The sequence below is a fragment of the Centruroides vittatus genome, unplaced genomic scaffold, assembly GCF_030686945.1.
Source record: "Centruroides vittatus isolate TY-2023 unplaced genomic scaffold, ASM3068694v2 contig_2734, whole genome shotgun sequence".
NCBI lineage: Eukaryota > Metazoa > Arthropoda > Arachnida > Scorpiones > Buthidae > Centruroides > Centruroides vittatus.
Window position 1 is genome coordinate 1 of NW_027121741.1, and position 67,483 is coordinate 67,483.

The 67,483-nt window shown below is 32.3% G+C and overlaps 1 protein-coding gene and 1 long non-coding RNA gene across 2 annotated transcripts; both read left to right on the forward strand.

Annotated features, from left to right (window-relative positions):
- Positions 1 to 12,328: 12,328 nt before the first annotated feature.
- On the forward strand, positions 12,329 to 37,758 carry LOC136971949 (zinc finger protein 271-like). The gene is made up of 9 exons (XM_067266469.1): positions 12,329 to 12,415; positions 14,625 to 14,735; positions 14,838 to 14,857; positions 22,989 to 23,417; positions 26,084 to 26,087; positions 28,515 to 28,707; positions 29,345 to 29,755; positions 30,277 to 30,443; positions 37,449 to 37,758. Exons 1-9 carry the CDS (start codon positions 12,329 to 12,331, stop codon positions 37,722 to 37,724), a joined length of 1,698 nt encoding a protein of 565 aa, XP_067122570.1. The 3' UTR covers positions 37,725 to 37,758.
- Positions 37,759 to 54,831: 17,073 nt separating this feature from the next.
- LOC136971962 (uncharacterized) lies at positions 54,832 to 55,229 on the forward strand. Its single transcript, XR_010880250.1, has 3 exons — positions 54,832 to 54,920; positions 55,006 to 55,053; positions 55,132 to 55,229. It is a non-coding gene; the product is annotated as an uncharacterized lncRNA (long non-coding RNA).
- Positions 55,230 to 67,483: the final 12,254 nt, after the last annotated feature.

The window sequence follows — 67,483 nt, forward strand, 5'->3', positions numbered from 1 at the left end:
TCCTGACAGTTCGTCAGGAGGTTGGTACTCCAACTTTATTCACGACCTTGCTTCGCATCTTGCTTTGCAAGAGTTTAAGTACATACATGCGGACGTAGTCGCTATATTATTATCCCGACATTGTTATCTAATTTATAATTTATTTGTATCCGGATAATGTTGATGAGTTCGAAAGTTCACTCATGTTAGAATGTTTGTTAAATTTTTGAATAGTGACAGTTTGTCTTTTCCTTGTTTAAGCTCCTATGAACTCTCCTAACACTTTGTGCACAATACTCACTTCGGTATTAAGAGGATTCTTATGTCTTATTGTGTTGTTCTATGGTATTAGCGTGTATTTCTTCTTCTTCTCTGTTGTGTTTTATCGCTGTTTTCTTGTCCTCCGTTTCGTTGTATTCTATCCTTTCTCATCGTGCTATTCTGTCATTCCCATTGACATATTCTGTCGCATGTTCCCGATACTTACTTTGGTGAGGATAGGGGTTTCCCGTCTTTATCGTTGTGTGCTATCATAGTATTCTGTGATTATTCCTCCTAGTTGTGTTATATCTTTCTGCTGACGTTGTATTCTATCATGGAGTTTTATTGGTATTTTCCCTTCGTTTTTAATCTTGTAAATGTGTTTGCAGGTAGCGTTTCATATGAAACCATTTCTTGTTTTAGCGCGTTTTCTCAGAACGCACTGGTTGAGTTCTTACATGTATTCCATTATATATTAGTTATCGGTTATTATGGTTATAGAAACAATAATAATATTAATTGCTTTATAATACAGTGGAGGGTGTATCACTATAATCTATGGTCGGCTACGAAAGTTTATTTCACGAACTATTCCAATAGTTGATAGGAATATGTTAAATAAGGCACCTATGTGGTGCAGGTGGTTTTGATGATTTAATTTACTTAAGTGAGCAGTGCAGAGTATATCACTATAGTCTAAAGTCTGCTATGAAATATATTAGCACCGTCTCATACTATTGATGTTGAAGAGGTGAACAATTTGGCATTTATGTCGTTCAAATGATTTAGTTATGTACATTTCCGGAAAGTATCCTAGGCAATTTGAATTAGTGTAAAAATCACCTATGTGTTAACGTAGAGAGGTAAAAGTCCCATTGCAGATATGTATTTCACCGAACTTTTGGACCTATTTTATATATGGAGTTCAGCAATTCCAAGGAAAGCACTGAGAATTAACTTATAAAGAGGATGGAAGTGAAATGGAATGTCCTAAACTCAGCATTGAATGTGAACACTAAAGACCTGATACCAATTTGTACTACCCTAACTGCTACAACGGAAACATTCACAGCCCGTATTCATCCCTTAGAAAGAGCTAGTGTTTATCGAGATAATTTCGATTATAGAGGTTTTCAAGCATAAATTAGCCAACTGTTATTTACTTATGTGAATATATTTGTTTTCCTATATTCTTTTCTATATTCTATTTTTATAGCTTATTTTAATAAATTCATTAAAATGATGGTAGATATGCTGATTATTAATCAAGATTCGTTTTCGTACTGGCCATTGATATCCTTCTTTATTGCATATCAGCATTAGATTATGTTTTGGTAATTCATATCTGATACAGTCCATTAGTATGTGTGTTGGGGTTTCCTCAGTTCCGCAGTTTTTGCAAAGACCGTCACTCCCATGATTAAATCTTCTGTGGTAGTCTGCAAAATCTCTGTGTCCTGTCAGAAATCTTGTATTTTTATGGTGTATAATAAAGTAACTATTCGTAACTCTTTGGTTTATATCCGGTAGATATTCAAATAGTTCTCTGCCTGTTCTTGACTCTTCCCATCTTCTTTGCTAAATGATTAAATATTTATTTTTTATTTCTCTTTTTATATATTGCTCTGACAGTTTACTGTATATTTCCTTTAGTGTTAAATCACTGGCCTCCTTTGCCAAGTTATCCGCCTTCTCATTGCCAATGTTTCCCATATGGGCTTTAACCCAACTAAGTTGTATCTTATTTATTCCAATTATGATGTTTTGTCTAATACTGTTTATAAGTTCATGTGTATTGTTTGGGTCATTAAGTGCCTTTAGTATTGATTCACTATCCGTGCATACTAGTATTTGTAGATTCTTCCTGTTTGTATTGATCCACTTTATTGCCTGGTAGATTGCAACCAACTCTGCTTGGTAATTATTACATCTGTTATCTAGTTTAAATTTTTTGTGATATTGCTCACGTGTTCTTGTAAAATAGATGAAGGCGGCACCCACTCCCGTTGAACTTCTTGAACCGTTCGTATATACTCTGTGAGGGTGTGATTCATTGTATTGTGTGATTTTGATATGTTTCCATTCGAATCTTTTTAGATGTTGATGCACTTTTAGTTTCTGTTCTATTATGTCTCCGTTTCTGAGGATATCGTGGGAATTTATATTCTGTTTAATTATATTTCTGGTGTCTCTTCTTTTATTCACTTCCAGATCCAACGGTAGCAGTCCGGCCATTACACATAAAGCGTCGTTAGATGTAGTGCTATATGCACCTGTAATTCTTAGTAAAATTTTTTTTTGGAGACTAATTATTTTTCTTTTTGTGTGTATTAGATTTACTCTTTTCCCCCATACTTGTGCACCATACGTGACAATTGGTATGATGACGCCTTTATAAATTTGTATTAATGCTTTCCCACTCCGGCCCTATTCTCTCTTCGCTACCTTGGCAATCTCTCGGAATAAGTTACCTACTTTATTGTTTATTTGTTCTATCTGTGGTGTCCAGAGGAGTTTATTATCTATTGTTATTCCAAGATATTTTGAGTTGTGCATCTGATTACCTATCCATTCATTTTTATGGTTGGTTGTCTACGTTCAATTTGACATTTTGTAAAGGCAATGGCGTTTGTTTTGTCCGAGTTGAATTTTAATTTGTTCCTTTTCCCCCAATTTACTATTTTTTCTAAGGTCCTATTGCATTTCTTTTCTACTCTTAATCTGCTACCTGCCGAACAAACTACCATTATATCGTCTGCGAAAGCTGTAATTTTGTTATCTTTTAGAAAATTATCATTTAAGAGATCGTTTAATATTATAGACCAGAATAGCGGGCCTGAACACGAACCCTGCGGGCATCCCATAGTCATGTCTTTTTCTATTATAATATTTGAGTATTCTATGAAGGTCTTCCTGTTTGTTAAGTAGCCACATATGAGTGCGTAGAGATTACGTGGACAATTTAGTTCTTCTAGTTTTGTATGGAAGAGAGGCCACCATGCATTATCAAATGCGCCCTCTATATCTAAGCTTAAAGCTATGACCCATTTGTATTTTTGTTTCTCTGTTTCAATTTCGTCTATAACTTTTGATATGGCGTCTTCGGCTGAACAGCCTTCTCGAAACCGGTATTGATTTTTATTTATTTATTTCATTGAACCTAGCCATGCTGTAAGATTATCATTTTGTCTAGAATTTTCCCCATTACCGGTAGAAGAGAAATTGTTCGATGACTTCTCGGATCCCGTTTGTCTTTGTGTTTCTGTTTATATATTACTATGATTTTTGCTTGTTTCCATTCTGATGGAAATATTGCGTATTGTAGGCATTTATTATATAGAGTGTGTAATAGCGATGGAATCTTTTTATTTATGATATTCACCATTTCTATTGTTATTAAATCGTGACCGGGAGCCTTTCCTTTTTTAAAATTAGATATGGTCCATTAGATTTTTTTTTTTGTAAATTCTGGTATGTCTGGTTTATTTGTTTTATAGTTAAGTTGTTCTCTTATTCTCTTTTGTTCTATGGTGTCCAATATGGGATTGTCTTCTTTGACAAATTCATTGATTAGTAATTTCATACATTCGTCCTGATCACTTATAAGATCACCATTTTTGCTCTTCATTTCTGTTAATTGAAAATGTTGTCTTAATTTCCCCGCAGCGATTTTATATATTAACCCCCATGGATTACTTTCACTTTTTTGACACAATTTACCCCAACTCCTCTGTTTAGACTCTTTTATTTGTTGTTTGTAGTTCTGTTGTTCTACTAAAAAGTTTTCCTTAAGATACGTCCTTTGAAGTGGGTCTCTACATTTGTTGTATTTTCTTCGTTTAGCCCATACTTTACTTTTAATAATTGTCAGGTCAGATTTCCACCATTTTGCGGTGTTATTTTTCATTTCATTGCATATCGGGATATGTGCATGTAGTGCTTTATATAGGTTATCTATAAGTTTCTTTATATCGCGCTCAGCTGTAACTTTGCTTGTTGCTGTTCCCAGATGTGTTAGTGTTGGTTTTATATCCTGTATAATATTTTCCCATTGTGCTTTTCGTAGATTATATTTCTTAGTCGTTACTGTGCTTAGGTCGTGAGTGATGTCATATTCTATATATCGATGTTCAGATAATCTTATTTTCGTCATTTACTATCCAGTTACTGATTTCATTTAGGGCTAGGCTGTTTACTATGGAAAGATCTATGTTTGATGTGCCATTTGTACTTTCAAATGTACTAACCATACCTGGTTCATTCAATATAAATAGGTTTTGTCTATTGACAAATTCTTCTACCTCTTCACCTCTAATATCAGAATTATCATCAAACCAAACGTATGAGTGGGCGTTACTATCCCCTCCAAGGATAATTGCATGACTTTGTTGGTATTTATCGCAGGGCCTGTCTAGTTTTTCTAGGTATTCTCTTATATTTGAGTACATTGGAATATAAAATGTGCAAATTATCCAGTTTTTGCTCTTGTAGTTGATTGCTATTGTTGTCATGTTATTGTCACTGTATTCTGTGAGTAACATACATTGTATGTTCTTGTTGTTGATGGCAATGATAGTCCAAGGGGTTTGTTCAATACAATGATAGAGAATTTTTGTTGGAAGTGGCCAGCCCATCGGTCTCTTATCTTTACAGTAAGGTTCTTGGATCAATAGTATGTCAAAATGTTGGAGTTTGTTCCCTACTAGTTGGGACACTGCTTGAATTCCTCTTCCTAAATTAATTTGCAGTATTTTTAAGCCTTTATTTCCTGTTATATTCCCATTCTGTTGACAATGGTTAGTTTCCATATTCGGTTCTTTCTTTTATATATTTTAATACTCTTTGCCTTTCTGGGCATTCGTCGCTAATCGCCTTATGTGTGTGGTGTAGGTGTTTAAATTTGATGCAATTTGTACATGTTGGGGTTTTTTCCTTGTTTATACATTCCTGATATTTATGATCCCCTGCACAGTGTGTACAGTAGTTACGTTTACTATGACACTGACTTGCTGTATGACCGTATCTACAACATTTATAGCATTGAATTATTCCATAGTATTCTTTTATTTGACATCGAATCCACCCCATATTTATCTTGTTTTGCTTTAATAGTACTTTTCAGAGACTTGGTGATACTTCAATTACCCAATTTTTTGAGTTTTGATTCTTGCCTTATTTAAATTTTATTTTAATTTCTTCATTATATTGGGTATCGTCTGTTACCGCCTTTAATATATTTTCGTTTTGTGAAAACAGGTGATCTATGAAGTTTTCTCTGTTTATTTCGTTAGGAACGTTATAAATACAAAATTTTGACTGTACTTTTTTGGGTGTTCTCGCTGTTAGTTCTCCATGGTTACTTATTTCGTTCAATAAACGTTCTCGTTGTTTATCATTTTCCACCTCCACCAGAATAGCTTTATTACGAATTTTTCTTATGTTTTTGATTCCTATACCTAATTTAACTGGATCAAAAAATGTTTTTATTTTTTGTTTAATTTCCTCCGATTCGATGTTTTCTTTTTCTTGATTAATGATAATCATCGCCTTATTATCCTTCGAAGAATTTTCCCCTCTAAGTTTCTCTGCATATGTTGGAGTTTGGATACTTCTCCTGGTGTCAAGATCCTTCATAATTGTCTAATTTATTGTTTATTTCGTGCACTTTATTGTCTATGATAGGCCTGTTTTCTTTATAAATGTCTATTATCTTTTTAACGCTGTCTAGTATGAATTTTGCATGAATCGAAGTACCTAGTTTTGAGTTTGAGTATTCTTTTATATACTTTTTCATTTCATTTTTAATAAGTAGAATTTGTGATAATCCCTTATCTCTAATTTCTGGCTCAACCTCAGATTTACTCAGTATTAAATTATCTTCCATGTTTATATTATACTAGAGATCTATTTATTTCCATGCATTTATTTGGATTCCTCTTGATGAGCCGAATCCAAAAATATATATATTGCCCTATGTAAGTAAAATAGAATTCGCGAAACACGGCAATCACTGGTTTCCGGACCTAAAGGTCAATGACCGTAGCTAGGCAACGAAGAAAAAGTTCAATGTTGAATTTCGAATGTGGTAGTAGAATTGCCATAATGTAAAAACTAATGGACGGATTTAAAAGCTATTGCACAGTTATGATGACTAAAGGGTGTAGAAAGAGATGACCGAATATTAACTGTCTACCACCAACAGGAAGTCCGAAAAACGCGTTCCATGGACAACCGGAAATAGACCAAAAATAGCTAATAAAATCGTAAATAATGGCCCTATAACCACCAAATTTTTAACTTTGGGATATTTTTCTTATTACTAATATAACACTTACTAAATTCCGGATAATCGGAATCGCAACGGCCGGAAGATCGAGTATGAGGACTTTTCCGTCAAAATTCGAAAGTGATGGAATCAAAACTATCCTACTTGACTACACCTTGCTCTAGGTACCTTCCAATGTTCAATATTTTTAAAATACACACTCTGCAAAATAAATTTCCGCATAAAAATCAGGTTTTTGTAGGAGCACAAACTTATACAGCTTCTCTGCATCAGACTTCGAACCTTATTGCCTGCAAGGGGGTCTATCATGCACTAGGCGCCACTCGCAGAAAGGTGCCCAAATGGCCTCCAAGACAAACTATGTGTTTCTAGAGGGGGGAGGGGCGCAAATAAAGTGTCCTGCCCCGGGCGCCAGTTATGTTTGCTACGCAACTGGCGGGCAACCAGTTGCCCATCCCTGGTATAGATGATGCTTGGTATGACGTTATTAATATCAGAATATGTAGGCTTGTAAGTTGCTTAAATTGTGGACATAAATCGTAATAACGATATCATTTACTTTTGGAACTTATTTGAAAAAAATGATACCTTGTCTTTTTCCTTCACATTCATTCTCTTACCCCCCACAACAATCTGGCACTTTTCATTATCAATTACCTAGAAGCAACTGCCACACATTAAAGTGATTCTATCTTAATTAACAGTGTTATAGTCGCGAGATTATTCCACTTCCCCCCTTTATCGCAAGGTGTCTAACAGAATCCATTTTTTATCTTTAAATTGTAAAATTTTTGGCTTCGCTTAAAAAATTATTATTACATCTTTTTTTTTCTTTATTTTTTGTACTTTTAAACAGTGTAAAATATTTTCTTATTGACACAAATGCTTTATTTCCTGTTCAAAGTTCAATGTAATTTGAGACGTAAAACACAAAAAATAAACATAAAATTTCAACTCGCCGTAATTTCTCTCAAGTTTCACCGATCGCCATCGGGCTTGTTTGTAAATGCAGAAGAAATATGACACTTTCAAGTGAAGTCAGTAAAAATTTCGTACTACTGCGAAAAAATTTGTCAATATACCTCGCCATACCCCCTATCGCGAAAGTCAATAAACGTTGATTGTTTTATGACCCTATATTCAAATGCTTCTTTCTGACGTGTAAATCGACCAATTGACAAAGTTATTATTTTGTTTTACTCATATGAATGTTGTATTTAAGATTTAACAGATATTTTCTTTATATTTCTACACACGAATTTTATTTTTAATTTTGAATATGATATAGTCGTGTGTTAGGCTTAACTCGATCATCTAATATAAAACTTGACATCGCTTAAAATATTATTCAATCTATCAGAATTCTTTGTTGATAGTATAGATATAAATGATTTCTGTGCATGAAACGAAGCAATTATAAAAATAATGTGTGGACCGTCGAAAATTCGGCAATTTACCACATGATGTCGAATGCGCAAATTCGTTTATTTATAACTAAAAATATTCTCGAAATTTCATCAAAAAATGCATTTGTGACAACACGTAAATGAAGTTCTTACGCAAAAAACAAAAATTGTACAGTTAGTGCAATTTGTATTCGCGAAATTAATTTTTAAATTTTTTGTCGCTGTTATATTTCGCGCGCGACAACGAGATTTCTCGCAGTGTATAATCATACTTCGCTGAGTTTAATAATAAATTGGCGCTATCTTGCTTCAAAATCGGGCTAGAATCGATATTTTTTAAATTTTTGTCGCAAAAGTCTCACAGTTTACGATTATTAAATGTAATACAAATTTTAAAACATACTTAATTTTTAATTTTTTTAGCAAAAGGCTAAAAATTTTAAAAACTGCCAACGTTCTGTTTAATTTGAAACATTTCTTAGCTACATATATTTTCTTATCTTTCGAACGATAGAAGTCAGAAGGTTCTAAGTGCATTAGTTCTCCCCTTACAAAAAACAATTGACTCCCCACTGTGTTTATTATCTTATCAGAGGGTTGACCTTGTCAGAGACTTTTTATTTTTTTGTTTTCTTTGATGTCACAACTTGATGAAATAAAAATCGATGAATCTTGCCAAGTGTCTTTAAATTCACTAAGTTGTGACATCAAACAAAACAAGAAATAGAAGACACGGTTTCAACGAAACTATGAGACTTTTTAATTAAAAAGGGGTGTGGCGTTTTTGTTTACATTTACTATCTTCGCTTAATTTTATTGCTTTGATAGTTAAAAACACGGAATAACGGCTTAATGAATGCGTTGCGGTACTAAATTTGTGCTATATAAAAAAACAACCCTATTTAAAAAGGTTAACAAAATTTATTTAAATCATTTACATGACTAAGGGAAATAGTGCTTAAAACCCCTTAATGCCCATTGACGTCTATAGTTGTCGAGCGTTACGTAATTGCTACAGCCCGTTGACGTCTATGCACATTCAATTTTCAAAAATCGTTTCTATTCTTCCTATAGACGAAATAAGTCAGGAAAGGCTTTGGATACATTTTATTGGAATTTGTTTATGACCTCAGCAAATTTTAAAATTATACATCCAATAGAAGTTTATATTTTGGACCATTTTTGCGGTCCTCACCTATTGAAAGAGTATTCATGATCGAAAATTTCGTGATGTATTTGAGTGTTTACGGTAACTTATGCACATCTGGCTAAAAACCAGTCTTCCCCTGAAACTTACTTGGGAATAACCTGCCAATTAATATGTATATATATTAATAATAATAATGTTTTATTATATTATTAAAAAGTTAATTGTATATTAATAAATAAATCGACTCCCCCTCCTGAAAAAATGAGTTCGCACTACACGTGCGGAGTGAAACCATTTTTTCAGGAGGGGGTGACGACTTATCAGTGTGTGAGACAGCAAAAGAATGACAACTTATCCAGTGGTGACGAGTTTTAAACAATGTCGAGTAAACCAGAGTTTTTTAACACTAATGCTTGTGTAAGTCGGCCGAGACCACAGAAAACTGACTACTTAACCGAGGGTGTCGACTTATCGCGATTCGACTGTATACAATTACCAAAGTTCTCCCCATCCCGTGAAAACGGACCGTATTACTTAAATCTAGGAAAATTTCCGCAATTGCGGTTCTCATCGCCAAGTGCTTTTCTCCTTGTTTAGAAAAATATTTTTGGAAAAGATTTAGACCACGTGTGAAAAAAAACAAAAGAACAGGAAGTAGACGAAGAGAATAGTGCAGTGGTGAAGGCACTCACCTTCTGTGGACGAATACTATTTTTGTTTTTTTTTAGATTGAAGAAGACTCGGGAATAAAGAAGAATGGAATTTATCTTTTATATAAATAAAAGTGAAGAAAAAAGAACGAACATCGGAATGAAGTGAGCTAAATTTACAGTGAAAGAATCTCCAAAAGCAAGGTTAGGAAAGAACTCGAAAGTTTTTCTGAGTGGTACCATTTCCCTATATTTTACATCCTTATTTTTAGACGTTAGTTTGAACGGTTAATATTTCCGCAAAATAAATAGCCTATACTTTCAGCCAGAACATAAAACGATAATAACTAAAATTTCATCTGGATTGAACAAAAATGGCAGGCGTTATAAGGAATTTTAACGTTTGTGTTTGTAAGGAGTACACACACAAACGACGGCTTTTATATTAGTAATATCGGCCTATAATTAACCTGTGTTTATAAATACAAAAAATAATAAATTCGTATAGAGAATAATTTATATATTGGTTTATAAGTTTTATTGTAGATGTTACCTTTAGCTTAGGTTATTTTGGCTTATACTATAGTTTTATATACAATATATAACGGTTATCTAAAAGTCACCTGTTATTAGTGACCATCGCCACTTCATTTTCAACCTTCTGTAATTAACAGTTCCGTGTCATCGTTACGCACTGACCGAAATCTCTCGAGTAGAGTTACACTTAATGACGATTTTAGTCGTTATCAACATTCCCTTTTTTTTCTTTTAATAAAACAGCCTATTTATAATGATCAAAAAAGCACTTGTGCACAGCTTTGGAAGTACGGCTGTTTGAAAGGTTTTCTTCCATAAAATTAATCGATTCTAGACTAATTTGACTCGAATATTTTCAAAACACGTATAAATTTTTGGGAATAATAAATATAAAATATGCTATAAACAAAAAATTGTAGGGTTATTTACTGAGTGTGCACCGTTCGAAGACACCATGGCTTAAGTTTGTTTTTGCCGTTGAGCGGCTGATCGGACGAGTATCAAGCTTGACATTTGTCGGTGCTATTCGGTCACATGACTACTCATCTCATCTCATATTCACATCCATATATGTTGATATTAGTAATCTATATTTTTTCGATATTTGAAATAATGTCATGACAAAAATTTTAGATATATGAAAATTTTTTCTGTCAAATAAATTATGGGTTAAACAGGTTTATTTAGAAAAGTTGAATCGCGAATAACTGACGTGAAATATACAGAAGGTACAGTATGCTTTTTCTGTGAGAATATCTGCGTCTACAAATGAACAGAATTTTCAGTTTTTATTCACATTATTATGCTATAATCTAGGAAACTATGTTTAATACATACCATAGAAAGGATAATAAAAAAATGTCCGTTATTGTGAAAAATGTATTATTCGAAGTTTTATTCATATAGATAATTAATTTTATCAAGAAATATTTTTCCAGAAGAAAATTGTTAATATTTTATGTATATATAAGTAAATTTTATTATAATTTAGATAAAAACACATTTTTTCCCCTCGCTTGGCTTGTTCCTTGTTCCTTGTGGGAGAGTGGAGTTTTTAGCAACTGAGGCTTTATACTCCGGAAGAACAGGAGAATGATCGCACTGCGACCGAAGAGTCGGCCTTATAGAAGACAGCCAATCCGAGAAGACAGAGGAGAGGTCACGGGGGCGACCAAAGACGGCCACCGCGAGAAGGGGAGATAGAAATGCTTTCCGGGAGGACTTGGGGGAAAGCTGGCCCCTATTCAGGCATCATTGGCAAGGAGGAAAACCCGGAAAAACTCCCGCTGCCAGCTCGTCCGTGTGAGGTTCGAACCTCCGATCGAACTCCGGTGTTTAGGGTCTGGTCTTCGCCAGTATGAGCGGAGATGGAGTCCACTCGCTCACCTCGCTTGGCTTATTCCCCTCCTCTTACTCTTACGCTTGGAACATTCTGTTTCATAATGTGATGTAATAATAACGTATAAAATAACTTTTAAATGAAATAATAATACTTAAAGCAGGTTAATATGTATTGTCATGGGTCTCAGGTGTGTATTCATAAAAAAGTAATAATCGATATAATAATATTGTACTTTGTCACATCTCCATGTGTTAAAGTTTGCAGCTGTAATTGAAAGTAATATATAAGGAAACAAAATGTTTATATTATCAATAGTTATAAAAGATATCGGCTGTACTGTAGATTACCACCTATGGAATTTCGGGACTTTGAGTATATATTTAAACTCAGGGGACCAAGTCAAGTTCAACGGTACCTTACTTTTAAACCGGAGACAAAAAAATAAGAAAGCCATCATAGTTTTTAAGTTATCATACTTTTTTAATGCTATCATGCAGATGGCACCGTAGTTGCTAGTACTGTCATCTTGCAGTAAAGTCTGTAAACCATGACGTCAACCACGGTCATCTCCCGGATTGATAGGTTAGATTTGTTGGACAAGCCGCAAAAGCGGCGCATAGTACTTACGGCGGAACGCGTTCCTAAATTCTGGTGGGAGTGCGCGCCGTCGAACAGCAAAAACGGCCGTTTGTAACAGTAGTTTACGTGGAAAGCAACATGGCGTCTTCCATGGCTCAGATAGTTTCGTTTCGGGGTCTATTATGTGGTTTTCTGAATGAAAATTTAGAAGTTGTGAAAGCGCAAGTTAGTGCATAATGATGTAAGTGTCTTTTCGAATTTTTTTCGAATGGTAGCCGGCATTCTCATTTTTTTCGTGGTTATTTTGAATGCTCTTTAAACAAATAATACATTTTATGGTTAAATTTTAGAATTGGAATCCTTCGTTTGCCTTCAAAAGCACATATTTTAGAATTATAGATTTCCCCATCACCATACTATCGATAGTGCGGGCGCCGCCATCTTTCTTTCTTTCACCGTTGTTCCTGAATGCCTACAAACAGCAGCGCACTCTCGTAGTAGCGGCGACGCAGAACCACCGCTATTAAAGAACGCAACCAAGGACTTAACTCCAACTGTAGACGATCGGTGTGCTTGTGGATCAACATCTGCCTCTGTTGAATGTATATATAGCCGACTTATTGGACTGCCTGTTAAACACGCGATAGGCTTTGCGGATAGAGCGACGCGACTCCTGATCATCGCGCGATCGCCTTAAAAGTATGATAACTTTTTTATTTTTTGTCTCTGGTATAAAAGTAGGGAATCGTTGAACTCGTCTCGGTCCTCTCAGTTCAGATATGTACTCAAAGTCCCTAAATTTTATAGGTGGTAATCTATAGTATTCCCATAAAATATATGATATTTTATTTTCACGTAGAAACAGTCGTTTGAGTGTATGTGCAAATTAGATAAAAATGAAATAAGCCAGAAGAAACAGAAGATCACAGGATATGACTATCGAGGACATTCTACAATTCTTTTAAAATTTCTAAAATCGACATACATGAATATTTTTACGTTTGAATATTATATTTCGATACTTTTAACTTTTTTCACTAAGAACATGTACTTTTATCTTAAAACATTATTTTTCTACCAACAAAAACCAGTCGAAATAGAAACTAGGCTGAAAATGACAATGAATTATAACCTCTGTTCAAGGGATGTCAGCTTATTCCTCCCATCTTTGACATAATTCGTTTTTTCTGTATTTACACTCGATTAACTTAAAATTATTGTATTGTGCTGTTTATATTTATTAGCTTATCTTTGTTTCTGTTTACTAAATTGTGTCTTTCAAATGATAATATACTGGAACCTATTACATAGAGATTTTCAAAAAATAACTAACAAAAGAAATTTAACTCAAACATAAGGCCAAATGGCCAGAGTGTCTTTTCCGATTAAAGATTAAATTGAATTTTACAGTAAAATTCTCGGAAACTCTGAACTATTAAAGCCAAACACAAATTACATAGCTTAACTTTTACAATATCAGCTTAAAATAGATAAAAGATTATTAAATAATTATTATTTATTTGTGTATATCGACTACTTTCGAAGAAATAATCATTTATTGTACAGTTTATGTAAGGTGAAAATTATTTTGTTGTCTTTGATGAAATTCGTTAAAATTTATTAATTTGTACACAAACATTAAATATTAAACATATTTGTTCATATTCCTTGGTATTAGCTTTCGGTCAGGTGATTGTTAAATAGTTATCATCTTGAAGGGAGATTTCCCAGTTATTTTTTGTATCTAACTTGCATATTTGTGATAGTGCATTTTTAATCTTTATTAAACAGATCTAGACATTTTATATTATTTAAACTTGACTGGATTAATAAAAAAATTTACATAAAATTTTTACTGTTTAGCAGGATAGTTTACAGTCATTCCATGACGTTATGGTTGGCAGGAGATTTTGCACGGTGAACTTTTTCATATCTAATTTACATAATTGTAATGGTAAATTACTAATCTTTATTAAACAGATTTTGTTATTCTGTATTAATTAAATTTATCGAGTTTAATGGAAAAATCTTTTGAAACTTCAATTTTTCCTGCATAAACACTGAAACTTTTAGTCAGGTGACATTGAACAAAAGCATTCTCAGTCTGTTTTGTAGGTATCAGTTCGCGCCAGATTTCGTACTGTGCGGTTCGGTGTTTCTCGTTTTCGTTTGAAGTTCACTGTGATAAAGTTTTATTACGTGTATTAAAACATTTTGCGTTGTTTTTAAGGGATGAAAGGTGGAAATTTCACTGTGAATTTACAATTTGTTTCAGAATATCGTTCTTCATAGAAAAAAAGTTGAGAAATAATTTATTTTCGACAATTCGTGAGAACTGATCTCTGGATATAAGTGCAAGTATGATTATAAGCCTACTAATTTATTTGTGCATATAATTATTTAGTCCTAATTTCGAAACATTTATGTTTTTTAGTGTTTATTAGCGTGTTATTTAGACACGTCTACCGATTTACTGCTTCTACGTGGAGCTACGTCAAAGACCGATTGGAGGATTTTAGAAGAACAATTTGTTCTGATTATCATGGTTAGTGTTTGTGTATCGTTATACTGTAACTTACTTTGTTTTACTATGTTGGGAAAGTAGGTCACCCATTAGATTGCTGACGTAGACTGTGGGCTTTTTCAGAGTGCAGCTGACCCTCTCAGGTAAGTGTCTTTTAGGGAATATATGGTGTTTTTTTGACGCATGCCAATGACGAATATCGTTTTAAAATTAAATATCGGTTAGTGAAGATAACACAATTAATAACTCGTAAAAATGTTTTTGATATTCGTCTTCAATTTTTTTATTGTTTTGTTGTTTGTGAAAATTTTATTTTTTTAAATTTATTATACGTAAATTAAGTTTATTTACCAAATGGTAATATTTTAAACCGATTTAATATTTGGGTGTAAATTTGAGCAACGAATTTTAGTATTACAGTAGAGCGTCGATAAGTGGAACCAATTGGGGACTGGGGTCCTTCTAGTTAATGATTTGTTCCAGTTTCCGACTTTGTACGAAAAAATACATTAACCTGTCCGATGTTCAAATTTTTCTCTGTTGCGTATCGCTTCGTGTTGAATTTTCGTCGATTTTAAGCCTAACGAAAATTTTTAGAATAATCATCGAGGCTATCGTATCGTTAAAAATTATTTCTGCATTTTGTACAAACAAAATAAATATATTAAAGAATATAAAAAACATGAAAATTATACTTTAGAAGTAAATTTAGTATCAAAAACGTTCGATTCAGCACGACACAGTCCAACTGAAAATCGTTCCACTTACCGACGTTCCACTTATCGACGCTCTACTGTAATAATAATAATAAATTTATGACTATTATTATCGGATTATCCCGTTACAAGGAGGGAACAATAGTTAGAACGTTACATAGAGAAGTGTAAATGTAACAACATATATTTTAATTGAGTTACAATTTTTGTATCGTTATTATACAGAGTTATAACTTTAGCATTCAAGTCATTCAAATTCAAACTGATTTTCTGTGGTACTTCTGTCATTCTCAGTAATTTTAATATATTTATTGAAAAAGTTAAATAGCCTAATTATGATAGTTGGGCTTATTTAGAATAGCTTATTATAAAATTACTCTATAGATTTACTTTCGGTCAAGGTAGAAATACCAAATTGATCTCTCAATTCTGAACATCCCTTACAAAAGCAAATTAAATGATAGATTGAATATTGGTCTTGACAAATTTTGTATAAATTGTTTTTGATACTTAGAAAATTCTGGTCGACTAATACGTAAAAACTATTCAATCGAAGTTGCATATAAAATTTTTTCATCTCGAACGGGTTCTGAAAATTGATATAATCGTTCGATAGAGGAACGTTTAAATTGTTAATATACCAAGGATGAAATTTGGAGTTCTGTAGTTTAACCATTTCTTGATAAATTTTGTTATTAAACATGTTTTCTACCAAAATAGAATATCCAAAGTTCCAATCTGCTTCTGAATTATTAAATAATATGGGTGAAATTTCATACCTGGCGAGCATTAGGCTAAATTTGTTATACCAGTTGTTTAGGTAATTTCTGTTGGCCTCTGCCAGCCTTTTAAGTGTTCTAAATGTGATATTAAGATATTTTTAGTATTCGTCAATCTTTTATAAAACTTCATAATTCTTAGCACCAAATAAGGCTCCAATTGTAGCCTATTTATGTCATGGAGATTGCATATCCGGACACAGCTCTGTTTTAACCATAAATTTTCCTTACATATAATAATTGAATTTTCTTAATGTGAGATAACCAATCCATGCCCCATATCGGGAGAGCATAACATATCGAATTTGTAATTATTGCTAAAAAGAGCTGCATTTCTTTCTTTAAAGAATTAATTTTTAGTTTAATCAGTAGATAAAGTTGTTAATTAGTTCGTTTGCTATATTTTGTACATGCTCGACATGAATTCCAAAAGATAATGTTGAAGTAAAATGAATTTTCAATTATAAGATTTTCTTTACTAGTTCTAGTTTTTCATTTAAAAGGTAAAAATTTTGATCCTGACCAATCTTCTTCCTCTTTGAAATTTAAGAATATGAGTTTTGTTTGGATTAATTTTAATTCCCAATTGTGAAAAATACATCTGCATCAAATTTATTTTTCTCTGGAAACCAATTTTAATGTTCGAGATTAACACAATATCATCTGCATATTGAATTGAGTGAACTATCTGATTCTCTATCAAAATTCCACCTTTTTCTTTATTAAATTGATTATTAATATCGTAAATCATAAAATTAAATAAATAAGGTGATAATGGGTCACCTCGCAGGAGGCCTCCACAAATGTCGAAAGTTGGATAAATATTTTTACCACATTTAATTGTAATTAGATAATGACCGAATAAAAACTTTATAGCATTAATAAATAATAGATCTGCGCCATGCTTTTTTAATTTATCACACAGTTTTCCTACTGGTATTGAATCAAAAGCCTTATCTAAGTCTAGAAACGCTGCATATACTTTGTCTTTTTTTGGAAAAATGGATTTGGATAGTTGAAAGTAATACAAAAGTTGCTAACTCGGTTCGACTCTTCTTAACAAATGCAAATTGACTGTCTAAAACGAAGGAGTTTTCCTTTTTCTATTGATTAAATCTTTTTGCAAGGATTGATGTGAAAATCTTTCTTAATGATGACAATTTAGCGATGGCTCAAATTTTAGTAATTATAGACCTATCGCCTTTTTTAAATATCATTCGAAAATATGATGATCACCACGATTCAGGATAAGAACTGTTTTCTTACATATAGTTAAAACTGAGTGCTAACATATCAGCCGTTTCAGTTGGTAATCGTTTTAGAAAACTAATTAGGATTGAGTCGGGTTTGGTAGCAGTCGATTCTTTTAATTTATTAATGATATTTACTATTTCTAAAGTGTGTATTGGAAGCGTGTAATTTTTTGTTTATCAAATTAAAGTATATTCTTAGCTTTTATGAGATTGTTATATCTTTTTATTGAATCGATATATTCAGTTAGTCGTTCTCTTGGTCTGTTTTTACGAAATGATGCTAATGCATGTTCTTTAATCTTTTAGCTTTATAGCAGTCCATATCAAACCATTCCTGTTTAAATTTACATTTTACGTTGTTCAAATATCTGGTTATGAATATTCAATTCTATAATATACTCTTTAAAAATTGTTGTTAATGTATTGTAGATTTCTCTAGTATCTGCTCTTTGGATTAATTTAATTTTGTCTCCTATTTCCGGTTCGAATTTTCTAATGTTAAATTTGTAATTCTTCATTTGCGAAACCTTTTTTACTTTTCTCTCTCACTCAATTTGATATATTTGTATCTGCTCTTATAATCAAATGTTTAGGGAAGTGATCCGATAAGTCGTTATCTAATACCTTAAAATCGGCACAATGATCCAATATAAATTCTGAACATATTATATAGTCGATGATTGATGCACGTGTTGTTGATATGAAAATATGCCTGTCAAGATAGTCCTCGGCCATACGGCGATTTAGAATATAAAATTTGCAAGTATTAACAAATTTTAGAAATAAGTTTCTCTGTTTATTACTTCCGATAACATGGCTTCTTCTTGCATTATTCCTTATATAATAAGAATCACATTTATTTCCGATTCTGGCGTTAAAATGTTTATGATTAACCACAGCGAAGTAAAATGTGACCATAAATTAATATGCCTCAATGTCCTTGTTTTATTATAATATAATTTACGTCTACTAGTACATACTTTTTCTACTATTCTACTTTTCTACTAGACATAAATTATATTATTAAATGTAACCAGTTCAATTAATTTTTTTTAATTTCTTGATAAAGACTTCGGAGAATTTTATAGGGCGGAGTATAATTAATAATTATTCCCAAGTATCTTTCGAGATATTTATTACATTTATAACTTTATAGTTTAATAAACATAAATATTTAATAAGTACTCGAATAGGAAAGACCGAATTTTCTAAAGATTTGTTTATTCTTAGCATGATTCTTTCATTAGGCCTACTTACTCCGAGATTTTTTGTTGCTGAGACCAGTATATAATTAATTAAAATCCTGCAAAAGATCTTTTGTGGTTAGTTTATTAATCCAAGTTTCATCTATCCCTATTTAGTCATACTTCTCTAGTAATTTTTTAAAATAAAAGGAAGAAAACTTAATCCTAATAACCACTATTTTTTTCAGATGATCTTAGTAATTGAATTCTACGTCTAAAAAAGATCTGATATCAACTAAGCGGTTTTTAGTAAAACTGTATGTAATTTTTTTTTATTAAGAAATGATCATATCATTTATAAGAGTAAGATTTGCTCATCTTTCTTCTTATATTCTATATACAATGGAAGAATTTTAGCTCTACGGCTCCTGTCTGTTTAGTAAAATCCGATGACATACCCAAATTGCAATAGGTCTCATCGGAGAAAACTTTTTATTGTTATAAAAGATTGATAGTATTTGGTTCTTCCTTTGGACAGTACTTAAGGAAATGTTTAAAATTATGGGTTCTGCTTTTTTTTGTTATATAAATATTTATAATTCCCTCTATTTTAAATTCTGTCATTTTTAGGATCTTCTGAAAAAAATTCGCTGGGCTTTCTTTAATATTTGTATTCTCTTTTACCGGATAACCGAATAACATCAAATTACATTGGTTAGTTATATTTAAAATGTTATTTACCATGTACTGTTGGGCTTCCATTTTCCTGTCAAAATCAGGGACTACTGTTTCTAATTGGTTTACTTTCCAAGCTTGGTTTTAAATTGTCCTGATGTATTAAACTTATTTCTGACTTAACTTTTGAAATTTGCTCAATTATGGAGCTGTGTGAAGCTTGTATATGTTTTAAATTACAGAAGTGAATTCGTTGGAAATTTAAATTTCGAAGATCGTTCGTATCGGCCAGTTCGATTGGTAGAGTAATTGATTACACACAATTTTCTAAATATCGAAATAATTTTCCCGAGTAACAATACAAGTTCAAAATAACAACTTTAGGCAAACCTCTCAATTTTTTGTGTGTATGATTATGATATTTAGTTTTAATCCTCATTTCAATTTTTACTTTTCATAATCCATTTGGAAATATGCAGAGACTGTAATCCATTAGGCGAATGAAGAAAGAAATGTTATTAAAACTTTCAATTTTTGAATATATATAAATAAACGTCTGTTTTATTATTTAATTTTTCAACACAAATAACATTATAACATATTTATTTCACTTAAGGATTCCAATTTAGAATAAAAAAGTAGAAAAACAAAATCTACGTAACAATGGTCAGGAACAGATCAATTTAAAACATAGTTATACCAAAGGACCGAATATTTCAATTTCTTGTTGGATTGTCTTTTATTTTCCAACGCAGCTTTTAATCAGTTTGGCAGTGATTTCTATTGACAGCTCACCAATTTTCCGATCGTTGTTGTTCCAACGTGCTTTTTACATCGTTTCTGTTACTAATTTTCAGTCTACGATTTTTTAATCTAATTCATTTTAAAATTATTCGGTTACATTTAGATTTAAAATCTGTCTGTGATTCAATCATTTTTTTCACGGCAAGAGTACAGCAGCCACTTTATAAGACTGGGGTTTTGAATCAATATCATCACTAATATGGAAGATATTAGAGATACGTAGTTTTACAGCAGAAGTTTCTACATTTTCTTATGAAATATATCGACACTTCCCATACATATTTCTGTCATTAAACATAGCGATGCGCAATTTGCGGCTTGCGTCGCATTAAACAGTTACGCGACCGGTGTGCCCTCACTAGGGGAAAGGTGTGACCTGAACTTTTACATATTCTATTTAATTTCAAGTTTTGTTTATATATTTTCATCACAGTTGCTGTGTTTCTTTTGCTTGTATTTCAAGTGTTTTTCATAAGTTCCACGGCACTTAAGAAATAAGATGATGTTTGTTTATTGTCTATTACGACGCACGCATTTTTATATATTTTAAGAAATTAAATGTAAAATAAAATTACTCACGGGTGTTGGTGTCTATCTATTTATATAATCGAGACCAGTTAATAATAATAATTAGCGCAGAGTCCAAACGGTTAGGAGTTAAAAGTTAAAATTTGGTACACCGTTAGGATACGTCACGAGGATGCACACTGAGAAGGGATTTTTCAAAATTCCTCCCCACGGGAGAGAGGGACAGAATTAAGTCTTAACACTTCCATCAACAATGCAAGTGTTAAGTGACAATGGAAATGTCAACAATGGGAGCGTTAAGAATGGAAGTGTTACGTAACAATGGAAATGTTAAGAGAAAGCGACGGGCAAGATGCAGATGCAGTGTTTTTCGTTATTGCGGGAAATCGAAATATTTTTAGACCCATTTAAAAATTCTCTAATTAGTCTGGAAACAGGGGCACCCAATTCTTGCATTCTGTTAAAACGGGTAAGGTATAACGTAATAATCTTAATCTTCGCTATCGTTACTTTTGCCCGAGCAACGCCGGGCCTACCTGCTAGTTTAATAATAATAATAACAAAAATAATAATGATAGGTTAGTGGCATTACGTAATTCTATTAATAGTATTATATCATACGCTTTTGAAGGGAATAACATTTTGGTGTGCCGTGTCGAGTCATGGGTATGTCGCAAGTAGAAAAAGGTTGCGGTACACTTGTATCAAATACGAATAAATATGTAAATTTTTACGCTTAAAGAAGTATGCAGCATAAATTGAAACTGCATTTTCTACAACTTGTGTGTGTGAAGAGATTTTCCGCAATAAATTTAGTAAAAATTAAAACAAGAAATTGGCTAACAGACACATCGAAACTAATTTAAAATTGGCAGTGACTAAAATTTAATCGAATATTTTCGATATATTACGTTCACGTCAGTACCAGAAGCTATGATAAATTAAGTAGCCTATATCTATGCTAATTTATGATTATATATGAATATATAATTGTGATTTAGCGGCATTTTTCTTTTCCTTTTACTTGGATGTGGCTCGTGTCAATTCGAAAGTTTTTAAATATGGCCCTTACATAGAAAAAGGTTGCCCATCCCTGATCAAACACATGTCTTTCACTCCCATAAGCTGCCATTTATGCCCAAACCATAACATTTTTTACTCCATGTTAAAGGAAAAGCTTCTGCAAATAGTTTTGTTCTCAGTTCGACCAACAGAGCAAAAGATGTTAAATTTGCAGTCGACTGAAAATATTACAAGCTTGAACAACTGGAAATGTATTATCTGTTTTGCATTTTAGGTAAATAATCAGTATAGTCTACAGTAATAAAACCGTTTTATTCTAAGTTAAATTTATTTTCATATGCCATTTACGTTCTGTATAGATATTTTTCGTGTAGACATTTTTAAGAACAATTTTCCAATGACTCACGAATGACATTTCATTACAAACAATTTAAAATTACCAGATTCGATTTCTGAAAAATTTATTCGTTATCGTATTTTAGTAAATGTGTGCACTTTCTCTGTAAATTTTAAAATAGAATTTATACAGTTTAGAAGACTTAGCATAGAGAATACAAATTTAAATCATTTTACAATGTATATTAAATATGAATTAGTCTGATATTTAAAGATGGTTTTATTTTTTCTATTTAGTTAATTTTCACCCTAAAGATACAGAACACAAACAAAAAGGAAAAGAACGAAACTCAATTTTTCAACAATAAAGTCCGTGATTCATAAGAATTCACACGTTTCAACGTTGTGACTTCCTGTTATTGAGAGAGGAGTTATGAGGGGAGTATACTTAACATAAGTCTTTTAAAACTACAATATTCTTATTATGTAAATATTAAACAACTTTACATTTAACAATAGGAATGAATAAGAATAGAAATAATACATTCTAATATTAAAATTCATGTAAAATATAATTTTATACAAGTTATTTCATGAATGTTGTTATTACTTTCAGTTATTCTATGGATAAAACACAGTTTTAAAGAAAATGTTGTCCAAGATTATAGGAAAAACTGAATATGACAGACACTGCTTTACGCGCATCAGTGCACTTTATTTAAAGATATAAAAGAAGCAAAATGTCTACTGCAAGGATATAAACAGAAAATTCATGAAGATATAAATACACTTGAAAAATGTTTTATAGAAATTGTTTGCTTTAATATGTCATCCCTCATTAGCTGTTCTTGAATATATTAGTAACATAATATATTTATACACAAAGATTATTATTTCTAAAATTACTTTATTGTGGTTTGATGCAGAAACTTGCCTTTAGATATAAAAATTATTATTTAATTAAATATTATTATAGATTTAGTTATTTTTTTTTTTTTAAAAAACTTTATTATATATCGATAAAATATTATTTAAAACAATTTTTAATTGCAGAGAAAAGGAACCAAAAGCAATTTTTATGTAAACACTGTAAGAAGAATTTCAAAACTAATCAGCAATTGCAAAATCATGAAAGAATCCATACAGGGGAAAAACCTTACAGTTGTGACGAGTGTGAAAAGAAGTTTGCAGTAAAGTCAAATTTAATTGCACACCGTCGAATCCACACTGGAGAAAAGCCTTACAGTTGTGACGAGTGTGAAAAGAAGTTTGCAGTAAAGTCAAATTTAATTGCACACCGTCGAATCCACACTGGAGAAAAGCCTTACAGTTGTGACGAGTGTAAAAAGAAGTTTACACGAAAGGAAAGTTTAATGGCACACCTTCGGATCCACAACAGACGAAAGCCATATTAATCTTAATCATATGTACTGTACAATGATCGAAAGATGTAATCAAATCTGGTTTTAAATTAAAATGATGTTTTACCAATTTCCGAAAAGTTTTAACTAAGAAACATTACAGTATTCAATATCACTAGTTGGTGTACTCATAGACACTTGGCAGTTGTCATCATCAGCTTTTTATTCCAGAACTTTATTTGTCGAGACGCATTACGGCCTTAGCCCCTCCTCGTTCGGCTACAGAATAAAACCTAAATATAAATAATTTATCATAACAAAAAACTATGTAATATAACTAAAGGCATACCATTACATCTCGGAGTTACGTATGATATGGTAATCGAAAATACATCGCGTTCACTGTTGATTAAAATGTATAATATAGATTGTACTCAATAGTGAACTGGATGTATTTTCGATTAATATAGATCTGTGTTTCCTAACGTGGGGCCCACGCCCCACAGAGGGGCAATTCGATTGTTAAGTGGAACAATTCGAAAATGCACATGTTCAGAGTTAAAGTTAACCATATAGCCGCTGTATGCCATCTTTATCGTAAATATTGATTTTAGTTAGTTTTAGTTTTCTTTGTTCTTCGTTTCCCTTTCCTTCTAGAACTTTCCTTTATAACCTTTTCCCTTGCGTAGAATTAACAATTCTGGGAACCACTGAGAACAAAGAGTTGAACGAGGCCCTTAGGCTGGTGAAAGAGGAGAAAGGACATTCTTTGCCCAGACCTCGAGATGGACAGACACGAGTTGTGGTGTTTCAGATTGCATTTGGCAACGACTGGAAAGTGTAAGAGACTTTGTTGAAAAGTTGGGCAATTAAGTGCACGAAAAACTTAAACGAACACGACAAGAGATCTTCCAAAAGAGTTCAACGTATATGTGGGGAGACATAAGAATTTTAGAAAGACTTAGGTGAGGCATAGCACAAAAAAGGTTGGGAAACACTGATATAGATTATATATAATAGATTGCACTCAACTTTTTTCACCCGTAGATCGGTGAAATTTGTAAAAAAAATTCGCGGACCGGTGGATTTTTATCAAAAACGTTTATTGGATATTAAAGAATTACTACAGAAGTAAATTGTAAAATTATTATTATCGTTTACTTACAATAATATTTAATTGTAAATATAAGTAGGCTAATTATTATTATTATTTTATGTAAATAAATCTTTGACAAAAATCACAGAAAACGACAATAAAATCACAAAAACATTGTATATAGGACACAATAAAAAATCAGTCTTATGATTACTAAAAAATTAAATTAATAGTATTTACTAAAAGTATAATTTTTATTGTTGTTTTTAATTATAATTTTTAATAAATGACAAACCCTTGACAAAAATTACAACAAAAAATCGTAAAAAATTATTTAAAAAATCAAATTTATTGCATATTCGGTACAAAAGAAAAACATCAATCCCATGACTACTAAAAATTATAAATTTAATATTTTTGCTTATTTGGTATACATTGCTCATGAAAAGATTGCTGCTGTTTTTCAACTAGCTTGAGTAATTTACAATCCAGAATTAAAAAGTTGAGTCAGAGCAGTGAAACAAATGAAAGTCGATTTCTAAATTTATTTTTTACTAGCAGATAAGCCTGGCGTTGCTCGGCAAAAAGTAACGATAGTGAAGATTAAGATTATTACATAATATCCGATTTTACTCGTTTTAACAGAACGGAAGAATTAGGTCCCTTCCGTTTCTAGACTAATTAGAGAAATTTTAGATGGGGCTAAAAATATGTTCGATTTGCCTCAAGAACGCAAAAAACCGCATCTGCGCCTCTAAATCTTGCACATCGCTCTCTCTTAACACTTCTGTTGTTAAGGAATACACTTGTTCGATACCCACGTGGTACCCTACTAAATCGCAGTTAAAAATAAAAAATTGCAGTAAAAATAGTACAGTACAAGTACAAGCTGTGTTCTATAGGAAAAGCCTTAATTTTTTTCCTTTTCCCTCTCTGGGAATTTCGAAAAATCCCTTCTTAGTGTACATTCTCATGACCTACCCTATTAAAACGCAAAAAACTGCATCTGAAATACTATAATAAAAGCCGAGGTATTTACGGTAAGCCTTAATCCTGTCCCTCTCTTCCGCAGGGGGGGGAATATCGTGTGACATCTATATAATAGTAGGTATATAAAAACGCGCGCGTATTCGAATGCAATGTTGTGTCAAACGTTTAAAGCAACCGGTGAAGAACTTTCGGAGATTTAAGATTTTGGACAAACGAACATTTACATTATTATTTATATAAAAGATTACGTCAAAGTTGAAAATACAACTTGACATAAAAATGTTGTTACGAAGGAGACAATCATTTTCATCGCTTTCTCGTATAGGGATGGATAATCATTTTTCGTTTTGATCCAAAATTTATCTATAGACATTGTTGAAACTTACTTTTATATTTGCCAAATCCAGTTAAACATATTGTAACGAACGTCTGGCAATAAATGGCATTACACCTTTGCGAGATATAAACATGCGATGTACTTTCCCCAACACAAGAATTTGTCTTCAGTGCCGTGCTGAATATAAATCACGTAAATTTAAAATTCGTATAAAATATTTTTTTTCATGATTTAATAAATGAAAATTTTATAATCGTTATTTTTTTAATAAAAAATTTTTAACGCAGAGGGGTAAAAATTCTCCGCAGACCTCTCAAGAATTTTCATTGACCGGCGGTTGAGAAACGCTGCAGTAATGTAAACGTTAATGATTTAATAATTTGGACGCAGTACTATTTTGTTGCGACATATGCAGACTATAGAATTAAGACCAATAGTTCTGATAAAGTAAACAATTATATGAATTAAGCATTAATGTCAACAGTTGGCGTTATTTATGCTAACTGTAACTATCTTTTTAACACAAATGTAGTAAAATTATTGGTAAACATATACATTGTGTAACTACCTTGCAAGCAAACATGGAATAGGCTGTAGATTTTCCGAAAATTTGCTCCTGTTTATCTACTACATAATATTGATATTATATAATAAAATACTGTATTATTACATTTATCATACGAAAACATTGACTCCACAGATTGAATACGACCTCGATTCCTTGTTTCGCGTCATCGTCCTAAAACGGAAGAACATTAAAGTTTACATGGTTCTTGACTCGTAGGACATATCTGTCATCAGAGCGAATCTTGGAATAGAAAGTTCCATCATCCCCAACAAACCCACGCTTGGAATCGACGGAGAGTCACATTATTTCCTATATGCATTCTAGTGAGGCCGATCTGAAAAACGGCGAATATTTTCTTATTTGTATAATTAGATTATTTACTCACTGTTAGAAGTTCTCTTTGCTTTTAATCCTTTCTGAAACCCGAGCTGTGCAAATGCTTGTCTTCTTTTTCCCTGTTAACAAAGAAAAATAAACAATGCTTCGAATACTACTTATTGTCAAAAAATAATATAATTGTTACTCAATTGTTGAGTTTCTTCTTTTACGTGGTTTTTCAAGGCTGGATGGTAACCTCGGAATTTTCTAGGGATGTGGAATCGAATCTGGACGAGTCGACAAACCTCAGAAAATATTTGACAGGGCAGACTGTCTCGAATAGGTCTCGCCCTTCCTTCACCACACGGCCGCCCCATTGTGTGCTTGACCGAAGCCGTAATGGTCTTAATAAAAAGGCCTTCTTACTGCTCACAGGGAGGGTACAGTTAAAAAATAAATAAACATTGATCTAGTAATAGTCTCTTTAATCCGAAAAATATTGACGGTAGACTGCCTCACAGCTTAACAGGTTTCAAAAAACTCCTTTATTGCCTTTTTACGATAATGCATTTGTAAAAAGGCAATAAAGGAGTTTTTTGGAACCTGTTAAGCTGTGAGGCAGTCTACCGTCAATATTTTTCGGATTAAAGAGACTATTACTAGATCAACATATAATACAGCTACCATAGAAAATTTAATAAATAAACATATTTTTCAAACTGAAAATTAAATTTATTCTATATATTGTATACATAAAATTGTATGAAACCGTTCCGACGCATTTTTGTCACGAAGAAAATAATAAAGTGTGACCGGGGGGTCGGCACCTCTTTGGTGTCACGTCAGGTCTGACACCACCGTGTCTCGGCTGACACGGAAGCCGCGGCGATTCTACGATCGGTCGCGCGAGCGGTCGCGGTTTTCGGGCGATTGGATTCGGGATGGAGGACAACAGATAACAGAGGCCATTTTAAAAAAACATAACGTATATTTAATTGGAACAGGATTCATGTACATTATCAAGGGTCTAGTGACGCGATTTCGAGAGAGAGAGCTTACAAACGAGTTCGCGTGGTGATAAATACCTTGTAAAATGATATTCGTAGATTCTGGCAAACGGAGGGCGTCGGTCCAGTCTCGGCAAAAGTCTTAGTCCTGGCGTTAGGCCTACGATGATTTCGGTAACGGCGGTTGTAACTAACGGGTTCGGCGTTGCTATCCTTAGTCCGCGGGACTCGGCACAAAATCCAGGGAAGGTAGCGCACTATGTAAAATGTACTGCTGCACGAGAGGCTATCCGAGCGACAACTGCCCGAATTCTCGTAGTATTGTTGTTCTTTTTGATGCACTTTAGGGCGAAGGTGATGAGAATTTCGTCTGAGAACTAAACAGAGAATACGTTCTTACGTAGAAAGTTGACAGTTAGTCGTTAGTAAGTGACAACAAGACGACAACTATGACGTCATGGAAAATATACTGTAGGTCCAAAATTCAGACACTTACAAAAGACAGTGACTTCTGGAATCCATGAAATCGTTACCAAATTTTTGAACAGGTAAGCAAAGCAATCTGGGGGTAGGGCAGTTAGGCCGAGAGAGGATAAAAGGTTTGAAGGTTGTCCGATCGGCAATACTTTGAGTGGAGTGAGCGAAGTCAGTATGTGAGACGAGAGGGTCAATTCGTCACAAAATTTTTGTTGTACAGTAGTCTACAGGGGCGGACTAAGGCCTAGGCAACCTAAGCACGTGCCTAGGGCCCGTAATTTTCGGGGCCCGAAAATTAGGTTTTTAATTTTTTAATTTTTATAATTAATTTTTATTTTTATTTAACAGAAAAACGTGATATTCATAATTATTGCTGAAACGTATCCAAAACAAATGAAAAGATCATTGGACAAATTTTTAACTGTAGATGGAGAACAATTACAACAATCGTCATCATTTTCACAAATTTCACCTGCTCAAACTCCAGAAACATCATTTGTGTCCGAAACTATTCTGCAAAAAGACCAGCAGGAAAAACCAAGCAATTTCGTTTGTGAAGATGAAACAAAATGAGAAAATATAAATTTAAAATCATCTCAAAGTAATGATGAAACTAAGAGTTTTGTAAACGATATTGCATTATGGCCAGAATACTTAACAGACGCCATGCGAGAGTATTATATAAAAAATCCACCAAAATCAATAAATGGATCTTTGGAATCATCTTCTATTCGATGCAACGAAGGGTCAAAACAAATCACAAGAAAATTAACTATTGCCTCCTTCTTCAGAACTATTAATAGCGGGAAAAAAGTTAAAAGAGATTGGTTGGCTTATACTGAAACCAACAACTTATTGTACTGTTACGTCTGTAAATTATTTTCCAAGCAAACAACGCTAATGACAAAAGGGACGAATGATTGGAAAAATGTACATAAAAAATTGTCAGAGCATGAAAACTCCAGTGACCACATTAACTCCATTTTAATTTTTATAACAAGATCTAAAATTACCGGACGCATTGACACTGAACTGGAAAAACAAATTATAAATGAAAAAAATATTGGAGGGAAGTACTTAAACGTGTGGTAGCGACAATCAAATTTATTTCTTCATACTCTTTAGCGTTTCGTGGTAAAAATGAAGTGTTTTTAGTGAAAATAATGGTAATTATATAGGTGCTTTGGAATATTTATCCGAGTTCGATCCATTTTTGCGGGAACACATGAAAAAATATGCAAACTGCGGCACCGGTACTATAAACTATTTGTCGTCTACAATATGTGATGAATTTATTTCTATTATATCGAAAGATTTACAACTCACAATAGTGAACGAAATAAAGGAAGCCAAATTTTACTCTCTAATTATTGATTCAACACCTGATATATCTCACGTAGATCAGCTGACCGTCATTATTCGCTATGTTCTTCCAAGTGGTATAAAAGAAAGATTTTTGGGATTTCTACCTATATTTTCTCATACGGGTGAAAAGTTGGAGAAAGTTATTTTAGAATTTTTAAATAATATAGATTTAGACATCACTAACTGTCGGGGACAGAGTTATGATAATGCGTTTAATATGTCAGGTAAATATAAGGGACTCCAATCCAGAATAAAACAACATATTTTTTCTGCCCATTTTATACCATGCGCAAATCATTCATTAAATTTAATTGGAAACGCTGCTGCCGAAAGTTGCATGGAAATGACCACTTTTTTCAATATCGTTCAGGAATTGTACGTATTTTTTTTCAAGTTCTACACATAGGTGGAATGCATTACAAAAATTTTGTAAGAGCAAACACTTGAGTATTAAACCTATTTGTGACACCAGGTGGTCTGCTCGTTCCGATGCTGTGAAATCCTTAAAGGAAAATTATGAAGAAATTAAACATTGTTTACGTCATTTTTCCTCAAACAAAGATGAAAAACCATTAACAAGGTCCGAAGCTGCCGATTTACATAAAAAAACTTGATACATTTGAGTATGTACTGTTACTTACTATATGGGAAAAGATTTTAGAGAGAATAGATGCTTCAAACAAGACTCTTCAACAAAAAGACGAATCCCTAAATACAGCAGTTTTAATATATGATTCATTGATAGATTTCATACAAACTGTTAGAGATGATTTTGACAATTTAGAAAAAGAAGCAGAAAAAGTTAAAGATATTGCATATACTAATGATAACAAACGGCAGAAAATACGAAAACTATTTCATGATGAAATTCCAGAACATGAAATAAGATTCAGTGGCAAAGAACATTTTAAAGTTAATATTTTTTTTGTTGTATGCGATTCTTTAATTAGCAACATTAAAAAAAGATCTGAGGGATATAAAACTATTAACAATAAATTCAAAACAATTTTTCATGATAGTGATGTTAGTGACTCTTCAATAGAGGAATTAAAATGTTATGAACAAGATTTAAACCTAGCAGAACTGAAAAATGAAGTATTACAATTTAAGACTTTTATAAGTAAAGAAAATATTATTTCGCCTGTATCCATGTGGTCATTTATTCAGGAAAATATTATTATTTCAACATTCCCTAATTTAAACATAATTCTGAGAATTTATTTAACCCTTCCAATAAGCAATGCAAGCGGTGAAAGATCATTCTCAGTAATGGCCAGAATAAAAAATTTTTAAGATCCACATTAGGCCAACAAAAATTAAATAGTTTATCATTACTTTATATAGAAAAAGAGTTATTAAATAACTCTATTAATTATGACAAACTAATTGACGAGTTTGCAGAATTAAAAGTGAGAAAAAAGGCAATATAACTAATCAATCTGGGTATATTTGTTTAAGTATTATTGTTTGTTTTAATAAATTATGTTTATTTAATTTTTGTACATGTATATTATTTTTTTCCTTTTTTTTCTTGGAATCCGATAATTAAATAGAACTACATACTATATGCTTTAAAACCAAACTACCAAACGCAAAGTATGTGTCATGACTGAAAAATAGGCCCGGAATTACAATGTTGCCTAGGGTCCGCTTTAGCCTTAGTCCGCCACTGGTAGTCTATATTGGAAACAAGTAGATAAAGCAAGTTGGACCGCCTAGAGCAGCCCTACAGTCTGTTTACTTTAACGTAGAGTGGGCAACCTTTTTATATGTATGTCCAGGAACACACATGCGTAAAATTCGACGTAAAATCTAGCATAAAACAGAAAGCGTAAACATTTTTTTGAAATTTTCGCTGAAACGTAACTGAAAAATGAGTAGAGCATGTCTCTACTTTTCTACGCTGTAAAAGTTTTACGCCAAAATTCCTCCAATAAGGAGAAGTCTTGTTTTTTGACGGCAAAGTAGGTGGTTTTTATTCAAACAATGGCGGCAATGAGTGTTAACCCTACAATTGTGACGGTCACAAAAAACGAAAAATCAATGAAATAGAGAAATTCATCGAATCCGTTCGACCTCATCACTGTCTCTATGACAAAAAAGTGTCGTACATAAAGACGCTATGTATTAACAATGTATATGAACGGCCATAAGTGCTAGATTTCAAATAACAGATAGGTCTAGTAGAATCGATGGTTAATGTTACCTATGGTTCCAAGATGGCGGCTCGTCTCCGATCCCAGCAATCAGAAGACAGGGAAAAGTGGGACGTACGTTCTAACCTAACATAACCTAACCTATTATAATAATTTTGTTGGTAATAATTATGGTAATTTATTAGAATAGGTTAGGTTAGGTTAGGTTAGAACGTGCGTCCCCACTTTTCCCTGTCTTCTGATTGCTGGGATCGGAGACGAGCCGCCATCTTGGAACCATAGGTAACATTAACCGAATCGATATATAGTATTCAGAACACACGTTCTTTATTTCGATTCGGAATACAAGTCTATTAATTTCAATTTTCTAAATTATAGCAGAAGCAGTGAAGAAAAAAATGGAAGGTGCAAAGAGACAGATACATGCGAGAAAAAAAATTAATGAAAATGTAACATTGTAAGTGGCAGTGGTAGTGCAGATATATATAAACCGAAATGGGAATTATTTCTTTAATAGATAATATATTGGGAGGATATATTGGCTGCACAGAAACGTGAATATTAATGCATTTACTTTACTTCACCAGAATCTACTTGTAAGAAACTTTACCATCATTAATTATAATAAATGTTTATGAAAGGATATTGGTTTTATATCATTTGGTTAGTCCCTTGATTATATTAAAGTAGTAAAGTAGAGATTATAGTAAATTGTAATCAAACTCGTGTTTAAACAAATCTTTTCTATGACATCATTTCTATGATTTGAAAGTTCTCTCATATAGTTCAAACGATTATAAATGACTTACATTTCTTGTAAATTCATATCATTGGATATCATTTACTATTTACAACTAATTTCAAATGTTTTTATTAGGGTAGATAGACCTATGCCTAAACTGTAGACCTACTGTAATAAGTCGTTATTATCTATATTTAGTTATTGTATATTTAGTTATTCTATATATATATAGTTGTATTATTACCTATAAGTACTAGTTATTATTTGAAAAATATTTTGTCTTAATTTTATCATAAATTATTTATATGTAGTAATTCTTTTATTTCTTTTAGTACCATAAATAATGAAACAAGAATTATTAAAAATGATAATTGTAATTGTGTTGACACAGAGTCAGTGTCAACACACTTATCACCAGTAAATTTTTCCCCAATAACACCAATGATGTAGAAATTCTTGATATTAATCAAGAAATTGAGTCAGATCTGTAAATTGTAAGTAAATAAATAATAATAATGATTTTGATGAAAAAGAATAAAATTTTCAATGCATGGATTTTGTTTCAGACTATATCAAAGCAGTGACTCAAGTAAGACTTTTGGTCAAACAAAAAAAAAAAAAAACAGATACCTGTTCTATTAATCAGGATTACTACAATAATGCTTTGTTATCATTATCATCAACGTCAAGTGCAATAAATAGTTTTTTGGATAGGAGTTGTAAGTTCAAATTTATGAATATAGGCAAAATATAGTACAAAACAACGACAGATTTAAAAGTTATTTTTTCAAATTTTAGGTTCTGTGTCACAGCCCGACAACATTGATTTATTTAGTGAAGCATTAAAATTAAGATTGAAAAAATTGGATGCAAGAGATCAATTCAATGCAAAAAGAAATATTGAATTATTAATATTAGACCTTGAAGATCAAGATAAATATTTTATATAATGTAATTAGCCTCTGAGTAATAAAATAATTTTTCAATGTTTATAAAATTATTTTTATTATTACTAACAAAAAATTTAAGTAGTTTATACTGATACTAATAATTACAACTATTAACTTATACAAAATGAATTGCTTAAAAAACTTTTTTATAATACACCTGGATATATCTTGCTATTCTGCCATGGTACAGATCCTTCATTACACAAGTAAATAGCCAGTTCATCACACAAAGATTTTGCATGTATTCCATGCATATTAGATCCAAAAGAACAATGTGAAGAATTAATATTTCCATTTTGATGCTACAAACCTGGTTGGAAATTAAAATTATCATCAACATAATCAGAGAAGCCTGGGGTATTGTAAATACTGTATTTTATAAAGGAATTATTTTGGTGTATTCAGTGTACTGTATTGAACAAATTAATCACGCGGCCCGCGTTGCCATTGTCTTAGTTATGTAATCCGCTGTAAAAAAGTTTGGTGAGCCTGAGTGTAATCTATCCATTGTAAGCATGAAATAAACGCGTTATGTTTGTAGATTCGGTCTCTGTGTGAATCTTTCTGCATCCTGCAACCGCTACCACCCATACGTCGAAAGACTTCTCGCGTCATCCTGAGAGATTGCGGGAAAAGCGACTAGAAGAATCGACGCTCGACCTCACAGGATTACTCACACCGAATGACCAATCTAACACATTTAAAAAATTCTATATTCTATATCTAAATTCTAACTGAAAGAATGACAACGCGGGCCGCGTAATTACGTGATAAACTCTTACGTAAGATAATATTTGTAAATTTCTAGACTAATTCTAGACAAATTTGACTGGAATATTTCCAAAACACGTATAAATTTTTGAAAATAATCCATATAAAATATGCTATAAACAAAAAATTGTATGAATATTCACCGAGTGTACACCGTTCGAAAACGCCATTGCTTAAGCTTGTTTTGTCGCGGAGTGGCTCATTGCACGGCAGACGTGTACGAAGCTTGTCACGTGACATTTGTCGGTGCTATTCGGTAATTTGACTACTCAGACGTCAGAGATTAGTAGTCACGTGACCATCTCTGACATCTTTCCTGATACATTCATTTTGCCAAGAATTCGCTGAACTTTAAAGACATCACGTGATAGATCATAATATACTATAGTATTTTTATTGTAATTACAATCGACTTATCATTATTAATGACTAGATGAAACAGCAAAAGTAAAACCGCTGGCTAACGACAATAATTTTATCATGATATATATTGTGATAATAAATATTAATCAGATGCAACGTAAGATGTGTAATGTCTTAATGTAAATAAATATTGTACAATTTTGTTTACGACATTAAAGAGATTAAACCATTTAAAAGTAGAGCAGAATTATTAGTTATTTATCGAATTATCATACGTTCTTATATGTTGATTTTAATCTATATTTAGAATGGAATGATGTTTTAATATTTTTATTAATGATGTCTCCAAAGTTCGGCGAATTTTTCGCAGAAATAATAATTTATCAGGAAACACGTCAGAGATTGATAGTCATGTGACCGAATAACACCGACAAATCTCACGTGACAAGCTAGGTACGCGTTCGCCGTCCTATGCTCCGCCAGAAAAAACAGCTTAAGCAATGGCGCCTTCGAACCGTGTACACTCGGTGAGTATTCCTACAAATTTTCGTTTTTACCATATTTTACATGAATTATTCTTAAAAATTTATACGTGTTTTGGAAATGTACGAGTGAATTTAGTTTAGAATTGATTCATTTTATGGAAGAAAACCTTTCATACAGCCGAACCCCCTAAACTGCACAAGTGCCATTAAAAATTAGTTTTAATACAATATCGCAACAGAAGGCCCCACCAAATGTGGCCAAGAAAGTTAAACAACTCGTAGCTGGATCATTTTTTTTTTATATCGCTCAAGTCATATTTCAGTTGTTCTTTGAATGAAAATTAAACTTTTCTGAAAATTATTTTCCAAGTTTACAAAAAATAATTAGATGTGTCAACATAGAACTTTGTTGCTTGTTATTCTTTTGATTATATGCATTGCCTTCGAAGTTAGCACACGGTTGCTATTGAAAACAAATCACACAAGAATAGCTTGAGCGGGAAAAGACTGGCTTATTGATGCAAAAGAACATGCATTTCCGGCTTAACGCCCCTCTTCAGTCTTATTATAACAGATATATCGGTAAAAAATGATTACAAAAAATACAGATTTACGGGATGTATTAAAATATTTAAGATATAATTTAAAATGAATAAAAGGTTTAAATCTTTCGTTGACCATATTTTAGCTGTTGCGGATTACTGGTTGGGAACCGCTGGTGTAAACAGAGTAACATAGCGGAATGGCAGATGAGTTTCAGTGAGAGTGGTGTGTTTTGCCGTTCAAATAGTGTAAATTTATAAAAATATTTGCAAGAACTTTAGTTCATCGTAATTTCACAATTTCTACAAAATTCCCGAAGAAAATTAATAATTCACCCGGACAGTGAGTCAATTCCCAAACTTTCGGGGTGAAAACCGGACGGGTGGTAACACTACTCGCTATAAACGCAACAACATGAAATAATAATAGTTGTATCACATTTTTTATACTGTCGGTATTTTCTTAATATATAAAATTAGTGCGATGTGATTATATAATATTTTTAAAAATTTACATTTTTAATTACAGTCAAAATTCAATTAGTAATAGTACTGTTATTTCTTTGGGTGGGGGTCGCAAAATATTAATTATTTATATTTACTATTATATTGCTATATTTACTATTTATTTACTATTACTATTTACTATATTTACTATTTACTAAATTAATCTAAATAATTGTAATAATTTTTCTGACATGTACAAAAAACTGTAATAATCTTATATAACTTGTATAAAAAATTCAACTACAATAATCAATGTATTAAATGTGTTCTCTACCACTTGTAGAAATGTAACACCTGATGAGGGGCCCAAAATATACGAAAAAGATTGCACCCGAAATGCATAGTGAAATAAAAAATGATGAGGATAAAACCCAATAGTCTTTGGCTCTGATAAAATGCGGTACAGACAAAAACAACAGCAGTTAAACTAACTGTGAAGTTAAATCAATTAATTTTTAAGAAAAGAAAAGTTTTTTTAAAGAAATTGATATTTAAACAATATAAAAAAACCGCACCATTAATATCTCATACTTATAGAAGAATTTATACAGTTTAGAAAACTTAGAATACAGAATACAAATTTAAATTACATTACAATGTATATGAAATATGAATTTGTCTGATATTTAAAGATTGTTTTATTTTTTCTATTTAGCTAATCTCCATCCTGAAAATATAGAACACAAACAAAAAAGGGGAAGAACGAAACTCAATCTTTTAACAATGAAATCCATGATTTACTCTTAAGAATTTACACGTTTCAACGTTCTGAGTTACTTATTGAGGAGTTACGAGAGAAGTATATTTAACATAAGTCTTTTAAAAATACAATATTCTTATTATGTAAATATTACAGAACTTTACATTTAACAATAGGAATGAATAAGAATAGAAATAATACATTCTAATATTAAAATTCATGTAAAATATAATTTTATACAACTTATCTCATGAATGTTCTTATTACTTTCAGTTACTCTATGGAAGAAACACAGATTTGAAGAAAATATTGTCCAGGATTATAGAAAAAATTGAATATTACATACACTGTTTTACTCATAGTATCGCACTTTATTTAAAGACATAAAAAAAATCTACTGCAAGGATATAAACAGAATTCATGAAGATATAAATGCACTTAAAAAATGTTTTAGAAAAATTGTTTGCTTTAATATGTCATCTCTGATTATCTGTTCTTGAATATATTCGTAACATAATGATATTTGTGTATAAATATATTATTTCTAAAATTAATGTATTGTTTTGATGCAGAAACTTGCCTTTAGATATAAAAATTATTTAATTAAATATTATTATTGATTTAATTATTGTTTTTATTTAAGAAAAGTTTATTATATATCGATTAAATATTATTTAAAACATGTTCTTTTTTAATTGCAGAGAAAAGGAACCAAAAGAAATTTTTATGTAATCACTAAGAAAAATTTCAAAACTAAACAACATTTGCAAAGGCATGAAAGAATCCATACAGGGTCAAAACCTTACACTTGTGACGAGTGTAAACAGAAGTTTGCACAAAAGGGAAACTTAATTGCACACCGTCGAATCCACACTGGAGAGAAGCCTTACAGTTGCGACAACTGTAAAAAGAAGTTTACAGAAAAGTCAAACTTAATTAAACGTCTTCAGACTCACAACAGACAAAAAGCCATATGAATGTCAATCATGTCCAGTGAAATTCATTTGAAACAATGAGCTAATAGTACATTGACGTATTCACAATTAGAATTTTTAAAGAAATATTATTTTTAATTTCTATCGATGTAAAATGATCAAAAGATGTAAGGAAAACTGTTTTAAATTAAAATGATGTTTTTCCAATTTTCGAAAAGTTTTTACTAAGAAACATTACAGTATTCAATATATAATTAAAATGTTGTTATATAAAATTTCTTTGAACAGAAAATTGTTTCATAGATAATTGCCCGTGTTAATTACAGTTAATATTAATGTATTCTATCAGTAATTAGGACAGTGCATATTTTGCCCTAATTTACAATAAAGGAAATTATCGTATATTTGAACTCTACTAATTGTTGTGACCGCAGATATATAAATTGACATGTTAAGATATTCGGTTAATTCCAAATTGGAAGTGAAACTTTTGTACAAATTGAGATATGTGTATGTTAACTCGTTCGTTTAGCTGGAAGTGCCTTCAAATTACAGTAAATTATGAAGTATATGTTGCTGAAAAACGTCGAGCTATAGTAAGTTACGAGCGTACTTGGTGGCGATTTCAAAATTTTATATTATGTATTGAGTTTTATGATATTTGGCCTTCTTTGTTTCATTGTTACCTTTATTATGCGTAACGTCTGATTAGGAAATGGCTCTCCGGGGAACGGGCACAATGATGGGAAATTCAGATCGCGTTTTTGTTTTTAGGGCCAAGCAAAATATTTTTCTGCAGATCATCAAGCAACAACTTTCTTGGTGATCTGCAGAAAGAAAGTTTATCATTTTTTAAACTTATGCAACAAAGAAAAAAGTAATATTGAAATCTTATTCCCAAGTTTCCTTTCATACTTCGAATAAAATATCATCTATATTTATTTAAATTAGATTTTTATAATCAAAACGATCAGTGATGATGTCTTATGATTGAGGAGTAAGAATATCTGCCCACCTCACTATGAGAAACCAGTGAAGATTGTTACATTGGCCCTGGCCACTCGGCCTAGTCTTGCTTGTCGGACTGGTGAAACCGAAAGTTTCCGCTCTAACTAAACTAAAAGGGCTTAGCGAAAGACACGTTCGGAGACGTAGGACGTATAAAATTACGTATTTATTATCTATTTGGTGATAAAATTTATTAAACAGTTTTTTTCGTAAGGCACAATATTTTAATTGACTATTTTTGTTGTTATTCTCGTCCAATTCAAATTGAGAAGGAACTTCCAAACTTATAACGCTTTGAATCGTATCGAACAATTTCAAATGTTAAATTTTAACCGTATTCATCGGTTTCAAGAGCGTGCCATCTATGTATAAATACATATGGTGTCTCGTGTAAGCCTATTAATTAATATCATTAAAACTTTTGTTGTTTGTTAAACTGGTTCTAATGTTTGACAATACAGTATGCTGTACGCTACATAAGAAGCACACGATTCCTCTCACTCAAACAAAATTATATTCAAAAATCCACTAACCCGCCCAACGTGGAAATTTTCGCTAGTGTCAGCAACTTCAGGGACATGGAAAAGCTGCTAGTTGTCTAAGACCAAATGCCATACGATCCCATTTGGGCGAATCTCACCAATCCGACTTCGCGAATAGAATGCACTGAAAAAGGCTCACCGCGGATTTCCACATAAAGGAGAACGAGAGTTGGCTATTCAAAAGACTAGAATGATTGATAATTTAATAAAAAAAAGTAAACATTTTTACATATTAAATTTAATCAATATTTAAAATAGACTAATAGAGTAATTAGAGTAATGTTAAAATAGAGTAACGTGTTTACGATAATGTTTAAACAATTATTAAAAAGTTTCATACAAACGTGGAATGAATCGAACTATTTTTATAATCACGCAACTGTTGTCCTTAACCAGATTCAGAAAATTATATTTTATTTAAAAAATTTTATGTTTTTAACTATTATAAAATGGCAAAAAGCTTAATTTTGAAGGAAAAGATAAGTTTTATAAAAAATTGTCATGATAACGAGTAAAATTGTCATTAAGTGTGGCCCTACTAGAGATAACAGGAACTCTTATCTCATCGACTTTTGATCAAAATTGAGTAGTATCAATGCCAATAATACACAAACCTTCCTGTAAACTTCAGAAATTTTTTATAGACACGTTTCTTCTGTTATTTATAACAGCCGATAAAGTAAAAATTAAAAACACGAGGTTGGAGAAACGAACTTGATAATGGTTAAACTAGCTTTCCTCTTGTGCCAGGCAAAAAAATAGTAGGACTAATTTAATGATAATAGGCAGACACACAATCATAGTAGCGTAAATTATTCAATAACATTTACAATCTATCTCGAAAGGGTTCGACAACTGTTAACTGTTATAACTGATCTAAATATAATCTTCGGTTCTACACCGACCATAAAGATTGGTATTGTTATATTTTTTAAGACGATTAGACATAATTTCTTAGATATTCCATTAAGTGTGTCCATATCGGAGGTGTTTAATGTTAACATTCTATTGTATGTTATCATTGTTCGGTATGTTATACGTAGATATTTATTGTTAGTTATTTGTTTGATGATATTTATTTTACTTTGTCCGTTACAGCTATCTGCTGTATTCTCTCTGTTCTTGAACCGTATACCACATATTTCTATGTAAAGTATTCTATGTAAAGGCCGCATTTTAAGACTTTTCAACTTATGCGGGCCGCATATAACAGAAAGAGAAACAAAAATTTTGGTAAATCAGAATTATTTATTTATATATAATTATAAATTAGCATAGGTATACTTAACAGTGACGAATATTTAACCAAATATATTAGAAATATTCGGTTTAATATTCGTCACTGTTAGTTTTAAATTAGTTCCGATGTGTCTGTTAGAAAATTTTTTGTTTTAATTTTCACTAAATGCATTGCAGGAACACTATTCACATACATAAGTTGCAGAAAATAACGTTTGAATTTTTGCTGCATACTTCCGTAAGCTGGGAAATTCATATATTTTTTTACATTTTAAGCGTCGCAGGCTGCAAAATATACAAATGCGGGCCGCAGTGGCGTACCGAGGGGTTGCAAGGGGGTCTATCATGCACCGGGCGACACTCGCAGAGGGGCGCCCAAATGGTCTTTAAGACAAACTATATGTGTTTCTGGAGAGGGAAGGGGGCGCAAATAAAGTTTCCTGTTCCGGGCGCAAGTTATGTTTGCTACGCGACTGGCTGGCAACAAGTTGCCCATCTCTGGTATAGATGATGCTTGGTATGACGTTATTGATATCAGAATATGTAAGCTTGTAAGTTGCTTAAATTGTGGACATAAATCGTAATAACGATATCATTTACTTTTGAAATTTATTTGAAATAAATGATACCTTGTCTTTTTCCTTCACATTCATTCTCTTACCCCCCACAACGATCTGACACTCTTCATTATCAATTACCTAGGGGCAACTGCCACACATTAAAGTGATTCTCACCTTAATTAAGGTAAATCGCGCCCAGTCTCGGTTCACATACGATTTCAGCCGAAAGAGTAACGATATTTATATGCAGCTGACAATAACTGATAGTTCGATTCATTCCACATTTGTATGTAACTTTTTAATTATTGTTAAAAAAACATGGTAAACACGTTAATACATTACTCCATTTTAAATATTAATTAAAAAATCATGTAGCAATGTATGATAATTCGATAAATAACCAATGATTCTACTCTGTAATTGGCCCGCTCTCTATTTCCTTTATGTCGTAACCAAAGTTGAGTTACGTTGTTCGAAATGTAAGTTCGCCGACCTGGTGGAAATTGGAGACTTATTACAAGGGTTTCTAATCTTTTTTGTGTACTGCCTTCTTTTAAAGGTCGATTTATACACAACAGTGACGTGCCGGCACAGTGACCGTTTGGTGCATAAACATCGATAAATATCACACATAGCCAATCAGAGTTTCATCCACGACACGTGACCTGTATTCTGTCAATCATATAAGTGTCGTACATGAAATTCTGATTGGCTATGTGTGATATTTATCGATGGTTACTGCACTGTGCCGGCACGTCACTGTTGTGTGTAAATCGACCCTAAAGCCCGCCAGTGGCCAAGCGGTCTTCGTACCCTGAACAATGGGAGTTCCATCGTGACTTTGCGCAGACTTGCCACGTAAAGTTTTCCGCGTCTTCTCCACGTCTGTGACTCCTAAATAGAGGACAGTTTCCCTTGAAAAGACCTCTCGGAAGGCATCGCTCAAGTGTTGCGTTGTCGTAACAAACAAATCCCCTTTTAAAAAAGTATTTTTCTGTAAACCCATGCGATGTTATGTACTATATATATTATACAATATTATATTATATATAATATAACCCCTTATATAATTATAAAAAGACATTTATTTAAAAGCAAGAGAAATGTGTGAAACTTTAAATATTTGCAAATTTTTAGCTATCCCTGCAAACTTTCGTCGATTTTAAAGGTTAACACCGACCCCGTCAAAAAAGCCGGAGTTAATATAATAGAATGTATTTAAGAAAATATTTCAGTTTTAGAATTAATAATCACAAAAGGGACAATCGTAAATTACTTTTCAGCAGTTTATAATAAATTTAAATTTGATTTTGTACTCGACTTTTTCAACGAAACACCAATACACTTTGGTTTTCAACGTCAAACGGCATAAGAAAGCATAGCAGCAGCGTTCGAATGGAGAAAAATAGAAGAAGCAGCTCTTCGCCTGCCGTTCGTCATATCAAAACGAACGACAACCCAGAAATCACCACGTGGAGGTGGCTGCTTCAGAGTTCCTCCAAGAGTTAAAAAGAATCCTACTCCACAAGTGACCAACATCACTTGTCCAGTCGAGTTATTCCTAATTCGCACGATGAAAATATTTATAATTACCTCTGAATACTCCAAATTCAGTTACTCGAAACTCACCGTATCTAAATTAAAGGATGAAATATTACAAGAACTAGTAATAGAGAAAAACGGAAATCTATAAATACACCTAAAATGCACGTTAAAGCCTAAAATTTAGTTTAATCTCATACCGAACTTCATTAACCAAAAACGAGAAAAAAATACTCGCCCTGTGCGGAACTTAATAAAGCGGAACAGCGAAAGCCCTCTCTATCTCCGATCGGCCTCTTCGCTCGATCCTGCGTTAAAAAAACGAAACACAGAGTCCTCCGAGCTTCACCGTCTTTTGTCTTCACCCAGCGAGCCTTAAAGATGCGGAACACAAAGAGGTAAAATGAAACAAAACCGCAAAAATACTGCATCTAAAATAGTATAATAGAAGCCGAGTTATTCAATGTAAGCCGTAATCCTATCCCTCCACCCCGTGGGGGAAGGGAATTTCGTTTGACATCTATATAATAGTAGGTATATAAAAACACTCGCGTATTCGAACGCAACGTTGTGTCAAAATTTCGAAGCAATCGATGAAGAACTTTCGGAAATTCGAGATTCTGAATAAACGAACATTTACATTTTTATTTATATAGATATTTCGTGTGTAGATATAATAGGCTTTATAAAAGTCCATACCTTTTTATTCAGAGCAAATAACGTTTCTGCCTATTGTTTACTGCTGTATATAAGCCTATTATTATTCTTATAATAACTTTCAGCATGCCCAAAAATTTTGGTGAAGATTCGTCCCTGGTTATTAGAAACATTCATTGACAGAAAAGTTTATTATTTTAGTTTAATTATATTTGATTATATTAAATCACGAAGATAAAACGTCTGGCTGACCACAATAATTCTATTATGATATAGATAATCGTGATAAATATTAGTCAGGTGCAACGAAAGACGTCAAATGTCTCGATATACCTGTAAATATCAACGTAACTCAATTTTGGTTACGACATAACGGAAATACAGAGTAGGCCAACTAACAGAGTAGAATCATTGGTTATTTATCGAATTATCACACATTGCTACATGATGATTTTAATCAATATTTAAAATAAAGTAATGTTTTAACGTGTTTACCATATTATTTTAACAATCATTAAAAAGTTACATATAAACGTGGAATGAATCGACCTATTTTACAATCACACAGTTATTGTCAGCTGCAGATAAATACTGTTACTCTTTTAGCTGAAATCGTATACGAACTGAGACTGAGCGAGGTTTGCTTTAATTAAAGTAGAATCACTTTAATGTGTGGCAGTTGTCCCTAAGTAATTGATAATGAAGAGTGTCAGATCGTTGTGGAGGGTAAGAAAATGAATGTGAAGGAAAAAGACAAGGTATCATTTATTTCAAATAAATCCAAAAGTAAATGATATCGTTATTACGATTTACGTTTGCAATTTAAGCAACTTACAAGCCTACATATTCTGATATCATTAACGTGATACAAATTATCTAATTATACAAAGAAGAAAATAATCGCTGTTTTTCAGATCGCCCTCACTAAAATCTGCATAGAAAATAATGTGACTCCGTCGATTCTAAGCTGGGTTTGTTGGGGATGATGAAACTTTTTACTTCAAGATTCGCTGCAATGACAGGTGTGTCCTATGAGTCAAGAACCATGAAAAGTTTAATGTTTTTCCGTTTCAGGACGATGACGCAAGACAAGGCATCGACATCGAATTCAACCTGTGGAGTCAATGTTATCGTATGATAAACTTAATAATATTTTATTATATAATACAGTGGTTCCTCGGTATACATCTGCTTTAAAATACGCCAATTCGGAATACGTCCTGTTTGGACGAAAGAAATTTTGCTCAGTATACGACTTTTGTTCGGTATACGACTTAATTCAATTATATGCGCCATCTATGAACATATAGCACTATCGGTGTACTAGACCAGACTAGACGTTCGCGGTGCCACGGTCTATAATTTTGTTACATTTCTTTTGATTTTATTTGTAAGTAAAACTTTATTATTTTTATTAATCATGAATTACAAAAAGGCAAATGAAAAGCAACAGAACACTAAAAAAATGACTAGAATCACAATGGAATGAAAAAAGAGATTGTTAAGAAATATGAAGGTGGCATGCGTGTTCGAGATTTAGCTGTTGCATACCGTATTCAGAGAACGACGATATCGACAATCGTGAAAAATAAAGACATTATTACATCTGCTAACGTTGCGAAAGGGTTAAATCAATTTCTACACAGAGATCGGAGACATTAGATCATGTTGAGAAATTGCTTTTGCTTTCGATAACTGCAAAACAGTGTGCTGGCGACAGCGTATCAGAAGCAAATAGTTTGCGATTATTACTGTAACTAGCAGGTAGGCCCGGCGTTGCTCAGGCAAAAGTAACGATAGCGAAGATTAAGATTATTACGTTATAGTCACAAAAAAAAGAGTAATTTCATCAACAAACTAAATATTTCTAAAGAAAGGTCGAATTTGAAAATCGAATGTTCTAATATTGTTCGATTTTCACGGCGTGTTCTGATTATATCGTTCGATTTTCATCGAATGTTCTAAAGAAGAAAAGTCGAGAAAAACCGAACTAATCTGTTTTAATTTTAAAATCGAATATGTTCTAACATATTACATTTTTTTTTTTTTCTTTTTTGTTTTTCTTAAGCGCCGGTAAATCTTGCACGTCGCTTTCTCTTGTTCTTCCATTGTTGTTTAACACTTCCATTGTCTAACACTTTGGTACTTAAATTTGGTACCCTGTGTACCGAATTTCAACTTTTAACTCCTAACCGTTTGGGCTCTGCGCTGATTATTATTATTATTATTATTATTAACTCGTCTCGATTATATATATAGATAAATTTTATTATTGATTTTAAAAGTTATGTTTTTATTAATGTGCTCAAACAATATTTCAATTATTTTACAACCCCATTATTATACAGTGGCGTAGCGAACATAACTGGCGCCGACACTTTATTGGCGCCCCTCTCCCCCTCCACAAACATATAGTTTGTCTTGGACACCATATGGGCGCCCCTCTGCGAGTAGCGCCCGGTGCATGATAGACCCCCTTGCATCCCCTCGCTACGCCACTGTTAATATACCATATGAAGAGGAGTTTTTTACATGAGAACGGATTAATTATTTTTCATTACTTTTTATGGAAAAAGTTGGTTTGGTATACGTCCTATTCGGTATAAGTCCAAACATCAGGAACAGATTAAGGTCGTATACCGAGGTTCCACTGTATTTATATTATGTAGTAGTTAAACAGGAACAAACCTCCGGAAAATCTACAGCCCATTCCATTATTGTTTGCAAGGTAGTTACACTATGTATCTGTTTACCAATACTTTAACTACATTTGTGTTAAAAAGATAACTACAGTTAGCACAAATAACGCCAACTATTGACATTAATGCTTAATTCGTATACAGTCATCCCTCAGTTATCGCGGTATCAGAACTATTGGCCTTAATTATATTGTCTGCATATGTCGCAACAAAATAGTACTGCGTCCAAATTATGAAATCATTTACATTACTACAGCGTTTCTCAACCGCTGGTCCACGAAAATTCTTGACAGGTACGCGGAGATTTTTACCCCTCTGCGTTAAAAAATTTCTTATTCAAAAAAATAATGATGATAATAAAATTTTCATTTATTAAATTATGAAAAAAAAATATACGAATTTTAATTTACGTAATTTATGTTTAGCACGGCACTGAAGACAAATTCTTGTGTTCGAGAAAGTACATACATCACGTTTTTATATCTCGCAAAGGTGTAATGTCATTTATTACTAGACGTTCGTTACAATATCTTTAACTGGATTTGGCAGACATAAAAGTAAGTTTCAACAATTTCTATAGATAAATTTTGGATAAAAACGAAAAATAGATATCCATCTATATAGACGAAAATGTCAGTTTCCTTAGCAACAACATATTTACGTAAAGCGAAATTTTCAACTAATAAAAAATAAATTTAGAAATCGACTTTCAATTATTTCTCGGCTCCCACTCAGCTTGACTAATTTACAACCCACAATTAAAAACTTAATTGAAGAAAAGCAGCAGTAATCTTCTCATTAACAATGCATACCAAATAAACAAAATAGGATTGACTTTTTTGTTGTGTACTTAATATGCAATAAATTTGTGATTTTTTAAAATATCTTTTACGATTTTTTGTTGTAATTTTTGTCAAGGGTTTGTTATTCATTAATAATTATAATTAAAAACAATAAAAACATATTTTTAGTAAATATATTAATTTAGTTTTTTAGTAATCATAAGACTGATTTTTTTATTGTGTCCTTACTGCAATGTTTTTTGATTTTATTATGGTTTTCTGTGATTTTTGTCAAAGATTTATTTATATAAAATAATTATAATAATTACTTATATTTACATTTAAATATTATTGTAAGTAACGATAATAATAATTTTACAGTTTACTTCTGTAGTAATTCTTTAATATCCAATAAAAGTTTTTGCTAAAAATCCACTGGCCTGCGAAATTTTTTTCACAACTTTCACCAGTCTGCTGGTCCAAAAAAGTTTATTACAATCTATATTATAGATCGTACTCAACAGTGAACTGGATGTGTTTTCGATTATCATATTATATGTTACTCCGAGATGTAATGGTATGCCTTTAGTTATCATAATAGAAAACTGTAATATAATAAATTTATATTTATGTTTTATTCTGTAACCGACCGAGGAGAAGCTAAGGCCCGAAATGCGTCTTGACAAATAAAGTTCCGGAGTAAAAAGCTGATGATGAAAACTGCCAACTGTCTATGAATACACCAACTAGTGATAATGAACTAAACATTTTAATTACATATTGAATACTGTAATGTTTTTTAGTTAAAACTTTACAGAAATTGGAAAAACATCATTTTAATTTAAAACCAGATTTGTTTACATCTTTCGATCATTCTACACATGATTAAGATTCATATGGCTTTCATCTGTTGTGGGTCCAAAGGTGTGTATTTAAGCTTGACTTTTGTGAAAACTTTTTTTTACACTCGTCACAACTGTAAGGCTTTTCTCCAGTGTGGATTCGACAGTGTTTAATTAAGTCTGACTTTCGTGAAAACTTCTTTTTACACTCGTCACAACTGTAAGGCTTTTCTCCAGTGTGGATCCGAAGGTGTATAATTAAGTGGTCCTTTCGTGAAAACTTCTGTTCACACTTGTCACAACTGTAAGGCTTTTCTCCAGTGTGGATTCGACAGTGTTTAATTAAGTTTTCCTTTCGTGAAAACTTCTTTTTACACTCGTCACAACTGTAAGGCTTTTGCCATGTATGGATTCTTTCATGCCTTTGCAAATGTTGATTAGTTTTGAAATTCTTCTTACAGTGTTTACATAAAAATTGCTTTTGGTTCCTTTTCTCTGCAATTAAAAAAATTGTTTTAAATAATATTTCATCGATATATAATAAAGTTTTCTTAAATAAAAACAATAATTAAATCTATAATAATATTTAATTAAATAATAATTTTTATATCTAAAGGCAAGTTTCTGCATCAAACCACAATAAAGTAATTTTAGAAATAATAATCTTTGTGTATAAATATATTATGTTACTAATATATTCAAGAACAGCTAATCAGGGATGACATATTAAAGCAGAACAATTTCTGTAAAACATTTCTCAAGTGTATTTATATCTTCATGAATTTTCTGTTTATATCCTTGCTAGTAGACCTTTTGCTTCTTTTATATCTTTAAATAAAGTGCACTGATGCGCGTAAAGCAGTGTCTGTCATATTCAGTTTTTTCTATAATCTTGGACAATATTTTCTTCAAAACTGTGTTTCATCCATAGAATAACTGAAAGTAATAACAACATTCATGAAATAACTTGTATAAAATTTTATTTTACATGACTTTTAATATTAGAATGTATTATTCGTATTCTTATTCGTTCCTATTGTTAAATGTAAAGTTCTTTAATATTTACATAATAAAAATATTGTATTTTTAAAAGACTTATGTTAAGTATACTCCCCTCATAACTCCTTCTCAATTAGAGGAAGTCACAATGTTGAAACGTGTAAATTCTTCAGAGTTAATCACGGACTTTCATTGTTGAAAGATTGAGTTTCATTCTTCTCTATTTTGTTTGTGTTCTGTATTTTCAGGGTGAAATTAGCTAAATAGAAAAAATAAAACGATCTTAAATATCAGATAAATTCATGTTTAATATACATTGTAAAATGATTTACATTTGTATTCTCTATGCTAAGTCTTTTAAACTGTATAAATTCTATTTTGAAATTTACAGATAAAGTGTACACATTTACTAAAATACGGAGACAAATACATTGTTCAAAAATCGATTCAGGTAATTTAAAATTGTTTGTGACGAACTGTCATTCGTGAATTGTTTGAAAATTGTTCTTAAAAAATGTCTACACGAAAAATATCTATACAAACGTAAATGGTATATAAAAATAAATTTAAATTAAAATAAAACAGTTTTATTACTGTAGACTACACTGATTATTTACCTAAAATATACAACAGAGAATACAACATTTCGAGTTGTTCAAGCTTGTAATATATTCAGTCCACTGCAAATTTAACATCTTTATATAAGTTGTAGAAAATACCGTTTGAATTTTTGCTGAATACTTTTTTAAGCTTGAAAATTCACATATTTATTTGTATTTGATGCCAGTGTACTGCAATCTTTTTCTATTTGCGGCATACCCATGATTCGACATGTTTCAACACGGCACACCAATATGTTATTCCCTTCAAAAGCGTACGATATGATACTATTAATAGAATTACGTAATGTCACTATCCTATTATTATTATTGTTAAACACACATCAATACTCGTGAGTAAATTTATTTTACATTTAATTTCTTAAAATACATAAAAATGCATGGGTCGTAGTAAAGAATAAACAAACATTATCTTATTTCTTAAGTGCCGCGACACTTATGAAAAACACTTAAAATACAAGCAAAAGAAACACACCAACTGTGATAAAAATATATTAACAAAACATGAAATTAATAGAATATGTAAAAGTTCACGTCACACTTTTTACCTAGTAAGGGCACATTCGTGCGTAAAGCCGGATGCACACATGCGGCGCGGCAAGGAAAAGCGACAGAATGACATCACTTTTTGCCGCAGAGGTCTATTTTGTGCTGCTTTTCACGTGACGCGAAAGTTGGTCGAATCCTATCTTTCGCGGCGGCTGCCGCCAAGACGCGTTTCTATCAGCCAATAACAATTCGTCTGGCAGTCACGTGAGAAAATACAATCATCTGGTGTTTTAATGGCAGAAAGTTCGACGTGGTTAACCGAGATAACTAACATCAGAATAAAGAGGAAAGAATAATAAATTTAACACAAATTCTACACAAATACAGTAATCATATATTATTTAATTCAAACAACAAAACAACCGAATCTTACTCGAAATAGTATTCTTTATCGAGAGATCTTAATCGAAGAATAAGCCTACTTTGTACATCAGTTCTTTATCGATCCAACAAAATATCTCAGCACGATTCTTGCCAATACGATATCTCTAATTTAAAATCTTCATTCGAATTTTCGACGAAATCTTCTAGCTAAATAAAACAAGCCGTACCAAACATAATTTTTAAACACGGGGATAGCGGCAGTGTCGGTATCGTTCGTCATCTTGAATACTGTACGCATGCGCCGAAACGTAAACGGATTGCCGCTTGTGTAATTGTGCTGCCGCGCGGCGAAGACGCGTTTGTGACACCGCTTTTCCTTGCCGCGCCGCATGTGTGCATCCTCCTTAACACTGTTTTATGCGACGCAAGCCGCAGGTTTTCCATCGCTATGTTTAATGACAGAAATGTGTATGGAGAGTGTCGATATAAGCAGTAGTCAAATGACACATACGAATCACAAAAATTGTCAAGTAAATTCAATTTGTTGTATTTATAAGTAATTTTTAGGTAAATAAGTTTTATAAGTAATAAGTTAGTGTTTTTGTAATTATTCGGGTTATTTTATGTTATTAATAATTTTTGAAATAATGCATCAAAGATTTTTTATTTTTACTTTCATTAATACAGAGCAATTGAAAATAATAAAAAAACCTTTAAATTTTACGATTTAAGTGTGTCCAATTTTTCTTTTAGTTTTTCTAAACCAAGACATATTTCTGCCATTAAGTATAGGAATAAATTTTCACGATGGGTAACGATGTAATTACGATCTAATTTTTGATATTTTATAATGTAACACAAAGAAAGCTGACATTGAAATTTGTCAATAAACTCTTGGTCAAGTTTTTGATAATGGGAAACAAAATTCCAGTTTAAGAAGTCTCGTATTTGACGTAAAGTTGAGGTTGTTAATTGTTGGTATTTTAAGAGTTTTTTAATATCAAATTTATGTACAAAGGAGATAATAAAAGCATCCGAAAGAATTTGGTGTTCGGCTACTTTATTCCAATCAAGATGGTCGGAAAAAGTTACAAGGAAATGATCATTTAATATCTGATATTGGCATATTAAATCCCATTTTGCATAGTCAATATGGTTCATAATAAATGTGGGTAGAAATTTGTAATTTTTCCATATGTGGTCCCAATTTAATTTATCCGCGAAATCCCTAATAAACTCGTTAGATAAATCACGTCGTCGACTAATTGTATCCCAGTGGACATAGTTTTGAAATTGACGAATAACTTTTTCCTCTAAGGGCGTAGATGAGAAAGTTTCACAGTCAATTTGGGGTTGTGTAGCGTCTATAAAGAAATAAAACATTTTATATTATTTGCTGCTTTATTCAAGTACATACTATGTGTACATATGAGTGTACATTCTTGAGTATAAAATGAGGATTACATATATTATATTTGAGTACATATAAAATAATAATTCAGTACATTACAAAATAATATCAAATATTTAACTTTAGTTACAAGTAGTTATGATCATTATGAGTTCCAAAATCTTTTTTTTTTTGAGATACAGTATCTTCTTCTTTTTTTGAGATACAGTAATTTCGTTACAGTTTTCAAAAACTACTTTTTGAGTAATATTATAGTCTTCAGTATCAGAATCAGAAAACAGAATTTCTTTACAGTCATCAAAATTTATTTTTTGAGAAAAGGTACAGTCACCAAACCCTTGTTCATTTCTGTCTGTCTCGCTTAATGATTCCATTTCTAAAAATACTGGGTGTGAGATTTTTTCGAAGATAATTTGTGCAATAACAGTTTCACGTTCAATAACAATATTTTTGGGGCCAAAGTTGTACATCATCACCCCAATTTTTCCACGATAGTCAGAATCGATGACCCCTGCATTTATTATTATGTTATTCCGTGATAAAGAAGATTTTGGAGCTATTCTGATTTAACATTTATTATTAGGTATTTCGATGGCCAGATCAATAAAAATAATTTTTTGTTCATTTGAGTTTATTTCAAAGCCATTGATACAAAATATGTCATATCCTGCTGCTCCCGTAGAAGCTTTAGTGGGGATTTTAGCAGCTTCACTTAATTTAAAATATACAATTTCTAGAAAATAAAATATTTAATTATTACATTTATAAACATTAATTATTACATTTCATACAATTACATTTTATAAAATATTAATTATTACATTTCATACAATTACATTTTATAAAATATTTGTCGAATATTGGTAATGCTATTTTATCATTTATTACGAAAAATTTACATTCGTATATTTCATTATCTGGTAATTTTAATGATGCTGCTTTATTACATGTTTGTTTTAAACACGAGTAAGTTTTACTACAAATACTATGTATTATATAACTACATTTTCTTTTGTATACTATTATAAAGCCATATTGTGAAAATGATGAGGAATCTGCAAAATTAAAAGTAAACATTGTAGTGCCCAAATGATAGTGCATCTATTCCATTATCTAAAATAAATTTTTATCGTAAAATGGAGAAAGTGAAATTTTATTTTGTAGATATGTTGTTACTATATGATTTTTGCTTTGAATTCCATATTGTTGATACCTTAATAATTCTGTATTAAACAAAACTTCTTTATATTTATCATGATTAAATGTTTTTACAACAGATTTTTTAATTCCCTTGGCAGTTTTCTTATTATGTTTATCGAAAATATAGAAATACATTTTTGGTTTCAACGAGCAAAATTCAATTATAGGTTTCGATAGTGTTTCATCTTTAAAATATCCTAGTTTACTTTTGTTCGCTTCGTTATATAATTTGTGATTTTTAGGGTAATTACTAAAATCGAAGATATCAGGGAATGATTTCGGTTACTACTCGGTATTCGGCCTATTCGGCCGAATACCGAATACCTAAAAACAGGAGTAAGAAATAACAAAAACACAGTAAATTAATCATTTTGGTAACTTTTATTAATTGCTGAACATTAAATTATAATTTAAAGTTAATAAGAAATAGCATCTAACTCTAGTATTAAATTATTTCGTAAATAAATAATATAGCCTTTATCTAGCCCGATATCTTATGGTATTGATGGAGAATGTATCAGGCATTAATGTTATTGTTTCGTTCATTATGTTATATTCGTATTCGCGTATATTTTAATATTTTTACGGTATTTTAAAATGATTTACGAAACGTTTTATTGAAACTTATCGTATTTAATGAAAGAATTATTTATCTATTTCTAGAAGATGAGTAACTAATATATAAGTTTATTTTATATATATAAAGTAAATAATGAGCATTTCTCATTATATGCAAAAGATAACATTTGAAATCGTGTTAATTTTAAAAATATTGACAAAAACAATAGCAAGATCACAAAACTTCACAAATAGAAATCCCCCAATAATATATTTGAACTGTTCCACAACTGGGGAGAAACTAGACCATATGTCCCCACTAAAGTATATCCTTAGGGTACTATTCAGTCTACAAATACGTAGTTAAAACAAAATTTTAAAGAGTTAATAGTAATATTTTTTAATTACGTAATCTGACAAAACACATTGTTAAGTCTTAAAAACATTTCCCCAAGTACAATACAACAATTACACTGTAATTTAAATTTATATTGTAATCTAAACATGACCCATTCTATCTAAGCGGTGTGTTTATTAAAAAATCGAAAATGACGAATTAATTTAAAAATCGAAGACGAATAAAAAATATCTGAAGACGATAGCATGTTCTGCATTTGTCTAAAATATATAGTTCTCGAGGAAAATAGAGTTAAAAATGTCAGCGTAAAAAAAACTCCGGCGCGAAAATCCGCCAGAGAATTAAAACCAACGTAAAAAAGAAAAACAATTATCAGAAATCACGATAAATGTAACACATATATGTAATAAAGAATATAAATTTGTCATATCACAAAAATAAGCAAAAAAAAAAAAAATTAAAGAAACAAAGAGAAAAAAGAACATTTAAGTCAATACTAAAGGTGACACACTTCCATCTAAGTAGTGTGTTTATTTAAAAAATCGAAAATGACGAATTTATTTAAAAATCAAATCCAAAATATATACTGCTATGTAGAATAAACACAGAAGAAAACGATGGTGTAATCTGCTTGTGTCTAGGATATATAGTTCTCAAGAAAAATAATATTAAAACGTTGGCGGACTTCAATTCCGACCGAGTGTTTTCGAACCTCTCAAACCGGTTTGGCATATGGCGAAGAAGTGCGCCACCGAGTCCGAAAGGTTAAGTTATTTTAAAAATAAAATTATTTTAAATAAAAATTATAATACTTACAATCAGCAGACGACATGATTCTTTATTCGTTGTATTTGGAAGTCTTGTAGGAGATATTTTTCCCAGTCTGGAGCTACAGCTATTATACAAAAATAATAGGAGGGTGTGGTCAACTGATTGTATCTTGGGCGCGGTCGTGTTTACGAAGGAAATATATTTAATTTCGGGCGTGGCGGTCGTAGAAAGTGGGTCGAGAATTGAAATAACTATATGACCATAAATTATACTTACGAAATAGATTTGTATCTCGGGCGGGGTTGCAGAAAGTGAATCAGCACTTTTAATAGCTGTGTGACATAAATTATGTTTACGAAAAAAGAAATAGATGGTATCTTGGGCGGAGATGTAGAAAGTTGGTCAAGAATTGAAAGTGGTTTTATAAGAAAAGAATGTTGGGTGTGTACCGAATTTACAGGAAAAGAACAACACGGGCGTGTACAATATAAGCTGCGATAAACTTAAGAAAAGAAGCATACAAATTTCAGCATTGGACTAGTGTACTTTTGAAGAAAATTAAAACAGCAAAGCAATGGTAAGTATTTAAAATAATATGGTTTATAATTTAGATTTTAACTCTTATAGTATTTAAATTATTTTAAATATATTTCATTTAACAGGCAACAGGAGGTAATGTAAATTTTGAGGAAATAGACATAGATTCTCAAGTAAGTAGTATTTAAAATAATATAGTTTATAATTTAGATTTTAATTTTTATGATTTTAAATATATTTTTTTTTAACAGCCAACAGGAGATAATTTTGAGGAAACTGTTGCAACAACATTCCAAATTGATTTAATATTAATCAAATTAAAATAAAAACCAAAAAAGTGAAGACTAAACTGTCGTGATAACTTTTCAAATTTGACTTTCCCGGTTGTTATATATAACAGAAAGATAGTATGGCAATCAGTAAAAAAAATGATCCAGATTTTTTTCATGTTTTGACTCAGGTGACCTTGAAACATCCAGAAAGGAAAACAAAAGTTCCGGGAGGGGGGTAATTTCAGTATCAAAGGGTGTGTGGGTGTGGGTGGAGGGAGCACAATTTTGTTCACCCTCTTTGAAGCTTGATAACTCCTGTGCTTTTTGTCGAAAAATTGGGAAATTTTGCATAAAGGTTTGTGTGTTAAGGATTGATGCTATTAAATTTTCGTGATTAAAGATCGACGGAGTGGGGAGATAAAGAGGGTTGTGTCTTACAGGATGTTTCACAATGTTTTGACGGTTTCAAAGTTGAATAACTTGCAAACTAATCGCTAAAAAAAGTTGAAAATTTTACACAATGTACAAAATTTATTCAATTTTACTTATAAAATATTACATCGGACAAATGACGACCATTTGTGGGTACAGAAGACTCGAGGTGTTTCACCCAGCTTTTGAACACATTTTCCATAACTGCTGGAGGAATTCTGGAAATTTCATCTCGAATTCGATCTCTTAATTGTTCCAAGCTTCTTGGCCGGTCAGAGTACATTCTTGCCTTCAAATAATCCCATAGGTAAAAATCTGGCAGGGTTAAATCAGGCAAGTGAGGTGGCCATTCGAAACGAGCACGTTTGGAAATTATGCGGTTGCCAAAAGCTTCACGGAGAACTTCAAAAGTCTTGTTGGCTGTGTGGCCTGTCGTGCCGTCTTGTTGGAACCAACTTTACCGGAGACATCTACATCGGTGAGGGTGGGGATTAGGAACGTATTCAACATCTCTGTATACTGGGTAGTGTTTACAGTTCCTTTGAAAAAATATGGTCCGACGATGCCACACCTGCCCATAAGGTTTCTCGCTTGTTGTGTAACGGCGTCTCTTCGATGACCTTGGGACTATCATGTGTAGGAGCCCAGTAGCAATAATTTTGTTTATTCACTGCGCCAGTTAAATGGAAGTGCACCTCGTCAGTCATCAAAATTTTATCACAATCAATTTCTTTATTCTCGATTTTATTGAGCATTTCCTCTGCGAATCTTATTCTTTTAGGATAATCTCTGGGATCTAACTTTTGTGCCACAGCTAATTTATAAGGATGATAATGTAGATCATACCGTAATATGCGACGAGTGGATGCCAGTGAAATTTTTGGCGCTTGGGCATGTTTTCTTAAGGAATAACGAGGGCTTTTCTGTAAATTGCTATGCACATGTTCGATTTTTTACTATACGATACTATAAATTAAGTGCTCATTGTTAATGAAAAAGTATTAGAAATTTATGATAATGATTCAATTTTTGTTGGCCCTTGACACTTGGGGGTCCAGGGCTTAAGCCCTATTAGTCCCTATGTAGATCCGCCTCTGAATATGACCTTGTAATTAAACTTCTCTCTGCAAGTCACCAGGAAAGTTATTTTATTAACTTTCTCTGATGCAACAAAGATGAAAATAATACTGAAATCTTATTTCAAAGTTTCTTTTAATACTCCAAATAAGATGTCACTTGTTATCTTAAACCCTTATTTATTTAAATTATCTTTTTACTTATAAAAATCTAAGTGATAATGCCTCATGATCAAGGAGTAAGTATATCTGCCTACCACACTATGAGAGACCAGTTAAGATTGTTACACTGGCCCTTGCCACTTAGCCAAGTCTTGTTTGTAGGCTCAGTCGAAGCGAAAGTTTCTGCCCTAACGATACTAAAAGGGCCTAGCGAAAGACATTCGGTGATGTAGGACATATAAAGTTAAACATTTGTTATTCATTTAGTGGTAAAATTTATTAAACAGTTTTTTTCATACGGCACAGAATTTTAATTGAATGTATTTCTGTTGTTATTAAATTAGTTGAGAACAACAACGAGCGGCAGAACAAATTGTTATACAGTCAAACCTGTTTTTATGCGGGGGATAGGGACCGCATTAAAAAAGACGCATTAAAAAAATCGCACGAAACTTCACGAATGGCTGTAAATAATAGTTTTCGCAACACAATTAAAAAATATTTTTTTTATGCGGTCAACAGGGACCGCATAAAAAAAGTCTCACATAGAAAATAACTCAAAACCGTACGAAATAGAATTTATTGACAACAGATGTCAGCACTTGACTGCATCGTCTGGTCTATCGTCTGTTTTACATATTCTTGTCCAGGTGGTGTTTTGTTGACTTAAAAAGTAAATTATTTCATTTTTCGCATATTCATGCAATAATATTACTATAATAAGTGCATTTATGCTATAATAAGTTTATTTAGCTATAATAAGTCAACGTGAGACATGACGAATCGCACGAAACTAGTCGCCAACTATACCGCACAAATAAAAAATCGCACAAAAAAAAACCGCATAAATTAAAACTTCGTATTAAAAAAATCGCACATAAAAAGAGCGCATAAAAACAGGTTGCTTATATATATAATTAAAAAAGAGAAGCTTAGTATAAAAAAATATTTATTGGAAAAAATCTTATTTTGAATATACAATATTCATATTTAAATATAATTTAATTTAAAAACATTGAATAATAATAGAGCATACAATATTGTCTAAAGTAAAAATACATTTATATCAAATTACTGTGGTGAGATGGTGCTAAAATATCAACAGGAGTATCTATTTCGGTAAAAAAATTTGTAATTTTAAATCTATAAGATTTTAAAGTAGAATTACAAGAAAATATGATTTAGTTTCATAACAGGTGGATTAAAAACTGGTGTATAATTGTGCAAATTTATTTTAAAATTTATAATGAAGTCCACACTTGAAAGTGTTAACATTGTGCTGTGCTCTGTTATTTACATATACACCAATTATTCTGATTATTACTGAATTGGCTGAGTTAACAATGTAGTAGTCTGACAGTTCTAATCCCTCAACTAGATTTTACAATAGGATTCGTAGTAGCAGATCCGGCTGCAATGTACAAAAAAAAATTTTAGTCGTCAAATGGCGATATAAAGACATTGTTGAAGTAGTGATTTCTACTCTTCTAAACTAATAAAAGCAGTTGAAAACAATACCTGCTGCATAAATAGAGCAAGTTAACCCTTGCCCACCTGTCCAGCAGTTTGTAGTTGTGCTCTACTTTTTGTGACATGAAGTATTGTTCCTTCTGTCTACAGAAAAACATCTCTTCTTTCTGAGTCCAGTATGCCAAATGCAGTGGATGACAGTATAAAACCTTTTCGTTTAGAATTGTCGTTTAGTTTGTTGGGATAACTTATTTTACTGGCTCTTGCCAGTCTTTCTGAATCAATGCAGAATCAGCATACAATCATTTGAATCAGTACAATTCTCTGATTTACAATGACTTCTGCTTTGACTAGCATTTTCACCAATAGAAAATCAAGAGACAATTTTGCAGCTGCTCTTAACTCTATTAGACAGTATATTGAACAGATTAGATTCTTAATGGGTCTTCTGTGTCACATTCTCCATGCTTGAAGTTTCTATAATCAGATCAATTGCATTTGCACTGCTTCGGCCGTGGCTTGTCTTGCTGCATCAAAGAAAAGGTATAGAGCTACAACGTCAAAGTACATCTGCCGTTGGAGCTGCCCCAATCCAATTCCAAGGTAGTACTCCACCTTTTACCTTCTTCGCTTTTCCGTCCTAAGTTCGGCCTGCACGGTTGAGAAACACCGTGTATTCACTGAACTGAAGACCCCCCTCTCCCCCTGTAGCTGACTGCCAACCCCCTGCTCCCCCCGTACTACCTTTGGCAGTTTTTTCTCCACCCCCTCCTTTTCTATTCTCCCTTATTCCTGATCTTTGCCATTGTGAGAAGCCTGTTACCCAAAGCTTTTACGCTGTGTGCTCTGTGGATACACGTTCTGGATTACCTCTCTATGGATGATGCTACTATTCGTGGTGTTTGCTAGTGTTTAGTGCTTTGTGTTCCTGAGCATTCTCCACCTTCATTACAGCTGTCTGTGTGTTTTGTGCATAGTGTGGATATAGTGCAATTTCCATCCATACTCCAATCAGCATTGAGGCCCCTTGCCACTAATGCCTGTACAAAGGGATTGTGATGGTGTCACCACAATAATTTTAAGGTCCAAATGGGTACTTATTGCGTTATACTTAAGACCAGAAAGCTGTTGCCTAATTTGTTAGAACTGCTAGGTAGTAGGATAGATTTATTCTATATTGGGATAAAGTGCCAGTGTAGGAGATGTGGGAGTCTTAGTCATGTAATCAAGGACTGTGAAATCAAACTTTGCCACAGATGCCCCCCACTGTTACAATTGTATGCAAATTCACATCAGGAACGACAAATGTCCCAAACCGACATTCTCAGAAATTTTAAAAAGAGGGGTAAGGAATAAATACAATGAAAAAAGAAGGGAAAAAAGTCTTGAAAGGGTGAATAAGCAATCAAAAGATATGGAAAAATAGTTAACAGATCACACTAATAATGAAGAGGAAAGAGAGACAGAAACTACACCAGAAGAGGAAGAAAAAGATCATAGTAATAATAGGGATAGTAATAAAACACTAGAGCTAAAAGGGAAAAGAAATGTAAAAATGCAAGAAAAGAGACAGACATCCATAGTCAGAATTGAGCAAGATATTCTAGAAATATAGGATAGTAAAGAATCTAATCAAAAAGAAAGTGAGAAATTAGTTAGAAATGAAATTGAGGAGAGGGAAGATGAAGATAAAGAAATAGCCAATTTTAGGGACAAAATCCTATCAATCAGTATAGATGCTAGTCTATTGCAGAACAAAATTATAAAGGAGGTGGGAAAAGTCATGAAAAAAGTTGAAAAAAGAAACAAAGAGTAAAACGGTTTTGTCTCAATCAAAGCATTAACATTCAATAAGTATACCTTAAATATTAAAAGCATAAATATCTCTGGTTTCCACAGTGAGATCAAGCACATTTATATACTAATCCTGCTCCTCACTGATAACACTGACGTAATGATGTTGCAAGATACTAATATAATAGACTTTCATGACCCCAGAAAACTGAGAAAAATTTATACTAGGTACAATATTTACCTTTCTTTTGCTACTAGACGTAGCACTGGCACCATTACAATGGTCCATAAGAAACTGAAAGTTAACAACTTTAGAACAGATTCCAATGGTAGGCTAATAGTTCTTGATATAAAGATTGGCAATAGGTTGATCAGGATCGTCAATATATCACAAGTATCACAAAGAAAAGAATTGTTTGATGACTTAGCCCAATATCTAGCTGGAAGAAGGGAAATAATTTTAGCTGGTGACTTCAATTGCATTCTTAAACCCTCGGACAAAAATGGCCAGCTTATGCCAGACGGATCCCATAAAATACTCAGTAAGCTCTTAGAGAAGTGATACTTACAAACTAATCCACCCACAACACCATGGTTTTACCTAGGAAGGGAGAGGTGTCAAAGAGCGTTTAGACAGGATCTACTATAACGAATCAATAGGCAAAATCAACAGTATCTCAACGAATAACTTAATCAATGACGGCAAAAACCTTTCTGACCATAAAATTATCAACTTAAGCATAATTGTAGGAAATAATTCCATAAGGAAAAACAGACTCAAAATTACAAAAGAGATTCTCAATGATCCACTGTTTAATAAAAATGTCAAAAACCTGCTGGACAGCTGTAAAAATAATATAACCTGGAAAAGTTGGAATGAGAAAAAGAAGGAAATAATCGAAATTGGCAAACTAGCTTCGAAAAAGATCAAAAGCAGTAACTTTAATAGTTTAAAAAGGCTACAGAGGGAACTAAGTAACAAAATAATAGAAAAGAAAACAAAGGAAAATTGTAACAATTGAAAAAGAGATTAGCCTAGAACTTGAGAAGAGAATAAGAAATAGCTATACTAGCTACAAAATGAGCAAATTAGGGATCAACAGTAAAGTGGAGAAAATCATTTTTAAGAAAAATAAAAAAGAAGGCACTAAACCTGATATAGAAAGCATTACTGTTAACAACATCACTGTTAATAATGATAAGGAAATTATTAAAGAATTCAACAATTTCTACACTAACCTTTACAATGAACCCAATACTGATCTCCAATATTGGAACCATATAACTGAAGCTATTAAGCCTATAAAAGACAAGGACGTATGCATCATTAATAAAGAAGTTACAAAGGAGGAGATTAAAGCTGCTATTAATGCCCTACACATCAGAAAGGCACCTGGAACTGATGGCATTCCAGCTGAATTATATTTGTTTTTCCGGGAAGATTTCACCGACTTATTCCATACCCTCTATAATAAACCCACCTTTTCGAAGGATTTCAGTATAGGGAAGATGATCCTGATTAACAAAAAAATGAGTGGGCAAGTAAGTGACTACAGGCCAATTACCCTACTCAACCTCGATTACAAGATCTATAGCATAATTATAGCCAACAGGATAAATGAACTATTCTGTAAACACGGAAGTGACACTCAGAGTGCCAGAATAAAGGACCACTCCATCCAAAACAATACAATGATCTTGAATCTCCTCCAAGACCTATACACCAAAAGAAAATCTCCACTGTCCATCCTTTCTGTGGACGTTGAAAAGGCCTTCGACACTGTTAATAGAACCATCCTTTGGAAAATTTTAGAGTTATTCGGCCTTAACAAAGATGAAATAAGCATGATTAAAAACCTCTATCAGACGCCTAGAACCAACATCTGTATCAACAACAGATTACATCAACTGCAAAGCTGGGGTTAGACAAGGTTTGCCATCTACATCGATGCACTCTTAAAAATGATAATGAATGACAGCTTAATAACACAAGTATACATACCAGGCATGGTCAAAAAGGTGAAATACATTGCCCATGCTGACGACATAAATTTTATAATAATGGACAAGGTGGCACTAAACAGGTATACATACCAGGCATGGTCAAAAAGGTGAAATACATTGCCCATGCTGACGACATAAATTTTATAATAATGGACAAGGTGGCACTAAACAGGTATACATACCAGGCATGGTCAAAAAGGTGAAATACATTGCCCATGCTGACGACATAAATTTTATAATAATGGACAAGGTGGCACTAAACAGAACATTCCGGAAAATAAATATCTTTAGCAGAATTACAGGAATGAAAATTAATGAAAAGAAAAGCAAACTATTTAACATATATGGTCACATGACCTGTGTCAACCTGAATATAGAAACTGTTAATACAATCAAAATTCTTGGCGTCTGGTTTGGAAAACGTAGCAATAAATTTAACCTTAATAATATGAATAACAAAATCAAGATAGCTATCCAGCATTGGGGCTCAACATGGCAATACCTGCCAGAGAGTTGCCGACAAATGTATGACTATCAAAATTATGTACAACCTTTATGTCACTAATATAACCAAAAAAGATACAAAAATTTCAGACAAATTGACTTTCAAATATATTTGGAACAATAACTTTGAGCCTTTGAACAGAAGACTGATGAAAAACAACATAAGGAATGGTGGATGGAAAGTGTGGGATCTTAAAGACCTGGAGCAATCCCTACAGTTAGCAATCCTGGTTAACTCTTTAAAAAAAGATGATCACCCCCATCTCAGACATTGCCCACTTCTTTTTAGGTCCTGTAGCTAAACGCATCTCCAATCACAATGAGAGCAGACCCTTCATCTTTGATGTATCAAGAAATATAAACATTGGAGGGATACCATCACGTACCTAATTGATAACGACTTAATCGACAACAAAGTCAGACCATCGCTAATTTATAATATCATTCATAAGCAAGTCAGACAAGTCCCAAACGGCAACTTGTCTGATAACACAATAAACTGGGCAAAAGTCTGGAATAATGTAAAGCTACTTCCTGCCGAATGGAAGGAGACGACCTGGAGGATTTTAAATAATATTATCATGTCAAAGGTAATCCTCCACATCCATCATAACCAGAACAATAAACTCTGCTCTCGATGTGGGTTTGAAGAGGACACCTATCGTATTTTTTACAGATGTGTAACTGCAAAGCATACCTGGTATTGGGTTTGCAAAATCTTTAATACTGCCATAAATTGGCCAACTGTAATGTACCATTTAAATTTCCCCATCAGACATCAAAACAAATATATGTTAAACTGGTTTATTGCACTCACCAAAAGAGTCCTCTGGAAGTCCAGACGTGTTTTCCTGTTCGATAACAAGAAATGGAATGTAACTCTAATTGTAGACAAAATTAGAGAGGAAGCCAGCCGTAAAATACTTTTCGACCATGACAACCTCTTAAAAAGGGATACCGAGAAGCTATATTATGGCACCCATGATGTGATCTGGAAGAACGTTAACAATTCAATGGTAACCTGTGCTCCATCTGCTCTAATCTGTTTTTATATACTTACCTTTGTATTGTTATGATTGCTTAATGTTCAACAAGCCTTTGTCAATCCACAGTACTATCATTATGTCAGGAAACTAGGTAGTATAACCCTGTCAATGTTGTAATATATGCCTTGCTCATTCAATGTCTCTTAATTGTAACACGGCACACCCATGTGTTCTATTGTCACATTACCATATGTCGCGATGCTATGTTTTTGTAACCACCCTCATGGTTGTGTTACTGTATATTTTTGCTCCACTTGATGTACCCGTTATTTGTAACCATAATACCTACCTTGTAAATATTGTACATTCCTCTATCTAAATGTTATTATGGGCACAGGCTTATGTATCTCTTCCTTTCTGTGTAAACATACTGATTATTCTTTTCTTTTCTTTCGAAGACACAATGTAGTGACGTAAACTTAAACACTGGGCGAATTTTTGGGCACAGGCTTATGTATATCTTCCTTTCTGTGTAAACATACTGATTATTGTTACTTGTGTACGTATTACCATTCTTTGTTCATGTTTCTGCATGTGCAGCATGTAATTTTATGAATACTTTAATAAACTTTAAATTAACAATACTCACCAAGAATGGCACTGTTCTCTGTACAGATAATCCCACAGTAACTGTTGCTTTTAGTAACGAATCAAAATCTGTTATAGTATGGTCTGTACAACCAGGTCTCACTCATCATCATAGATATTTACACTATGTATGCAGTGAGTGTAAAAGCAGGGACCTAAAATTGTCACAAAAGTCGTAAAGACCATGAATTTTGAATCTCAGATGGAAGATTATCATCAAACAAACAACAGATTTCCCATGTAACTTAATCAAACTCGAAGGTTGGATGTCATGCCAATATTTTTACTAAAATAAGAAAGTATTTTGTTCTAAATGGTTAATGCCATTAGCTTTTAATTTAAAAATCTTGTTTGAAAGGTTTTATTCTATCTGTATCTGCCTGAGGATGATGCCTTTTAATACTTCAAAAGTGCTAGCAGCAAAATAAAACATTCTCTAAATATATTTAACAGGGTTTTGTGAAAATTTTTCTTATTTTAGCAACAGATTTCCCATTATAAACATTGTTTTCATTTTTCTGAAAAATATAGTAAAATTACTTCAAATTGCAGGTCAAATATTTAATTTATTAGACTTTGATCTGCCTTTCGAAAAAAGGTTTGCCGTTGTTATGTAAGAATTTAAACAGTTTGAATAATTTCCCGAACATAAATATTTTGTTCTACATAAGTTACATTTGTTTCCATTTTAAAAGATGAAAATTTGATGAAAATACTACCAAAAAAAGTAAAATAACACTAAAACTTTACTGAAGAGAAACCACGCTACTAAAGAAAACACTACTAAAATCACAAGTACTTTCGTTCAATGAAACTGCCTATTATTTAACATTGGTTTCAGGTATGTTATCTGTTTTTCAGACCCAATTAAACTTGACTAAACAATACGAAATGCCCTATATCCTGCACGTGCACCCAGAAGTTTGTGTGTCTAATCATATAGTAAATAGTAAATCGAATTACAAGAATTTTATTGTTGCGAACTACCATTAAATCTAATTTTGGTACTAATCCTTTCGGATTTGTTATTTCTATTAACTGCAGTTTCATAATACGATTGGATTGTTTTCTCTACGGCCTAGCCAGATCTTATCGCTACATATACCATCGTGTGATCTAGTTGAGGGATTAGAGCCATGGCGCTCGTGCGAGTAAGACTAAGTCTTAACAATCCACCAAATTATTCCAATTTGATACAGAAAAGAGTTTGTAAGAAAAATATGTGCACTGAAATTTTATATAAATAATAAAAAGTAGTCAATTCAATTTCTGTAATTTATAATAGAATGTGCCTCTTATAAATTCAATCATATTCACTTGCACAATGAGATTTACGAGTGTACAGTTTACTCCTTACTAGTGGCCTGACCTGTAATTAAGATAGGTTAGAGTGGATGAAGGATAGGTACAATACTCCATTCCAAAACACCCATAAAACATAAGATTTGGACTGAATTTGAACCCAGAATCTTCGTAGCAATAGAATGTAAGACATTTCAACAGTCAGAAATGGAGTTCAAATCCATTCAGGCCATCTGGCCAAATACTGTTCAGTGATATTGGCATGAAACTTGTTTTGTAAATTATACATTTTTTTAAACTTAAAACTGTGGAAGCAATTTTGTGATTCTTCTGTTTTTTGATTTATCTTTCGTACAATGATATTTGCATTCATAATGATACATAAATATTATTTATTATAAATATACAAAAATGCAATAACCAAAGCATATATTACCACAGTTAGATTGACATTAAACATATCCCTTTTACAATACTTAAAAAATTTTTTGTACATAAAATTGTTAGTACAGTAGAACACTGATTATCCAAATTGATTTGTTCTGCAGGTGATTCGGATAAGTGGATTAACACGTAAAGAATGAAATTACAGGGTGGCAGCACAGTGGTGTAGCAAACATAACTGGTGCCTGGGGCATTTCACTTTATTGGCACCTCCTCCAGAAACACATATGGTTTGTCTTGGAGACCATTTGGGCACCACTCGCAGAGGGGCGCTCGGTGCATGATAGACCCCCTTGCACCCCACTCGCTAAGCCACTGTGGCAGCACAGTATTGTACACATACTATATTTATATGATCGTTTGAATCTGTCACAGTAAACTGCAGTATCGTCACCGTATTCCTTAATGTTGAAACATTATCTGCTTCCATACCATGTTTATCAGCAACACAATTTTCATACATTGACAATGTTAACATTGTCTGTCATGGTAAAAACAAGACGTTTTCATTTCTGCGAGCTTGCAGAAAAGATTGGAGTTGCATTCGTGGTGACATCAGCGAGAGAGAGAAAAGAGGGCAAGTGGTGGTTCAGATAATCTGAGTTCTACCGTATTTATGCACAGTTAAGTAAATTCACAGCTTATATTCCAGTAAGCGTTAACTGTGGAGTCGGTATACAAAATCGTCAACTCCACCTTTTTGGTTTTTAAATATTTCCGAATTCAACCCTACAACAGCTCAAAAGGATATGGAGCCATTATTAATATGTATTATCTTAAGCTACCATTTAAAATTAATTTTCATTGCCATCACAAGAATCATTACGCTATAATTACTTATTATCTGTAAGTTTACATTGAGATTGGAGTCGGTACACTTTTAATAATTCCAACTCCACAGCCTTGATAGTAAGTATCCTATGTATAATGAAAAATACAGTTTATTCACATTTTAAATAATATAAAAATTACTTCATAAAATCATATGTAAATTATGATAAATTATACTCGACTTCATTTAGAATAAAAACAAAATATAACAAACAGCAGTTGCATTCATAGAATAATTCACATTCAGATAAAACTTGATAAAAACACGAGAGCTTACGAACACCTAAAACATCTGTAAATAACCATAATGTGCTGTGTAATATTTAACAATGTGCACCATATAATACAGGTATTCCTCACTTTACGACCTATCTGCTTAATGACCAATCGCACTTACGACCAATCGAGTTTCGACCTGCAATTCGAGGAATCCCCTTTCTCAGTTTGAGTGTCGATCAGTGGCAAATGGTGACATGCACACTAAGCCTACTATAATTGTCTTATAGTACTATAATAGGCTAATAGCATACTATAATAGTCTTTTTATAAATAAATTTGAAGTTTGTTGCATAATTTGTATAATTTTACGATTCTATATTCCCGGCGCAAGCTCCTCGCTTATCGACCAATTCGTTTAACGACGTAGTCGTCGGAACGGAACTCGGTCGTAAAGTGAGG

Bases quoted from the DNA above. Each gene is read 5' to 3' on its own strand.
- LOC136971949 (XM_067266469.1), top strand. From the start codon at position 12,329: ATGGCGTCTTCCATGGCTCAGATAGTTTCGTTTCGGGGTCTATTATGT. The intron at 14,858-22,988 runs GTAAGTGTCTTT...ATATTATTATAG, and splicing joins AGTGCAGCTGACCCTCTCAG to ATTTAGTTATTTTTTTTTTT. The intron at 28,708-29,344 runs GCAATTTCGTTT...GTAATTATATAG, and splicing joins AGACCAGCAGGAAAAACCAA to GTGCTTTGGAATATTTATCC.